Source organism: Octodon degus, unplaced genomic scaffold, assembly GCF_000260255.1.
Source record: "Octodon degus isolate 3935 unplaced genomic scaffold, OctDeg1.0 scaffold00083, whole genome shotgun sequence".
Classification (NCBI taxonomy): Eukaryota; Metazoa; Chordata; class Mammalia; order Rodentia; family Octodontidae; genus Octodon; species Octodon degus.
The window spans coordinates 2,359,677-2,427,801 of record NW_004524659.1 but is presented as its reverse complement, the minus strand read 5'-3'; the positions used below and the strand labels follow the sequence as shown (position 1 = coordinate 2,427,801).

At 51.0% G+C, this 68,125-nt stretch overlaps 1 protein-coding gene across 1 annotated transcript; it reads right to left on the bottom strand.

Moving 5' to 3' along the window:
- Window positions 1-7,668: 7,668 nt before the first annotated feature.
- Window positions 7,669-36,808, bottom strand: Vstm2b (V-set and transmembrane domain containing 2B). The gene is made up of 6 exons (XM_004636682.2): window positions 36,701-36,808; window positions 35,673-36,293; window positions 34,957-35,141; window positions 33,945-33,974; window positions 32,360-32,831; window positions 7,669-8,146 (listed from the first exon to the last, which is right to left on the bottom strand). Exons 2-6 carry the CDS (start codon window positions 35,752-35,754, stop codon window positions 8,058-8,060), a joined length of 858 nt encoding a protein of 285 aa, XP_004636739.1. The 5' UTR covers window positions 35,755-36,293; window positions 36,701-36,808; the 3' UTR covers window positions 7,669-8,057.
- Between the last annotated feature and the right edge of the window lie 31,317 nt (window positions 36,809-68,125).

The window sequence follows — 68,125 nt, the reverse complement described above, 5'->3', positions numbered from 1 at the left end:
ATCCATCCATCCATCTGTCCATCATCCATCCATCCATCATCCATCCATCCATCTGTCCATCATCTATCCATCCATCCATCATCCATCCATCCATCCATCCATCATCCATCCACCTACCCATTTATCCATCCATCCATCATCCATGCATTCATTATTCATCCACCCATCCATCCATCCATCCATCCATCATCTATCCATCCATCCATCCATCCATTCATCCATTATCCATCCATCCATCTACCCATTCATCCATCTATCCATCCATCCATCCATCCATCCATCCATCCATCCATCATCCATCCATCCTCCATCCATCCATTATCTATTAGCCTATTACATATTTCCTAATTGAGTGTTGAAAGACTGGCATAAGAAGGCAGGCAGGAAAGCTAGAGCTGGAGTGATTGAGTGCCCCCCATGGGGAGCCTCCCGCACACAATGCCACATATTCATGACATTCCCCAAGGACTGGATTACACGGCAAAAGATTAACATCCCTGCTGCACAAATTAAAAATGCTCTATTATTTGCAGCATGGAGCAGACTAGCTGAAGATCAGCATCTTCTCTTTGAACAACATAATTGAATGTCTCTCAGCCTGAGCCCCTCGCTGTATTGATTTGAATTAATTATTTGTGCATTTGTAATCTCCTGGCTTCCCCAGCCCAGGAGTGCCCCGCATCACACTGCTGCATGGCCGCTCCTCCCAAGCCGTCATCCCGGGTCTCGAAGCCTTTCACAGTCCTAAGGACAATTAATCAGTCAGATGGAATCAGCTTTTGCTGATAAAGGAGAGCCTTGCCTGTAAAAGTGACATTCCCTTTCATGGGAATTAACTTTCTGAAAAGCAACTGTGGTCTGCCTCAGTTAAAGGTACAGACTCATTAGGTTCCCATTCAGAGAAGCCTTGGGATGGAGGTAGGAGGAAGAAAAGTTTTACTACTGAAAGTCCTAGGGCAGGGGCAGTGCTGAGAACTTGAATAATCATGACCAAATCTTTTTGGTATTTAGGAAGCTGAAATTGTGTAGCTGCAAACAGGGAATTCATCTGTTATGTAGATAAGTTAGCAGATTGTGTTGTAGACACACTGCAGATTTTCTTCCAAAACAAAACAGAAAATTTCGTATACTGAATTTGCCAAAGGGAGAAAAAGGTACACACACACACACACACACACACACACACACCCCATTTTCAAGGAAAAAAGAGACTCAATTAGCAATCCAATTCAACTTTGTTGCTGTGTTCTTGAATTGTAAGCAGGACACACCTTGTTTGAAAACATCGCTTAGCTGATTCAGCAGTGGGATTGTGGGTGACAGGAAAGGTCCTTTTCCTTCTGCTGTCTTTTGAGGATTGCTTTGGAGGATAGCGATGTCTGCTGGCTATGTAGGGCCTGTAGGTGACCACAGCTGGTCTGGTAGAGACTGCTGAGTGGAAGAAGGATGGGTGCTGGCCAAGGATTCCTGGCTGCAAACTCTTATGCCCGCAGGTATTCAGAGACCATGGCCCTGCATGGAGCAGTTGGGAGGCTCTAGGGTGGCAGGGTTCTCAGGAAAGCGAGGACACAGCATTCGGTATCGGGACAGCTGCTGCATGACACCCAGAAATCATTACCAAATCAGAATGTGCACTCCATGTAGCAATATTATGATTTTTTTCAAGAGAAGCCAGAGCTTTGGATTTGTACTTGAGAACATCTGATATTGTAAGGTAACAATACAAATCCTTGTTGTAGACTAAACAACAAGTATCTGTGTGTTATATGTGCTCCTGAGCCATCAGCCTGCAGGCTGTGCATGGGACATGGACTTAGATGTGAATTTACCTTGAGGGGCAGTGGGCAGGGACAGTTGTTACTGTTTTTGTTCTCAGGGAATTCCCGATAAGACTTTTGTTTTTCACTTTGCTTTTACCTTCACCTACATGAATTGATTTATCACCGCCCTTGGTTATGAGATGCTGTCGTCATTGTTCAGGATAGGGCAACATTCGTTCAGTTAGTCATTTGTGATAATGCAATTAGTAGCCCATCCCACCACTCATCATGGAAACTATCATCTTGAAAGTCACCTTCATCTGCCAGAGGGCTCCTCCTCTGTTCCACCCTCTGACTCTCCACACCAAGTTGACAGTGGTCCTGTAACTGTATTCATCAGCCTCTTTTTGGGGGGAGGGTGTGGCCAGTTCAGCCCACATGGGGGAAAGCCTGGCATGGCATGTGGTGCTGGCGATCAAACTGTGGTCCCTGTGCATCTGCCTAAGCTTGCCCAAGCAGGCACTTTAGACCACTGAGCTATCTTGCCAACCCCCATCAGCCTCTTGTTTCCTTCATTCTAAACAGTTTTATCTTAACTGTGTGTTTTCTTAGGAAGACTGTCTATCTCTTATCTTCTATCTATCTATCTATCTATCTATCTATCTATCTATCTATCTATCTATCTATCATCCACTTATCCATCCTTATCCTTCCTTCTATGCAGCGTATTACTTTTGGTTCAGGTTTTAGCTTCTTATCAAAAGGGTATTATGGGCTGGGAAAATAACTCAGCAGTCTCAGTGCCTGCCTGGCAAGTGCAATGACCCGAGTTCAGTCCCCAGCATTGCATGCCATGCCAGCCTCCGAAATTGGGTGTGGTGGAGCATGCCTGTAATCCCAGTGCTGGGGAGGCTGAGACAGAAGGATCACTATGAGTCCAAGCTGTGTAGTGAGACCCTGTATCCAATTAAAAAGGGTATCATGCTGTGTGTAATCTTTTGGACTTTGCTTTTTTTAACTAATAGATGCTAAGACCCAGAATTGGGTTGCTTTTTATTTTTAGTTCATGAGAATATTCCATTATGAGAGTATTCTACAACATACTTGTCATTCTCCAGTTTATGGGTATTTGTCTGTTTCCAGTGTCTGTGAAGAGTCTGCCACTCAGTTTTGTTTACATATTTCCTTGTGTACATAAGGAAGAGTTTTTGCCACAGGGGAGTGGATGTTCTGGGTCATAGTTTATATGAACATTCAATTTTAAGAGTTAGTGCCAAAGTGTTTTCAGATGAAGTTGTACAAATTAACATTCTCATGATCAATATGTAGCAATCTGGTGGATCTATATCCTCACATTTGGTATTGTCAGGTTTTTAAAACACTTGGTATATTAGTGGGCATAATGATTGTGGCTTTGATTTACATTTCCTTTTATCAATATAGAAGTTGAATACCTTTTACTTCCTATTTTTCCCCCCTATAACATGATGTTTCATGTCTTGTGTGCATCTTCCTATTGTTTTGTTTGTGTTTTTCTTACTGATTTTTAGGAATTCTTTACACATTTGTTTTAAAGTGTATTTGATACAGGTCTCACTACACAGCTCAGACTTGTAGTGAACCTCCTGTTTTCAGCCTCCTCAGTGCTGGGATTTCAGGTGTGTACTACCATACCTGGTCTTGGTGGCTGGCTCAGCATGCCCAGGGGCAGGGTAGGCATGTCATATGGTGCTGGGGATCGAACCTCAGTCCCTGCGCTTGCCTAAACAGGTGCTTAGCTGGCTGAGCTATCTCGCCGGTCCTGAAAACATTTTTCACTCCTTTCCTTTCCTTTCCTTTCCTTTCCTTTCCTTTCCTTTCCTTTCCTTTCCTTTCCTTTCCTTTCCTTTCCTTCCTTCTTCTTTTTTGAGACCAGATCTTGCTCTTTAGTTCAGGGCTGGTCTCAAACTCCAACAATTCTCCTGAATCAGTCTCCCAAGTCTTAGGATTACAGCTGTGTGCCACCATGCCTGGCATTTTTCACTTTCTTAAAAGTTGTTTTGATAAACAAAGGGCTTTAATTATACTGCAGTCAAAATTATACATCACCTATTTTATAGTGAACACCTCTTGGTTCTCACTTAATAAATACTTCTTAACCTCAAAATCTAGCAGAAATCATCTGTATTTCTACTACAAGTCTACTTATTATTTTCTCTTTTAAAATAATCAGGTGGAGGGAACAAATTTGACCATTGTTGGATTTTTGCTTGCTGGTAGCAAATTAGTCTTGGTGTGAAGTCATGCTTTCTGTGACTTAAAATATATTTTTGGTGCTGCCTGGGTCTTTGTCATTTAAAAGAGGCCACCTCTGGTGATGTTTCTAGACTTTACCTCATGTTGTGTCTGTAGTCACAAAGTGGGGTGGGTCCCTCATAAAGGTCATGGGTTTTCTTGTATTTCTAGAGCCCTTGGGATGAGGTAAAGGGTATCCTTATGCCTGGTAGGTTGTGCTGGTTCTTCTTTACTGATGACAGCAGAGGACTCTGAGGGGACAGCGACACCACTGTGTGAAGCTAGGGTATCCAGGTTGGTTGAGGTTTCCCAGTGCGCTGGGTCAATTCTGCTGCCTGCCACTCACTAGAAGGACAGCGAAATGTTCCAAAGCAGCCGCCTGTAAAGGCAGACAGGTGTAGGCACAGAGACACAGCTGTACCATGCTTGTTACCACCTCTTGTCTGGGAAGGGCAGGGGCTACACCTCTGAAATTTTGGGGAAATGAATGCTTACTGTTGCCTTATATGGAGAGGGGCTCCTAGGGGTGCAAAGACAATCAATAGCTTTTCCCTTGCCTGCCAGTTCAGAACTCCCTTAGGTTCAAGCCCAGAAGCTCACAAGCAGCTCATTGGTTGCTGCCCAATTTAGGGTCATCTTGGATCAATCAGTCTTTCATTTTCTGGGTCAGAGCTGTAACCAGCAATGTGGGGTTGAGACAGAACTGAAACACCAAATGTTGTTACGTCTGAGCACATCCTTCCTGTCACCCACAGTGACTTCTTCTAGAATTCCTGTCCCTACTCCAAGATTATGCCCCCAAATATTGACTATTGGCTGTAGGACACAAGGGGCTAGGTCACGTAACTTGCCACCAACCAGGGGACAATCCTTCCCATGACTGCAGGATGGTTCCAGGTCATGGTTGACTTCCCTAGTTTGCCTGTCTTAGCCATACTTACCTTTCCTACCCTTCTCCACTCTGGCTCAGTCCATGTTCCTTTCCCACCCCTCATCCCGTATTTTTGTGTTTGTTACATTGTCGACCCATAGTTCTACAAGGTTTTGAAGCAGATCAAGAAGTCCACCTGGGCTGGGACCAGAGCTCCTCATTGCCCACAGTGAATTCTTACAGAATTCAGCTTTGCCCCAGACCTCAGGTCATGTTTATCTTGGGCTGATATCAAAACCTAAAGGAGTCACTCTGGGAAGTAAGCCCAATGCCATGCTTTTCATGTCAAAGCATGAGTGCTTGTCCCTCCTGGCTTGTGCACATTTCATAACATCCACTGCTACCATTTCGTTGTTCCCATTCTTGGTGGGCTACATGAGGACTCTGGGAAGCAGGAGGCCGGGGCCTGCACTGTGGACGGCAGGTGTACACTTTGCTTCTCCCTCTTCTGTGTCCAAAACTCTGAGCCAACAGGGAAGCTGGCAAGAGCTCCATGGCAGGGCCCGGGGGATGAGCTTTGCTTCCCTGCTTGGCCACAGCTTCAGTCTGAATTCCATTTGCTTGAGCTGTTAGGGTTGAAGTTCCACATGTGGGAACTTTTTCCCTGGCCTGTGATTTTTTTCCCCTGGCTCCCAGGAGGCAGACGTAAGCACTCGCTCCTCTGTGTTTCAGGTGCTGTTTCTTTGAGCAGAACAAGGGCAGCCCAGGAGAGCAATGTCTCCAGAGCACACCTGCCTGGCCTTCCTCTCCACCTCACTCTAGGGGAAGCAGCTTCCGGGCAGGAACCTGACTGACTGTGCTTGTGCAGAGGGGTTGGACTTGATGTCAGGAGGTGGGTTCTCAGCTCCTGGCCGCTTGGAGTGATCTGGCACAACATCAGCCCGTCCCTGACACATCGCCTCCATGCCACCTGGCATCCAGGAAGTGCCTTATTCTTTTCAAGCGCAGAGGGCCAGTATTTAACATGACATTATCCCACTGCAGTATTGAGTTAACTATAAAATGAGATGATCCTTCTGGACAGAATCACTATCCACAAGACAAAATGATTAAATTTACAGCTTGATTGGTACTGATCAATATAAATGAAATGTGAAACAACTTAATGTATCCACCGGAAAGAACAGTGCAGCGGTTTTCTTCACACAGGTATTTCAGGATGTCAGTCCAACATTGAAAGTCTCTGCATGTATGGGATTCTCCAAATGCATGATTTCTTTTTCTTTTAATTTGTGTCTTTTATTTTTATTCTTTTGATACAGGGTCTTGCTATGCAGTTCAGACTTATAATGATCCTCCTGTCTCAGCCTCCCCAGGCCTGGGATTATAGGCATGTGCCATCGTGCCCAGTTTCGGTGGCTGGCTCAGCACACCTGGAGAACTGGGGCCAGAGTGGCAAGAACCTGGGTCCATATGCTTGGCAGGGTAGGCACTTAGATCACTGAATTATCTCCCTAACCCTCTTTTTCTTTGAATTAAGTACAGCACATCAACTAAATAATGGACCAGTCAGGATAGGTTGAATTATGCTGTATGGCAAGCAAACTCCAAAGCTCAACGATTCCAAATGGCAAAGACTGGCTCTTCGCTAAGTGCGTAGGTGGTACTGGCTAGCAGGGGCAGCGCTGACCATCGCAGTCCCTCAAGGACCACAGCAGTGCATCACTCAGGATCTTGAAGGTTTCCAGTCATCATATGAGAGGAAAGCAGACCTTGGGGCATCTTGCCCTGGATTGGAGTTGGTTCATGTCCCTTTTGTTTACAATTCATGGGCTAGGGTTGTGACCCCACCTATCACTGAAAGCCGGAAAATGTAGTCTTACCATGTGCCTGGCCAGCATAGGATGGAACTATTTGATGAGCAATGTCAGTGACAACCACATATGTGTTTATACTGTAGGTGCAAGAGTCTGGCTAGATTTTAAATAAGTCCTTGGGACTAGCTATTTAATGGTATTCTGCCATGACAGGAAAAATAATATTTTCTAGGACATGCCAGATTCTTTAAGATGCCCTCTGACCCATGGGTTTCAGAGATTCAAAGCCACCACCAGGGCCATGGAGAAAAGAGTGTGGAAGCCTCCACTTTTTTTTCCAAATTCTCTAACCTATTGTGAAGCCAACAACAATAAATGCACCTTGGTGTATAATCTCCAAGTGGGCAAATGCATTGCACATTTAATTTAAAGCAAGAGTGGAAAGAGTGGTTTTTGACTTATGTAGTGACCTCTTTTCCTTTTCCAGGCTGGGGGCTTCTGCACCTCTTGTCTCTGTGAAGTTTCTTGTCCCTAGGGGAGGCTGGAAGAAAAGTGCTTCTGTCTGCTTGCAGTGACCTCAGTCAGGTGCTGTGGGCTGTTTTCCGCGATGGGAGACACCCAGCCAAAAGTACAGCTGGTGCTCTGGAACAGGAGCTTACGGCATCCGGGCTGCAGGGGGCACTGAGGCTGAACAGTGATACATGGCTGTAGAAAGGTTATTTCAAAGTTGTTTTTTATTCAACTGTTATTCAGCAATATACAATACAGTTTATAAACAAGTGTCTGACCTTGTTTCCAATCTTTATTTATTTAAAAATAAATATTATTGACAGTGAATTTTAATTATGATGTGTCTTCTTTAATCAAAATGTCTCAAAAGAAATAATTTAATAAAAAAGAAAAGCCCCCAAAGAAAAAGCAAATTTAAAAAGAAATCCTAAACACAATAATCTACTAAAAATATTTTGCTTTGTCAGAAAGGTTTTGACCCAACTTTTTTTTTTTTTTTTTACATGTTATCCTAAAGGTAACTGCTCAACAGTTCGTGCAAAATGAAGAGTTGGAGGGAAAGTGTAGAAAAAAAAATACATTGAAGTAGAGAAATCACTGATCCCATGCTTACTGCATGGTCCAGATTCCATCTTATTTGGAAACTAGATGCATTATTTTAGGTGTTCTACGTTTGTGTGACTTCCCCAAAAATATGATTTAATTAATTTCTGTCTGGACTTCTTCATGCTGCTCAGTGTCTCTGGGTCTGCCCGGCCATGCGGTCCTCCCCGGTGAGCAGGCAGGGCGCGCGTGCCCGCTGAGGTCTTCAGGACGCCGGGACTGTCAGTGCCCCAGGAGCAGGCGCAGGAGCTTATGCAGCGCTAGCAGGAGCAGGGACAGCAGCGGGTCTGTGGCAGAGCTGGGGCCAGTGCCTGCAGGGGTGGGAGAACAGGAGAGGTGAACCCTGCAGTTAGGTGAGCGGGGGCAGCGTCCAGGCCTGCTGGGCAGAGTGCGACTTCCCAGTGCCTCTTGACCCCAGCTCCCGATTGATCTAGCAGAGCTGGCCAGTGGCTGCTTTGGTTTAACAACAAAGCATTTTGTTGCTGCTGTCTGTTATTTATAGAGCATACATTTTAGGAGGCTACTGTGACACAAAGTGCCCCTGGCCCGTGGGCAATGTGCTGTGCTGTAGTTCTAAAGTCTCAGTTCTTACCTTATTTATTTATTTTTTCAATTTATTTTTTTTATTTGGTAGAACCGGGGATTGAACTCAGACCCTTGCGCTTGCCAGGGAAGTGCTTATTCTACTGAGCCATCTCCCCGGCTCCACTTACCTTATTTTAATAAAGAAGACAATCTGCTTCCCTTGTCCCCTCTTGCATGAGGGTGCCATGACTACACACAAATCCACCCCACGTGTGTCCCCTCAGTTCTCTGCCTAAACTACCCCGCTCGGGACTCCGTGACTGTCAGTGCCCCAGGAGCAGGCGCAGGAGCTTATGCAGCACTAGCAGGAGCAGGGACAGCAGCGGGTCTGTGGCAGAGCTGGGGCCAGTGCCTGCAGGGGTGGGAGAACAGGAGAGGTGAACCCTGCAGTTAGGTGAGCGAGGTGTCCACAAGCTCTGTTTTAAATGTCCTGATGATTCGGCACAATCTTTTTTTCTGCAACCACGTTGCCAATTCACTCCTTATATTGCAGCGGGGAGCCCAGAAACACTGGTGAAGGCGGGTGGGCTCAGGTCCTGCAGAGATCCCTCCTGCTCCTTCAGTGCATCACCCTAGGGCCCTGGTCTTCCTTTGAGGCCCTCACACCAGCCTTCCTCTCATCTTCCTTGGGCCACCTCCCATCTCTCCTCTTCAGCAATTGTGAGGCTTCTTGTTAAACTAGAGAAAACCCACCCTTGAGCCCAGGCTTCTCACCTAGAAATAGGGACGCTCTCTTCAGGGTCCCCAGGAGAGGGAGTGACCCTTTGAGCAGCTCACTGCTGGGGGACATCCCTGGCTGAGAGACCAGCAGCTGGAACGCAAGCAGTTTCCAGCCTCTGTGTGCTCACGTGCACTTTGGTGATGTCATTTTCCTCCTTTCTTTTACATAGCCAGCTTCGCAGGGGCCCTGTGCCTGGGAGGGGCCCGGGAGGCTCTTCCTTGTGTCAATGCCAGATGGTGCAGAAGGCACGGCCACCTGCACTCAGCTGCCCATGGGAGCTGTGGCCAGTTCCCTGTGGTCTCACTTGGTGCAGATTTGTGGCTTCCCTGACAAGACTAGGCCTGAATGCATGACTCGCTCCTTTCTGCGGGTGGAAGTGCTTTAGTTTTCCTATCAAAGGTGTTTCCCCCATTCTATCATTCCTGCTCTGGCTCCAATTGTGCGTGTCACAGACTTCATGTTCTGGACCCCCTTTTCCCTCTTGTAAAAGGAAAGTGGACAAATGATCCAGTGACTTCAATCCTTGAAACTTCAAGATCGTATCTGGCCATTGTGGGAAACACATTGGGCTACTGTCTCAGTTACTCTGTAGTTACTCTTCTCTCATTGCTGGGACAAAATACCTGACACCCCAAATGAGGGAAGGAAAGGTTAGCTCAGCTCACAGTTACTGGAGGTTTCAGTCTATACTCAGCTGGCTCCAAGGCAGAGTGGCACATGGCAGAGGGCAACCTTTCATGGCAGCAGCAAAGAGCAGAGAGCAAAGGAAGGAGCAGCAGCAACAATGGCTGCAGAGAGCATGTCTGTCTCCCTTACATTGCATTCAGGCTCTCTGCCCCAGGCGGGGTGGAGCACTCATACCCATAATCTGGGTAGTGCTCAGACCCAGAATCCCAGCCTTGGATCATGAATTAACCACAAACTCTAGAAGTCCACCCCATAACTGCATGAGGCTTTGGGGAGACAACTAGACACAAACCATAACAGCTACATTCAGCCCTCTGAATGGAACAGGGCTGGGCTGTCTGCTGTGCACAGGCCTGCTCCAGACATGCTAAGCTTCTTCTTCAGCTCTTAATTTTTCATTCAGCCTCACCCCTGACCTTCCTGCAGCTTGACTCTGGTTGCCACTCTGTCTCTGGCCATCTATCAGCAGAAAGAACTGCAGTGCTGTAGTTACCCCAAAGACTCCGAATGTGTTCTGCTGCTCCTTGGGAAGGATGAGAGGCAGATGCAATGGGTGAGCTGATGGCTGACCAGGTGCCTGGACAGCACTCACCAAGGCTCAGGTGTATGGAGAACAGGGATCCAGCCGGCAGAGCCACGTGCTGCCTGGTAGGTCACTGGGGCTCCCAAGGTTAGATGGGCCCATGGCATCCTGATCTCCTGCTCAGGTCTTCACATGTATGCAAAACCTGACACTCAAGCAAGTGTGGGTGAGTGAGAAACAACCCTTATGAGGTGTTTAAGAACAGGTGTGTGTGTACTTGGGACTCTAGCACCTCAAGTCCACAGTAGCAGGAGAGCGACCAATGTGGCTGTAATTAGGCTAGCCTGGTAGCCTAGTGGAATTGTGGACATAGGAGATGTGAGGAGAGATTTGACTGTGCCTGCCAGTCCTGCTGACCAGTCATTGCCACTATAACAACCTTGCCTACTCCAGTTTAAACATTTCAAAATTGTTCAAGACGTTTGAAAGACCTTAGAGTCAAATAGCCAATCTGACCTCTGCAGTGGGCCAGAGAGGAAGCCACAGGGGCAGGAGGGCTTCCATGGTGACTCCTGGAGGCTAATGTATGGTGATGGTGGAGACCAGACTCTGCAGGATCTCTGCCAGTAGATTTCTGCAGGATGGCCATGGTTTGGCTCCTGTCTGGCATCTCATTCTTGCATTGTCATGGGTACCAGGAGAAGTGGTATGGGGCAGTGAGCTGGTCCTGGAGAGATGAGCAATTAGGCCTTGCTCTACTGCCAGGTTGCTTTGTGACACTAGGTAACACCCTTTACCTCTCTGGTTTTGTGCCACATTTTACAAAATGGACACAAGACCCAGAGAGGTATGGGCATGGCTCCATGAATCTAATACATGCATGGCTTGTCTCACTGGGCTGGGGGCTAGATTGAGCAATATCACAACAATAGATGGAAAAAAAGGGAACGGGAGCTTTCCCTACCCCCCAGAATCCATACCCTGTGATTGTATTCTTCCACACTATCTGTGGGCTTGGCCAATGACCTGCTTTGGCCAAGACTATTATCAGGGGTGAAGTCAACAAAAGCTTGAACATTCTACAAAATGTTTGTGCGCATTACAACTCGTCTTCCCTCTTGTAACTCTTGGAACTCAGTGACCAAGCCTTGGCTGACTGGGAGATAAGAGCATGAGATGTCCTAGCTGAGGTCCCTGTCAACCAGCTCCCAAGTGAACTGGCACTAACTGCCTGCACGAACCCAATAGAGACCAGCAGAAGAACTGTCCAACTGAGCCCAGCCCAAATCAGAGTGCAGGATCATGACCTAAGTAAATGGTTATGGAGCCACACCAAAACCACTGAGGGTTAGGGTCCTTGGTTACATAGCAAAAGCTAGTGCATGCAAGTATATGACGAAGAGAGCCTCAAAGTCAAGTACCATGCAAATCTATCTTCAGAAAGAGCCAGTAGTGCTAACTTCTCTGCACAAGGATGGAAAAAAAAAAACTAATTTGGGTGGTGTCCTGCTCTTGAGAGAGAATGTCTGTAGGTCAGCCAGGCAGGGAAAACTACCAACTTGACCACTTATTTTAAGACATCTGCAGATCTCTGGTGAAAGAAGAACCAAGGATTTGGAACTTTTTGCCACAGGCTTCATTGGGTGCACAAACACTGTTCTGATTTCTTGGGTGAAATCAGCGCAGACAGGGAAAACTTGTTTCTAGGCTTTTCCTGGAAGAAGTGGGATCTTTATGACAGCAGAGGTTTGGCATTCAGGGGTCTTGGAGTCCAGGTCTTGCCTCATTCGTATATGTGGCTTCCTTCTTGGAGCGAGACTGACCTACATCTAGTATGTAGCTGTGGCCCCTCTGCATTTGGGATCCAAGTATCTGCCTCACTTAGGGGGCCAAGATGGCCTCCCTCTGTGTGAGATGACAGGTCCTGACCCTTTTATGTTTTCTTTTTGAGACACTTTTAGTCTGGGTTGGGCTTGAACTCATTACATAGCCCAGGCTGGTTTTGAACTGACAGCAACCCTCCTGCCTCAGCTTCCTCCCTAGAGCTGGGCTGACAGGTGGGCACCATCCTGCCTGATCCAGCTCATCTTGACCTCCAGTGCAGGGGCCAGGAGGGTCCATTTGGCCCAGCTGAGGTCAGATCTTCTTCCCCAATGTGACCTCTTTCCTGACGGGGCTCAGAGACATCTGCTCCCGTGTACAGCACTGAGCAGGCTGGCTGACTCGGAGGCTGCTGTGCTGATTGGATGCTGTCTCTTGATCTATTTTCTCCCTTCCTGAAGAGTACCAGGAATAGCACTAGATCATGCAGAAGTTTACTTGGCATGATTAAGGTGGAAAATGAGACTGCTCAGGAGGTGAGGGAAGCCCTCTGACAGTGGAGCAGCTGATTTGTCCTGTACATTAAATGAGCATCAGCACTTGGCTAATCATTCTTCAAGAAATCAAAGCCTTTTTGGCTCCAGATTAAGATGCCAATTAAGATATTAATTTTTATCATTTAGATAGGGAGCAGGATGAAAGGCACACTGGAGCCATTTAAAAGAGATTCAGAAGGAACATAATAGAGGCATTCATTCCTCCGCACCCCCACCTCCTCAGCACCAGCAGCTTCTGCTTGGGAAATTCCTCATCTCCATTGATCCAGGAATGACAAATTCTAAAGCCCTGTCAGGAAGGAATATGGAAGCTTTGAGGCTTTTTAGTACCTGGAGATGAAATTAAATGACAGGGCCATGTTTAGGACATGATCCGAGACCCACAACCACCCACACCCCTTAGGGCCATGCCTGTGAGTCAAGCTCCAAGGGGATACATGGGGTGTGGCTATTGGTCATGCACACTCCAGCCTGCACTTCCAAGTGCTTGGGGGTTCTGGCTCATGTTGTGGGGTCCAGGATGAGGCATCCTTTTCAAGAGGGACTGCAGAGCTGGTAGACCGAGCTGGCTTCCTTATGTTGGCTGAAGGCCTGGAGCTGCAGCAGGGGCAGGAGAAGATGGCTCGGGTCAGTGGTTTGCAAACAGATGCCACTAGGGAGTTTTTGTAGAGTTTCTCGTAGTCTGGCTTGCTTGCTCTGTCTGCCTGTCTGTCTCTGTCTCTCTGTCTGTCTCTGTCTCTCTCTTTTTCTCTCTCTGTCTCTCTCTCTGTCTGTCTCTCTCTCTAATTTGAGAAGAGTAGGCAAAAATATGATCCTTTAAGGTCAGTGGGCTGGTTGCAAGTCTTGCAGCCTGGCTAGGCTGGAGCCCATTGCAGGCTGACCTTGTAGTGTTTTGCCATCTTTTCCCCTTTCTCCCCTGTGCCTTACAAAATCTTCTTACTCTGAACAGAGGAGCATGAGAAAAGCTGCTCCGAGGATTGACACTGTCCAGCTTCTGGTGGGGAAAACCTTTGCGATGGTAAGCTTGGATGCTGGAACTACCACGAGAGCCCCAAGGTCAGGGTGCCCCTCTGTTGAGCAGATCAAGGCCACTTTGTACTGATGCAACATGGCTTTTGAAGGAGGCCTTCTGGGCTAGAAAAGTTGGGGAGCCAAGTTGAGGGCTCTGGATGTGGCCTTTCGAGCCTGGGTAGTCAATTCTATTTCTTGTCCTTGGGGCCAGGGAGATGGCTCAGTTCTTCTTTGCTTCCTTCAGAGAATGAGACAAAGGAAGAGGCTGCCCCCAAGTGGCAACAGTGGCTTTTATGGGCTGCACTCGAGTGTTCCTTCATGGCTGTAGGGGTCTCTTTCTGAGGCAGCAGGGCAGGAGGTGACTCTTACCCTGTGCTGTGTGCTACCCGCTCTAGGCTCCATCCCGCCTCAGCTGCCCAGGGCCCACTCTGAGTACAGAGTTGGCTGCAGCCCAGTTCTGAAGGACAAAGCTCCCTCCTGGAGCTTCCAGGGCCAGGCAATGTGGAGTGAGAACAGAGCTGGCCTTTAGGAGCCAGTCTGGCCTTCCCTTTCTCTGCATATGTGCAGGTGCCAAGGCCAGGGTTTAAGGCAGAGTCAGGGGCTGCTCTGAGGAGTCCTGGCAGCTTGGCCCTGCACTTTGCTCCACAGTTTCCTGCTGCCCCTGCTTCCTCCATCACTGGTTACAAAGTGCCATTTTCTGAGCCTGTGGGATGACCACTCCACCTTTTCATCAGCAAGGTCTTATCAGTCTCTTTTTCTACAGTGGATACTTGAGGGTGAGCCTGTCTTCCTTGTCTCATTTGGGACCTTCATAGATAGTATCTGTCTGTCTGTCTGTCTGTCTATCATCTATCTATCCATTTATTTATTTTTTTTGTGACAGGTCCTGCTATGCAGTTCAAGCTGGTCTTAGACTCACTGTGTAGTCCAGGTTGGCTTTGAACTTGTGGCGATTCTCCTGCCTCAGTCTCCCAAGTGTTGGGATTACAGGTGTGTACTACCATACCCGGCTTATTTATTTATTTCTGAACTCAGGGCTTATCACCAGCCCTTTTATAATTTTTAAAATATTGACAAAACATCCTGTTAAATTGCTAAGTTGCCTAAGCCAGGCTCCAACACGTGATCCTCCTGCCTCAGCCTCTGAGTAGTGTGTCCTAACCTTTAGTGGAGTTCTAAAAGTTGTAAGTTCCAAGCTGAGATACAAAAAATAAGGGAATGTCTACATAAAAGCATTGGCATTGGCTTTCTAAAGGCCCAAGAACCAGCAAGCCTGGTCTTGCTTTTCCACAAGGCTATGGTAGGCTGGGGTGGGCCCGTGGCTGGCTGTCCTGGGCAGGAATCGCCCTTCCTCCCTCTCTCCTGACCCTTACCAAGACAGGGTAAGCTGCCAGTCATAGCCCCTGCCCCTCACCAATTGGGCTCTAGGGCTGGAGCCTGCATCACTTACACCCATCACCCACACAGCACCCTTTACTTCCCAGAGTTTGAAGCCTCTGAGCCAGGCCTGGTGCAGGATGAGGTGGGGCTGTGGGGGTGGGGTGGGGGCGTGGCTCGCATCCTGTCTTTGTGGAGCCTAAACCCTCCCCAGAGGTAGGGGCCAGCCTGGCTCTCTGCTCTCCCCTGGATGCTGCCCTGGTCCAGCTCACTGCTGAGTGAGAAGATTCTACCTCACCAGCCTGCTTCCCTTGTTGACATTTTAATTAAGGTCTCTTCATGGATATTTATTCAAAGGGAGTTGGTGAGGAATAATTGAGCACTAACAATTTGTTTAGGTGGAATTAATTTCTGCTGTAAAATTAATGCATGTGTTAGTAACTGGGACAAAAACTAGGAGCAACTAATATCTCCAGGTCTTAAAGAAATAGGAGTATTTAAAGGAAAGTCCAGTGTGAGGTGTGGGCCTGCCAACTGTGTGAGATGTCCACCTGATGTCCTGTGCTGACGGCCCCGCTGACCTGTCCTACTCCTGCCTGCAGCGCCTCCTGCTTCTGCCCAGCTCCTTTTGCTGTGAGGGCCTCGCGGCTAACTCCTGGGTTCTCAGACAGACTACCCTCCGTGGACATCACTTTGGCTGAGCATAGAGTCTCAGGGCTGCGGGCAGCCTCAGGGTCCAGGCACGGGAAGGAGCCCAGGTCCTCCTGGAGTGAGCAGAGGCAAAGGTGGGGTCCCCGCCACGCTAGTTTTTCCCTGCTGTGTGCTCCTGCCTTGCCACAGGCCCGTAACGGCAGTGGCCTTCAGACTTCATCACCGTGACCTGTGCCTGCGCGCTCCCTTTAGACCACCTGGAACATGCTGACTCCTTCTGCACACAGGTAGAAGAGCCACATGTAGGGTTTCTCCATGGTCCTCCCCAGCCCTTGCCACCATCCATGTGCTCCGGTCCACTGGTCCCTGCAGGCCCCTGGAGGCTGAGCCTGTGGGATGACCACTCCACCTTTTCCTCAGCAAGGTCTAATCAGTCTCTTATGAGCTCTCCTGCACAATGTTATGCTGTTTATGTAGCCCCACACCTGTTGCCTCTTACACATCCTACCCCTCTGGTAGTAGGAGCCCACAACCGGAGGGCTGGCCCTGGCTTCCAGGTAGGAGACCCACCCACAGCCTGGACCAGAGTCCCCTGATATCCAGGAGCTGGTAACTGCAGCAAAGAGTGGTTCCAGGCAGCCCAAGCTGCTGGGGAGACTTGTAGCAAACATAGCCTGCAGGTCCCAGGGTCAGACACTGCAGCACCCTCCTGCGGTAGGAGTTGCTCTTCTATCCTTCCTTGCAGTGGGGGACCTGAGACCTACGGGGGCAAAGTGACATCTCGAAGGCCAAGGTTGCCAGGTACAGTATGGGACACCCAGTCCCATTTGAGATTCTGATAAACAATGGATACATCTTAGTACAAGTATATTCCAAATAGTGCAAGAGAAATACAAGGGTGATCAAAATGTGGGGTGAATGCTATTAACCCCTCTCATAATACTCCCCCTTGTTTCGGACGACTTATCCAGCTATCCCTGGCACTTTGTGAAACCATTCTGGAAGCCCTCTTTGGTGTCTTTATGGGATGGGATGGCAGTGGGCAGCGGATTCATCCAACAGACAGGCAGGCCGGTACAAGCGCCGCACAGTGTGCTTACCCTCCTTGCTCACCAGAGCTGTCACCGTGTGGCTTCTGACGTTTTCCCCACAACGAAGTGACCATGACAAGGAAATGGATACCAAGGCCCTCACAACAGCACAACTAAAGGAAAGAGGACCTCCAGAAATGCTTCAGAAAGTGGCACAAGTGAAGGAATAGGTGGACTCAAAGGAACCAGGACTATTTTGAGGGAAATTAATGACAGTTTGCCTTTTACTGTAATATTTTTTTTTTTTTTTTAAAGACAGGGTATTGCTAGGGAGTTCAGGCTGGCCTTGAACTCATTACATAGGCCAGGCTGGCCTTGAATTTGAGGCAATCTTCCTGCCACAGCCTCCCAACTGCTGGAACTACAGGTGTATTCCATCATGCCAAGGTATAATAAATTTCTAAAAATAAATAAACATTCCCCGTATTGCTCAGTCACAGCTTGTACTTATAGCAAGGTGTTACTGGTATTTAGTAGGACATCTGAGGGGCCTATCAGAGTTAACTAAGATAAGTGGCAGGGCTGGGACTAGAATCCAGGCAGTGTGGCTCTGTCTGTGTACCGAACATCAGCGTGCTACCACCAGTCAGGGTGGAAGAGCAGCAGCGCACCTCCCTGTTGGCCTCCTATACTTCTGAGGGGGAAGAGAGGAGACATTTTCCATGAATTCTGACATTCATGATGGCTTGCTAATGTGGTCAACCTCGTTGCAACCTCCCCTTCAGCTTCCTGTTTCTTTGGAAATGTCATCTTACCCCAAATAATCTTTCAAGGTGGTGTCACTTAATGTAAATGGTGAACATGTCCTTTCTCTGTTGCTGGGTGACAGCCAGGGTCACTGTGGGTGTCACAAGGCTCAGTGGACAGGGGGGTTGGGCTACCTTTCAGTGACGCCTGGCTTCACCTGGGAAACCCTGCATCTGGATTTGATAACCTTTGGGGCTATCGAGAGCTCACAGGCAGCCTAAAAGTTTCAGTTCCAAGAGCTGTACCCAGCCCTTTGTGAGAACTCGGTCTCTAACTCTCTCAGTGGCTGTAGGAGGTAAAAGTCACTTTTCTGTCATAAGTAACTTGTTGAGGTGCATGGCTGGTGAGTGGGTGGTAGAAGGTTGTGGTCAGTGAATCCCTGGTTCCTAGGAATTAGATCTGGACTCCCCAGCCATCTGTAGCCCTTTCAGACTCACTGACTAGACAGGCAGCTCTTACCCTAACCTCACACTCCTGAGGGCTCCCAGATCCAAGCAAACCAGGCTCCCACACAGAGCCCAAATGTATCCAAACTCCTGCCTCCAAGCCTTCGCCTGATCACCTGCTCCTACCCAAGCCAGAGGCTCTTACAGGGTGACTCTTGAACTCGGGGCAGCTTCTTCCCCAAGCATCAAATCCAGGGCCCTTGTGTTCAGCTACATCCCAGCACTTCTTATTTTGAGACCGGGTCTAAGCTAAATTGCCCATGAGGGGTTTGAATGCCTGATCCTCCTGCTTCTGCTTCCAAATCCTTAAGTGCTGGCATTATAGGCATGCACCACTGTGCCCACCTTAGGGCAGCTCTTAAGCTGCCAGCTTCCTGTCTGTCCTGGGCCACCCTGCTCTGGTCCTTTAGGTTTCCTTCCACTGTGTCAGCTTCCCCAGGGCAGCTGCGACAGCTCCTGACTTCCTTCCTCCAAGCACCGACTCCACTAGGCCTGGTCCCCAGTCCTCCTCCACCCAGCCCAAGTGACCCCTGCACCTGGCTCCCAGCAACATGTTACACCAGCTTGCCTGGCACCCTGCGCCTGCCTTTCCATTGGTCATACCACAGAGCTGACCCGGTGTCCTTCTTCCCCATCCAGGTCTCCTTCAGACATGGACCCAGTGGATCCCTTTGCCCCACAGATTCCAGAGTGAGTTCTGTATTTCTGGGCTGTATTTGGGCAACCACAGGTGTGCTTACTGTCTAACACCTTGTTATGCTTTGTGTCTAGTTGTCCCTCCAAAGCCTCATGCAGTCACGGGGCAGATTTCTAGAGTTTGTGATTAATTCATGATCCAGAGCTGGGATTATGGGTGTGAGTGCGACACCCAGCCTGGGGCGGAGAGCCTGAATGCAACAGGAGGGAGACAGACTTGCTCTCTGTGGCCATTGCTGCCGCTGCTCCTTCCATTTGCTCTCTGCTCTTTGCCGCTGCCATGAAAAGTTGTTCTCTGCCCTGTGACACTGTGCCTTGGAGCCATGGAGCTTGGGAGGGCAGAGCCACGCCGGTGTCAGCAGCGCACACCCATCACGTGCCTGCTGCCCACTGGGAGATGCCTGCACTGTGTCTGTTGGGGGAACGAAGGAAGCCTCCTTTAGACACTCCAGCTGCTCCACGCATGGCTGACAGTGGCCAGGTAGGTCTTTCGCAGCATCTCCTTCTTACCCTGCAAATGTGAGTGGTCTGGCAGGCCCGTGTGCAGGGCGCCTGGGGGCACAGGCCATGCAGCGGCCTGCTGCCGTGCTCACGATGCATCTCTCTCTCTCTTTTTTTTTAATTTTATTTATTTATTTGTGTGTGTGTGTGTGTGTGTGTGTGTGTGTGTGTGTGTGGCCAGCTCAGCCCACCAGGGGGCGGGCTGGCTGGCATGTGGTGCTGGGGGATTGAACCGTGGTCCCTGGGCTTTGCTAAGCTTGTTCTAAGTAGGTGCTTTAGACCACTGAGCCATCTCACCAGCCCCTCACGATGCATCTCTTTGCCTGGCTTTTCCTCAAGGTCATCTCACCATTCTACCTTCATTTTCCTTTTATTCAGTGTATTTCTGAAAAAAGTTTTTATTTTATTTTTAAAAAATCATTTATTTATTTATTTATTTATTTATTTATTTATTTATTTATTTGGTACAAGGTCTTGCTACACAGTTAGTACTCATGGTGATCTTCCTGTCTCAGCCTCCCCAGTGCTGGGATTACAGGCGTGCGCCACCACACCCAGTTTTGGTGCCTGAGGTTCTGGGGCCAGCAGGGCACGCAGTAGTGGGGATTGAACCCAGATCTTTGCACTTGCCAGAAAATTTTTTAATTCTATCATGCTACATGCAGTTTTATAAGCCACCTTAAGTTTCTTCCTCAGACACAGGTGTGGCAATGTCTGTGATACCAGTGCTCACGGAGGCTGAGGCAGGAGGACTGCAAGTTTGAGTCCCATCTGGATAACTTAGCAGAAGCCTATCTTAAAATAAATAAATAAATAAAAAGGGCCTGGGAATGTAGCTCGGTGAGAAAACCCTGTGATCAAGCTCCAGTACCACACATGAAATATTTCTCACTTAGAAGATGGCATATGTGTGTAGAAAATTTCTAGATTTTGAATATTCCATATAATTTATGTAATGGAATATATAAAATTGTGTAGATTGTATGCATATATATTTTGAGCCTACGAGTTTTTTTTTTTAATAATTTCAAGCAGCTAATCTTTCTCTCCAGCTAATATACAATGTCACTGGAAGTGGAACTCTGGTTGAAACTGGAGGTGGGGTTGGGGGCCCAGGAATCCCAGGAACACGGTTTGGGGACCACTCCCCATGGACTTTCTAACAGCCCTTTCCAAATCTAAAACTCTTAGACTTGTGGATTCTAGAGCTGGCGCATTCATCACATAGGTTGGGGAATGGGGACACAGTCAGGATTCGGAATAAGTGACTCATTGAACCCACTTCTGGGGCACCTTGCCTCTCTTTTATAGCCTTCACAACTCTCAAATCAGTGTGTCCCAGCTCCCTTGGGGGCAGCAGAGAGCAGGCTCTCAACATCTGCTCAATAAAGTGTCCCCACCTGAGGAGTCTGCCTGCTCATCAGAGGAGACCTGGCCGTATAAAGGCAAGAATTCTGGACACAGTCCTGGGCTCAGGGAGGGAGGTGAAGGTCCCTGCAGCCAGCACACCCAGGAGCCCAGCAGAACTACAGGTCTTTCCTGTGACAGCCTTCTTCTAGGATTTGCCTCAGTGAGGCCTGAGTATTTTCTTTTGTTGCTCATCGAAGGCCTTTCTTTAGAAATATAATTTAACCACAAAGGTTAGCACATTTTAATTGCCCAGGGACAGTGCTCTGAAAATTCTATAACATGTGCTCATTAAATAGAATTAGCATGGAGGAGCTGCCCAGGATATGTCACACATTAAAATATGCCTCTGTAGAATAGAATGCATTATGAATTATTGCCTTGTGTATTTTTTTGTTACATTAGTCTTTAATGTGAATAGTTATTCATTTGCCCACCTGGAGATTTGAGTTTGTAAATGCTTGAAAAAAACACAGCTATGTTAATTTTTACATGGACAATAATCAGCAAGTCGGGGCCAGGCTTTATCTACCAGAGTGCTTAGTGTCTAGCAGACAGAGGGCTCTCCTGCCCTGTCCCAGAAGGCTGAGGGGCTAGGGAAGCTGGAAGCAGCTCAGAAGTGGCTGCGTCCACTTGTCCAGCCTGTCCCTCCTGTTTGTGTGTGGTGGCCCAGGGACTGCAGGCAGAAGCATGGGCTGCCCTGGAATTGTGGGCCCCACTACTACCTGGAGCTTCTCTTGTGGGGCCTGGGTCTTAGAAGACATGACCCAAATGTGCAGCATCAGTGCCAGGGACTCCAATTCTTGGCATTTGTGTAACCCCAATCTTACCTTCCTGCAAGCTCAACCTAGATCCCACTTCTACCCATATTTCCATCTATGTGTTACCCACATAACCACTCATCCATCCACCCATCTACCTACCATTCACCAGCTTTCTTTCCACCCATTAGTTATTTATCTTCCTCCCATTCCCAATCCACGTATCCATCCATCCACCCATCCACCTATCCATCCATCCATCCATCCATCCATCCATCCATCCATCCACCCACCCACACCTTCCTATTCCATTCTTCCACTCTTCCACCTATCTATGCAGCCTTCCTCACATTCATCCCCCATCTTCTTGTTCATCCACTCACACATCTTTCCCTCTGCTCACCTATGAGTAATCTGTTTTTCCACCCACCTACCCGTCTAAGACATCCATCTACCCACTCAACTTAGCACAGTTCCCATCTCTGGGCTCGATCTCTGCTTTCCCCCTGCCTTTCCAGTCTCCATATGGCAGCCAGAGGGGTCATTTTCCATAGCATCACACCCGGCCCCCACCCTCTTGCACCCTATACCACTGCTCTTAAGGTAAGGCCTCAATCCTCTATTCTCCTCATAAAGCCTTACAGTCTGACCTTAGACCAGTGAACCCTTCACCTCACTTCCCCTTTGCTCCTGCCTGCTTTCCCTGCCACACCAACCTTTTGTTAGGCTGCCATATTTCCCTGGATCCATCCTACCACAGGCCCTTTGCATGTGGCATTCCCTCTTGCTTTACATGCGTCTCCCTTACCTCTTGTGTTACCTGCCCAAACTCTCTACAAAAAAATCTTGTTGTACGCTTCCCATATGTAATAGTTATGTTTGTTTTGAGGAACTGGTACATATACATGAGATGTGATAAAAATACAGTGAATGTATACACTTAAAAAATTTGTTATTGTGTAAGACACAAGGTCATTACTCCCCCTAAAAGTATTTCCTCTTACTTATGCATTGTTCTTGCCACTTTCTAAGGCAGTTCAGATATCTTTTATGCTTGCCTTTCAGTCCTCCATGATTGCCCTCAGTTGTCCTCCTATGGCTGCCTTGATACTCTGAATCTACTCAGCGTGGCTCACTTTCACGGTCACTTCGATTTGGAGGAAGAGCCAGAAGTCACGTGGTACGAGGTCCAGTGCACAAAGCATGGGAAGATGCCTGGTGATCTTCCTATGAGCCTGCCTTTCTGCGGGATGGTGCCTGGCGGCAGCACTGACCACAGTATTTTTTGATCACATTTAGAAAGACCCTCAGAAAAGAGGACTTCCAGAACTGCTTCAGACAGTGGCAGGAATGAGGGGGTATGTGTGTTTGAAGTAAAGGGGAGCATTTTGAGGGAAATTAGTGGCAATGTGTTTTTACGGTAACACATTTTTACAATTTCATGTCACGCTGGTCACACCGCACGCATCCTGATCACTTTGATCTCTTCACTCTCTCCCTCTGCTTCTCTCTTGCCAGCCCCCAGGACCTTTCCTAAGCTCCACAATGTCTCTTGTTTTCTACCATCTTTGTTTCATTTATTTTTTTAACCTATATATTGGGTGACTCGTATAAGACAAACCTTGCAATATCCAATTTTCTGTCAGAATAACTTCATCCAGTTTCCTGGATGGCACAAATTCATTCTCCTTCATTTACCAAGCCAACTCTTAAGGGTCTGCCCTAACATCGCAGCTCAAACATCGTCTCCTCGGGGTCTAGTCCTGTACTTTTAGCCGCCGTAACCCTGGGTCTCCCCTTTAGCACAGCCACCATAGTTGCTGATTTCCACCAGGGATGTGCTGGGTTGACTCACATCTATCTCTCCCTCTCAGGCTCTCAGTACCTAATTGGTCTTACCTAAGGCCTTCCCTCAGTGTTTGGAAGAGTTGCTACAGATAAATAGTGTTTGGTGGAAATTCACTGAATGAACGAATGAATGAATGAATTAGCTTCAGGTCTAGGACAGTAGAAATATAACAATGAAAAAGAATCAGGCTTGACCTCCAGCAGCATCTTTCTTGATGGGTTACTCAGCTAGTTACTAACTGTGGAACAGCGAAGGAAATGTTGGGGACACATCCAGGAACTTCTGGAAGCTTGGGGTGGATGAGATCCCATTCACTGCAAGGGCACAGAAGCTATTCTGCCAGCAACCAGCTCACCCCAGGCTCCCCTTTCCTCAGTCCCTCTGTGTTCCTGCTGAGCCCTTTCATTCCCAGAGCACCTTCTGTGTGGTCTGGCCACTGGGGCTAGATTGTGAGTCCTACCCTGGGGCAGGGGCTGGATCCTGCCCCTTGGCCTGGGATAGGCCAGATACAATTGGTCGGGGACCCCCACCCGCAGTTCAGATGGAGCCTTGATACCTCAGCACCCTTCCCCCAGGTTTATTTCAGCTCATCCCCCTGAGCTAAGCAGTATTTGTGCAAGAATCAATTGTAATAAAAGTTACTCTAAGGGGACTGGCATGATAGCTGGGCTTCTCTGGCTTAAAGAAAACCCTGGCTTGCTTCCTCCTGAGGGGAATCGATGGGCAGCAGACCGGGGGTCAGCACAGGGAAGGGCTGTCTGTCTTTGAAACTGGTTTTAGGTAGGGGGCTGTCTTGGGGAGTCTGCAGAGAGCTGTGTGGAGCCCAGTGCAGGGGCCTCCTGACACTGAATTTAGCCTGTTCACAAGCACAGCACCCCCTTAGGGGGTGTGTTCATCCCTCTTCTTCTTACCAGCCCCAGTATCTCCCTGGGCAGTCACCAGGCCCAGCAGCCACAGTCAGGGAAGATGAATGAGGTGTGAGCACGAAAGGCAAATCCAAGTTGAAGAGCCAGCACACCCCCCAGGCCTGCGAAGGCAGCCCTGAGCTTTGCCATCTCACCAGTCATGCCATCGCTCCTTCTTGTGGTCATATCTCCTGTAGAGGGGCTCTAGGTTCCTCCTCACAATGCTAGGCCTTTGCTAGAGGCTCGTGGGCTCCCTGACACTGTGAGAGGATCTTCTCCCACCTGCTCCTAGTCCCGCAAACACCAGCCTTGCCTTGCATCCTGGATCTCTGCAACAGACCCAAGTAATGAGGTGAGGCCAAGCGCCATGCAGATGTGGCACTCCCACACTGCCCCACTGGCACAGCAGGGCCCAGGGGCACCTGTGTAAACATGGTGATTTAATTGTCTTCTGGAGCAAGAGAAACAGTAATGAAGGTGTCCTTGTACACCAAAGAGCTCTTGACTCATGCAAAACAGCCCCAGCCAGGGAGGCAGGAGGATACAGCATCAACCCTCACTTCCTACCACCTACTCTCCTCCCCCAACCAGTCACAGAGACAAGACTGGATTCTGGAGTGGTAACTCAGTTCAGGGACCCCCAGTCCTGCTTAATGATCCTCTATAAACTTGAAGCCATTCCCACAAGACAACATCAATTGAGCATTTGCTAGGTGCTAGGCTCTGTCTATGCTAGCATCCTTTTATGGGTGATCGCTTCTGATCCTGTCACCTTGTCCCTGGTGTGGGAACTGGACTCGTGCAGATGGTAACAGATGAGGGAACTGGCATGTGGAAAGCAACGGAACTGGGAGTGGGACCTGGGAGGTGAGATGCATCTGGAAACTGGGAAGAGTGGTGTTTAGGGAAGGCAGGTTCAGGAGGGAAAGGCACATATGGTGAGTGAGCTGAGGACCAGAAGCAGAGGAGCTGAGCACTCCAGGGCTGACCTGTGTGTGAGGGAGTGCTCCTGACAGGGAGGGCCACGCACAATGCCAGGAGAAAGGGAGAACTGGTGGCTGGGAATGGTGGTGACTGACTTCCACTGAAATGTTTTCAGCCTTCGTAAAGTCCATGTTTTGGTTCTCCTGTCAGAATGGACACCTTTCCAGTGGATCGACTTGGCTGGGTCATTTCTCTTGGGCTTGACCCCAACAGCACTGAGTGTTCAGCTGGGTCCTTCTGGGGAGCTCCTAGTGACACTCTGCCTTCAAGGACCACAGTGCTGTCTGTCCCCCAGGGCAGGCCTTGTGACACGCTAGGAATTTGTGAGATGGATGAAGTAGGGCCCACGAGCGTAGCAGAGGAGATATGTGCAGGGCTGGGGTAAACACTTCTGAAGGTCGGGTTTGGCTTCTTATTCTGAGCTAACACCAAGCCCCAAGTAAGTCTGGTCTCTCGGGTGGCCCATGGCCATAATTCCAGCACTTTGGATGGCTGAGACAAGAGGGGCACAGGTTCAGGCCCTAACAAGACATTGTGTCTGAGAGTTGAAAGGGGGGAGGCACTAGGAATGTAGCTCAGAGCAAAGACCTTGGGCTCAAGTCCCAATTTCCTGGTACCATTCCCCCCATAACTCTCCTTAAGCAACCATAAAACCAGGGCCAAGCCCAGCCAGCCAGAGTAGCTTTGATATTTTAGCCTAGAAAGTGCTAATGACAGAACAGGACAATCACTGATTTACCAGAGTCTCCTCCTAGAAATGGTGTCAGCGACAGGCTTGGCAAGGGCTCTGTCAAGGACCATCTCATAGAGGAAGCTGGCAGGAGAGGAGGCCAGAGCACAGCCCTGGGGCATACTCCAGCCAGCCGCTGAGAGCATCCTGTCGCCGAGCAGCAACCTCTTGCAGCCTCCTCCATTGCTCAGCGCCCAACAGCAGCTCAACCCTAACCCAGAGGAGGCCAAATGGGGTGATCCATCTTGGTATTTATAGCACATCTTCCCTGAAAGCACCAAAGCCATCGACAAGCAGGCTAATTTCCCCAGAAGCATCACCCGAGGGAAAGAGGTTTGTCATCCTTCATAATGGAGAGGTAGGAATCTGGAGTTACAGGGGCTGGGCCTGTCTGCTTATCATTTTAAACTTTCCTGCAGTTCTTACATAAGACAAAGTGAAACTTCTCACTGCTTTGGATGTGAGTTTCCAAGAGACGCCTGCTAAGAGTCAGCAGAGCAGAGGAAGGGGAATAACAAAGACAATTTGGTTTTTTCCCCCAGTGCTTCAAAAATATCTTAAAACCACGCTGGCGTCTCCCATAATGCTCAGAGGTTTAGACCAGAGCCAAGCCCTTGCCCCTGTCCACATGGAGAGAACTAATCAATATCATATTACAAAAGCGCTTGACCTCGGTTATCCTCATGGATGCTTGGGGAATCCTTAATATTCAGAGCTTTAAAAATGTGAGCCTGGCCTATTTAATGAGAGGCTCCTTGGTGGGTTTGGTTCCCGGTGACATTTAGAAAGGCTGGCTCTCAGCTTCTCTCCTGGGGGCTGCCACTCCAGGCAAGGAAGAGCCTGGGCTCTGACTACCAGCAGGGGAGGGGATGTGTCTCTGGGGTTGAAGTGAGGGGAGCAGGGTCCACAGAGTGCTCGCTAGGGAGCCAGGGTGACTGCACGTCCTTATGGGAATCTAAGAGCTGCTGACTCACCCTCCGGGGTCTCTCTGATGCTGGTAGAACGGCTGTACCATGAGCCAGCTGGCAGCCAAGTGAAAGCTGTAGTGGACAATGGATTGCACTTGGTGTGACCTCCATCGATGGGTGACCAGGTAGGAAGAGGAGGAGAAGCAGCCAGAAGCTGCCTTGGAACTGACTGAAGCTGGAGAACACCAGCCCCAGGAATCTCTTTTAAGCAGGAAATCATGCACTGCCTGCAGGAAGCCTCCCCTGATTGCCTCAGATGAATTAGGGTTGTCTGAAGTGGGGACTCCCTCGGCATAGCCCCTTTATCCTGGAGTGGCCTAGGTACCCTGACCCCCTCAAACACAAGTCCATGGCTGACATCCCTGTCCTTGCTCCAGACCTGGCTGGCGTGTAAGAGACAGGAAGCCGTGTTGCTGATAATCATGTGCTTTGGCTGCTGTCGGGGATGATGCAGCCATCTCTTGCCAGCTGTGAGGCTCAGCTGCTGCCCTTATGAAATCCTTCAACTTTCCTCTTTCAGGATGTTCAGGGAGCCTCACCCTCTCTTCTCGAGGACAAATTTGGCCAGATTTATTTTCTTGTTCATTGTGACACTCATATCATAGCAGAGCTCAGGGAAAAGTGGACTTTGTCTAAGGCAATAGTTTTGGGGGTGTTTGTGGGTGCTGGGCCCCTTTCTCTGCTGCACCATGAATCTCCAGGGTTCCACTGGCACTATCTTGCCCAGCTTTGTCATCTGCCAGGGCACAGGCTGAGTCGTTCTGAGTGTCTTCACTTTGCCCATAGTCCCCTTTGGTCATGGTTTATGGTTGCCATGGCAACACCAAGGATGCTCCCCCTCTATAGCTCCCAGCAGTAACAGTCTCTCAAAAGCCGTCACACCTATGGCCTTGGCTGTCTTTCTCTCATTATTAATTGAAATATTGAAAGCCAGTTCTCCATGTGGGCACCAGGCAGCATTTGCCACATCCAGCCGGCTCTCTGTGGGGGCCATGGCGCCTCTCCTTGCCAGCCAGAGCCCTGAGGCTAATTAGAGGTTCACACACCATGATCTAATCCTGAGGTCCCTACAGAGGGGAACCTCTTGCCAACACATAGGCCATTCAGTGGCAAACTGTATTCATTGCAGGCTGCACTAAGGCTTCGCTGCGGCGCCTTTCCCAGTGACAAGCTTTTGTCTGGAAGATCCTCCCTCCTCCCCCATGGCAATCAGCAACAAAGTGTTCCTAACAAGCCGGTCAGTGTTCAGATTCATCAGGAGCCAGATTTACAAAGGTGGCTGAGAAGGCGCCCAGCCTCCTGTGCCTGCTCTGCTTTGCTAATCTTGCTCATGTTTATTTTTAAGCACAAATACCAAAATGTCTCTTGACAAATGAGACGTGAAACGAATGCATTTTTGCACATAAACTTTTAGTGCAAATATGTATTTGGCTGAACTGGGCACATATGGGCACGGGAGGGCTTTCCTGCCTGGCTGCACAGTAGCTAAAAGAAGATCAGCGTCAATGAGTGAAACACCCCCCCACCCCCATTGTTGAAGTGGCTCACTCAACTCCTCAATATCAGGCTTCCTTCTGATGGCTTTCTAGGAGCAAGCATATAGCAGAGCCTGCTGGAGAGGTGCGCTGGGACCACTCTTGAAGCAGCCACTGATTTTAAACAGCCAGAGTGTGCACCGCACCCTGGCCTAGGGGGAGCGCTCCCTCTCTTCTCCACACTGCTCCTCCAATCTGCTGAGCCCTTAGCTGAACTCCAAGCTTTGCCCCACCCCAGCACTTGTCCTGGCCAGCTGGAGGCCCTGAGAGGAAGACAGAGGTTAAGACGAGAGAAGTCCTTGCTGGGTCACTGTGGGCTGGTTGTGTCCTTGCACCGAGGGCACAGCTCTTGTCAGGTGGTCCTGTCCTTCCAGCTCTCCTCTTTGACTTTTGTTGATTGCTCTCTTCCTTCACCCCCTCAGCCTCAGGACCTGCCACCATCCTCTGCCAGCTGCCCTGACGGTGTTTACTCCTTCACAAATACCCTTTCTCAGCTTCTCTCACTGCCTCCGAACATGCCATCTATTTCTTCCTGCACCCTGACTAATATAGACTCTGCAAACACTTGTGCCTATTAAGAAACCCTCCCTACCAAGCTGCTGAGATAACTCTGAACCCAGGAAGTTAGGCTCAGGCCACACTTACTCCTCCATTTCCCTCTTTAGCCTGTGCCACTGGAGAAGGAGCTGAGCCAGGTCTGGCCGGCTGCCTCCTGGGGACACTGAGGGGGACTCATGCTGGCCTTCAAGCTCCAGGTGTGGTTAGTGAGGCAGTCCTGCAGAGAGGTTATTAATGTCTACCACCCACAGCAGCCTGCAGGCCCTACTCCGCATGACAGCCCAGGGCCTAGGTGACCTTGGGTGGTTGAAAGAGATGGAACATAGACCTGGGCATCGTTTCTTCCTTGGCGCCAAGGCTATGTAGATGCTTTTGGGAATCATAGGTCACAGAACCTACTTTTCTCTGCTCAGAGAGGGACACAGAGATGTCTATAGCAAAATGGCTTTCCTAAGAGCTTCACATAGAGATCTAAGCCAGTGCAGGCTTTCTGACCTCTCAGCTGAAGACTCACATTCCACTTCTTCCAAAGGAGAGCAGGAGAGAAACTCAGAATTCTTTGTGAGCTATATCTGCCTGATTTTTGGCCTGTTGAGGAGCTGGCAAAGGTTATCAGGTGATAGGGACCCCAGAAGTACTGGGCAGTAGTGAATATTATGCCCCTCCTCAGGAAAGACAGACAGGAGATGCTGCCCTGACCTATGTAAGCATTTCTATACCACCTTGCAGGTGGCAGAGGCCCAAGACCCCACAGGCTGGGATGACCCTGGGCTTTGTATCATCAGAACTGAGCTGATGTGAGGACCCATGTCTTCTTGGGTGGGGTTGCAGTCACAAAAATGGAATGTCTTGAGTTTTGCCACTCTTTCATTTAGTTCTATGACCAGTACAGAGATTGGAAATCTCACTGGTTATGCCAGGCTCAAGGGTCAGGCTCTTGAAAAGATGGAGATTCAAGTGGGAACCTTGGTCATGAACCAAGTTCATGACCTTTGTCTCATTACCATTTTGTGGGGAAGACCAAGTTTACTCTTATGGAAGTCTTTCCTAAGGGCCTTCCTTGACCAAATTCTTCAACTAATCCTGTTGATTCTACTTGGCTTTTAAGCCCCCCTCAAAGCTTAGCCTTCACCTGCCAACCACTGAGCTTTATTTTCCCCATTCCTTCCCTTCCAACCAGAGGAGCTAGAGACCATGGTCATAATAATGAAAATATGTACAACACTTAACATACAAGCTCCCTCTGAGGTCAGCGATTATAGACTTCCATTTATAGATGACTTACAGATGTTCAAACACTTGCCTGAAGTCACACAGCCACCAAGTAGCAGAGGTACAACTTACACCTGGGCTTCTGTCTTTCAAGTCTTCTACTTTGCCACTCTACCCGTGGCCTAAGAGACATCCCAGAGGATACTCCAGCCTCTGCTGCTCAAATTTGCTTGCTGGGGCCCAAAGGAATGGGGGACAAGGGTCTTTATCAATTAAGCCAATCACTGTAAGTTGGTAAACACCTTTCAAACACACCTCTTAGACACTAGGAAGAGATGGCAAACTCCCCCAGGATTCAGTCTCCCATTCCACTGTGAACAGAGAATGTTGGAAAGCAGTTGCTAAGCCAAGAGGACATTTCCCAAAGATCCTTGCATCTGCACTGGACCAAGGAGTGGCCATGGACAAGGGCAGAAGCAGCATTTCCCACATCTAGGCTTCCTGCTTTAAAAACTCACCTGGCCATTGTCAATACCTACTTTTCCCTCAAAAGAGCTAAACACCACAGAAGAGGCCGAGAGACTCTTTGCTCAGTTGCCCAGGTGTGGTACACACTGAGGGCCATTCTAAATGCGTCTTTGCAGCTCATGCTATAAGGTCTTAGAGGAATCATTCTGTCAGGAACTGGGCAAAGAAGGGAGGCTGCCATCTTTCTTCACTCCCTGTTGGCTCTGTGTCCCTCCACAGAGTGACTCTGGCAGACACTAGCTGAAGCTCATAGAGTCCCCATTCTCTGAGAGGGGCTAACTAAATGGAATGAAGCCACTGCACCCTATTCTGGACCTGGTTGTGAACAAGAAAAAAATAAACTTGAGACATGTCAAGCCATCAACATATTGGGGTTTGTAATTGTACCTAGTGTTGTCTGAGATAAAGGGGGTGGAATGTTCCAGGCCAGGTAGGAGAGCTTTGGGTTATTTGGAGGAAGCTCTCTATAGGTTTCCACTGACTCAGTTCCCTGGGGGCCTAGTCCAAGGGTTCCTGTGTGGAGCTGAGAGGAGCGAGGCCTCCAGATCCAAGCAACAGTCAGATACAGAGGCAGCTCCCACAGGGGAATAAATGAGTGAGAAATAGAACTGAGCTGACATGCGAGATGGACCAGCCACTGTTCCAGGGGTGAAGAATCAGCCAGGAAGGGGGGAGAAGACAGTGACCTGAGACGGAGCCCAGGCCTGCCTCCCTGGCTGGCAGCAGGTGGCAGCACTCTGAGGACTGTTCTGGTAGAGGCAGGACTATGCCTCCATCACACCTGCCTGGGGAAGGCTTTATATGTGACTGTCCCAGCCTCTCAGGGCTGGAAGGGCACCACAGATGCTCTCAGAGGGACTCTGCATCACAGGACATGAAGATCCGGGGCTGGGGTTCAAGCAGTCTGCTTCCAATCAGACTGGGTGAGGGGGCCAAGGAACTGAGGCGGATCTAAGAGCCGGGAGAGAGTGGGGACTCCTGGGGGGGGGCACACTGGGCAGCAGGCCCTCCTCACCACAGACCCTACTGCTGGGTAACTCCTCAGGGAGCTGCCTGCAACACTCTGCCACACACCCTCCCCCAAATCCTCTTGTCCCCAGCCCTCTGAGCATCCTAGGAAGCCAGTCATAACCTCTGGTGACTACCTAACAGCGACGTGGGCCTCTCTCTCCCCTCCCCAGGGCCCTAGGGGAATTAGAGCGAATTATAGCAGAAAGCAGAGACCAAGCCAGCACCTAGGATCCTTCTCCCATCAGCCTAAGAGAGGACAGGCTAAGGCTACACAGCCAGGCCTGCCCATACGGTCCAGGACAAGGTGTGTTCAAATGAGCTTACTCTCAGTTTTAACTACCTCCCCCCAATCTCAGCGCGGGGTCGGGATCGCTGAAAAGCCCCGAGGCACGCGCAGGGCTCCAGGAATAACGCCCATCCTCCCGCAGAGGGAGCGCCACCCACAGGTCCGGTTTCCCAAACCAAGACAGCCACCTGCGTTCCATCCTTGAAGCAGCAGGGCAGCCCCGACATTCATAAATGCGCATGATTGAAACCCCCAAAGGCCGCGGTAAAGACAGAGAAGGGGCGGGGACACGGCTGGGAAAGCGCCCACAACGATTCAAGGTAGGCCAAGGAGAACAACAGAGACCCGAGTGCGTCTTCTCCCGCACCCATCTTACCTGAGCCGTGTCTCTGGCGCAGAAGCACCGCCTGGCGGGGTGGCGGCGACGCTGACGAAGCCGCGGCTGCAGCAGCCACTGTGGTGGTGGCTGTGTGGGCCACGGAGGCGGCGGCGGTCTCGGGGACTTCGGGTCCGTGGGCGGCAGGAGGGCTCCCAGGCAGCTGGTTCTTGTCGCTTTTACCCGGCTCTGAGGTGGTGCGGCCCGCGGCGCCCGCGTGGTTGGTGTGGGCGGCGCTGGAGGAGCCGTGGCGCCGTGGCCCGCTGCTCTGGATGTGCGACACGGCCTCTGCAGCCTGCATGTTGGGCGGCGCGAAGCGCGAGAGCACGCGCAGCAGCGCCTGGGCCTTGTGCTCCTGCGTGTGGTCGTCGCTGTCGTCTGACACGCGGCACTCGTACACGCCCTCGTCCTGCAGGCGTACAGCCGACAGCCGAAGCCGGTGTGAGATGTCATTGCCCTGAACGCGCACCGTCTGCAAGAGAGCGGGGTTAGAGCCCAGGCTGGTAGAGCCCAGACCTGCTCCTAGGGCTGGGGCTATCAGCGACCCAACTCTGCCATCGCACCCTCGGTACATCCCAGTACTTCCCAGAACTCCTCTCTTCTTTCATTTGGCTCCTCAGTGGCACTCTTCCTGGTCGCCGCGTTGCTGTGCCCACTGCCCTGAGTTTCCTGGCCCTCGTCGTGTTACCTGCCACCGCACCTTGCACATCCCCACCCCGCTCCGCCTGTCTCCACACATCTGCTTTTCTCCTCTTCTGGGAGTTTTTGCTTTTCCACTCTTTGACCTTCAAAAAACTTGGCGCTGGGGCTCTGTTCAGTACGGGTCCATGTCTTTCCAAGTACTACTTCAGCCCAACGCCCCACCCCTGCCCTCCAAAGGACCCAGACTGCAGCCTGACCCTCCTGGTCTCCAGCTGGGAACCCACCTTTCAGCTAACTCGACTGGAGCTCACAACAAAGCGCTCCTCAGCGACCTCCTGGAGGCGCTCAGTGGCCCTCACTGACCACCCGGGGAGCTTTCGCCTCTGCGCAGAACCCAGGAGACTTTCCTGGTCTTCAAGCCCTGCTACTTCCGCGCCCCTTCCCCCGCACCCCCCAAAGCTGGCACACGCCTTCTCCTCAGCCGACCCTGCACAGCTCGGAGAAACTCCTACAGTGCTCTGCGCGCAGTCGGAGGGAGCCGGCTCTTGCTAGGGTGCCGGGGCGCAGGGGCGAGGCAGAGAAGGTGGAAAGCGGCAATACCGGCCGCGGCACCGGCGAGCAGCTGCGCTGTCGCGGCGCTAGGAGAAGCGGCAGCAGGAGAAAGGGAGCCGACTGAGCGGACTACATGCGCGGTTCCGGGGAAGAAAAGTTTACAGGTAAGCCACCAGCAGAGTTGTGGGAACTCAAGCCTTGGACCCTTGATTTACACAAAAGTGAATCTGGCCCAGCTACCGGAGCCCAGACTCGCCAAGCAGCCGAGGACACCAGGCCGCTAGCGCGGCTCTGCAAAGCCCTGTCAGAGGCGCGGTAAAAGGGAGGGAGCTGCGCAGCGCTAAACGGCCGGAAGGGGGCTCACGCGGCCCACGCTGGGCTCCACACTTACGCTGATTTTAGTTGCATCCTTATTTGTTACCTAAAATGCAAAGGGGAGGGAAAGACATTAGGTTGGTGGTATTAGAGCTTAGAGAACTCAGACCTGACTGTGGCCAGGGGACCCTACGCAGGCTGGCTAGGCCCTGACACTACTTGGAGTTCGCAGGCGGGCAGGGGAGGGGGCGAGGACTGAAGGCCCAAAAGACGCCAGGATTTACAGCAGTTTGTTAAGAAGGAAGCAGAATTGGGAACAAGCAAGGGGCTTGGACAAGGAGTGCCTACCCTAGCACGCACCTGCCGCCGGAAGAGGGGAGCTGGGTTGAGGGGCTGTTTCTCTCTGTTGCAGAGCACCCGCTTTGCCTGCTCAGTTCCTCCAAATCTTCAATTTAATTAATTAGGAATCGTGAAAAACTGGATGGAAGGGCCGGTGTGTCTGGACAGGAGCCGTAACTTTGAGTGGGACCCTGAGGACAATGTCGGCAGGTGTGCAGGCGTGAGGAGTGTATGCTGGAGCAAGTGTAAGACAATATGGGTGATAAGGCAGATGGCGTCTCGCTAGGGGGAAGCCGTCACTCGGATCCTGGGGAAGCCAGAGGTGACCTGGTTTCCCCTGTACGCGGGGCTCTGCCCGTCTCTGGAATGCAGCCCGGAGGAATTTAGCTCGTTGGCCCTGTGCCCTGAGGGAACTCAGAGCGACTGAGGGCCAGTAGAGACTGGTGGGATCAAGTGATCCTGCCTCTCCCACCAGCAACACTTCAGATGCTGGTCCCGAAGGCCTTAGGAACTGGCAGCTGGATGAGGTGTCTGTTTTTAGGGGCTGGGCGTGAATAGAGTTCTGAGAGGTTGCGGAAGGGCGACTCAGAACCGGCAAGATTTGGGAATAACAAACCTTGACTCGGAAGATGCTGTGGGGACTCAGAGGGTGGGCTGCGTGACAGGGAGGCACCCCGTGTCCATGGACCCGCTGCTGCCTCATTCCCGGGGTAACCCTCTTTGCCCCCTGGCCTGAGCCGGCGGGTTACCTTGCTCCGGGCGCCGGGCACGCTGAGCGCCAGCTCATGCAGCAGCTCTCTAGGCGGCTCCTTGAGGTACCACCACTGGATCTCCAGCGAGTACGAGGTGGCTCCGCTGGCTCGGAACGCGCAGGGCATTTCGATGTCGTCTCCCTCCCGTACTGTCACATCTTTGGGGACTTCAGTGAATGTAGCTGGGGGCGGGGGAGAGAGAGGCGTGACCAGCTGCAGGGCGGGGGCTTGGGGCAACCCTAGGCGAGGCGGTCGGTCTCCCGCTCGCTCGATCGCTGGCCTTGGGCTCCCCCTCTCCCCAGCTGCTCTTTGGTCCACCGCCCGAGGTGCCAGCAAAGTTCAGCAGGGTAGCTGCAGGGCGGGTGCCGAGACCGGCCTCGACTGCTGGCTGCTTCCCCTGGATCGGGCGGGGCGACAGGGGCAGGCACGTTTCTCCCCCGCGCTGGGCCGCACCACCAGAGCTGGGCTGGGGCGCACCAACTCTCGCTCCCCGCATCCTCCTCTCCGCGGCCGGACCGGCCGGACTCTCCTCCCCCTACCCATCCGGGCCCAGGCTGCACGCAGGGGTGGCTGGAGACCTCGAAGCCTTCCCTTTCCTTCTCTTCCTCCTTTTTTTTTTTTTTTTTTCCTGTGGCGGCCGAGGCAAGCTATCTTCGGCGGCCCCCGCTGAGGGTTCCCCGAACCCACCGCGGCAGCGAAGTTCCCGCGCTCACCGTCGGCCACGAAGAGCAGCAGGGCGTGCAGCAGCAGAGGCGGCAGGTATCGGAGGGCGCCGGGCCGGTTCCGCTGTTCCATCTCCCGCAGGGGCGCAGCTGCGGCGGGGGCCGGGGCGCGAAGAGGCGGTGGTGGCAGCAGCTTGGGTTCGGCTCCGGCTCCCGCTAGGGCTAGGACGCCTCGGAGCCTGCCATGGCCCCGCACGGCGCCCCCTCCCCTGGCCGCCGGCGGCCGCCAATCAGCCCCGCTCCCTCGCCCGCTGGCCCGGCGCGGCTCCGGCTGGGGGCGCTGCGCGGAGTGCGCAGCGGGCGAGGTCCCGCCGTGAGGGTACTGGTGATCGGGCAGTGACTCCCTCTGTCCGCTTATCCACCGGACGACAGGGATGCTCTGTTCAGTCTCTGCCCGGCGGGCGGGGAAGGGGCCGGGCTGCGCCAGGACCCATCCCTGGCCGAGAGAGTGCGCGTCTCTGAGCGGCGAGCTAGTGTCTCCCGTGTTCCTCTGGTTCTGCTCCCGACTGCCACCTCCTCCGGCTCCCGCCGAGCTCTCCCGCCGCCGCCCCCGCCGGTTTCTCCGCGGATCTTTCCGCAACGCGAGTGGGCGCTCAGCCGCGGCGCGCAGACCTGGCGTCCGACCCAACGCAGCGCGGGTAGAGCGGGTCCGGCGTAGCGGACCCGGAGCCGGAGAGAGGAGGGGAGGGGGAGGGGAAGTAAAGAGAGGGGGCGGTCAGTGGATGGGCGCCGAGCCGCCTCCACCGCCGCATCACCCCCGCCCTCCTTTCCCCTCCCCTCCCCTGCCGTGGCCCGCACCGCCCCCGCCCTGGAGCTCTCCCTCCCTCTGCGGGGGTCGCTCGGAGGGACCACCATCTCTCTGGCTGGAGCGCAGCTCCGCCCCGCACCCGCTTTGCTTGGGGGTCCTCCCACCTAAACTCTCCCTGGCTTCTTCCCAGTCTCCATCCTTCGAGAGGCCACTCGTCCTTGTCCCCGTGGGTCCCTGGCCCTCTCCGTAGCCCCGGGCCTCAGCTCCTTACCCGGCTTTGGGTAAAGAGCTGCACCACTCTTTGGCCCTGGCTCAGGCCATGGCGGGTGGGTGGGCTCCGGGGGCCGGGAAGAAGGGCGGAGCGCTGTGCCGGGCCGGGGACGCGGCCCGGTGACGGCGGCGACGCCGAGTCTGCAGTGTGTGAGCCAGAAGTGAGCGCACAGCGCGGGGCGAGCAGGTGCCTGTGGCGCGGAAAGCGCACCAGCGAGAGGCGAGCAGCGGCCGTGAGTGACGGCAGAGGCGGGGGGGGTGGGGTGGGGTGGGGAGCGCCGGGCACGACTAGGACCCGGGAGGTTTCTGGGCGGGGGCGGGGTTCCTGCCCCTCGAGAGCTTGTCCCTGAGTCCCACAGCTCTTTGCTCGCCCTTTCTCCCTCTTTACTCGTGCAGGGGGGACCCCGAGGTAGGGAGAGGCAGAGGTCTCGTCCACAGCGGCTCTCCGGAGCCCATCCTCCCCCCTTCCCCCCTCCCCGCAAGCCTGGCATCCCAGTGCCTCTCTCAGATGTCACCCAGAGCCTGCCACTTCAGCCACTGTGAGAGTGCGGGTTGGTCCTCAAGGGAGATGTGAGGTGGCTGTGTGGATGACAGGGCACAGAGGCCTAGGGCCAGTCCCATACCTCGGTTTGGGTCTCTTCGCATTCCCTTCCCTACCAGAATTCCCAGCCGGTGGATTTCCTTATCTTTGTCCTTAGCCCAGACCTGGACCCCTCAGCTTTGACCTGAGGTTGGGTGGGGCGACTCATTGGATTCCAAATCTGCCTTGCCCATTCGCCAGCCTCCCCAGGCGCTGCTGGGGGGTTTCCAGGAGAAGAAAAGCCAGAAGGGACCCACTTTCCTGCAGTCCAAGCAGCTAGTGGCACAGACTCTGAGGAAGCCGCAGCCCTTCTCAGCCTGTTCCCACCAGTAGGTGCCCCTGAGTACCACACGCCCTTCCATCCTGGGCTTCAGAGTCCTTATCCAATACCAAGGACTTTCAGACCATCTCTACCCTTAGGTCTCTGGTGCTCGCTGCTCACCGAGGTCCCCTGCTACAACAGGAGGACAGTGCAGGACTTTCTTCCTCTCCTTGGAGCTCATCTCCAGGGGCTCCAAAGAGGCAGCTGCCAGTACCTCCTGTGATTTCATCACCTCTGGCCACCTCTCCCTTGAGAATGCCATCTGCCTTATGGAGCCACTTTGGACCCTTGAATGTGAGACCCTCAGGGCTATTGCTGTCCTCAGTTTCTGAAGGGAGGGGGCAGACTTGCACTGTGTCACACAGATTCAGGGCTATAGTTGGGTTCTAGGAAAGCAGACTGCCTCTGGAGACTGATTCCTAGCAGGGTTCTGATGGCAAGCACTAGCTCTCTGTGCAGGGGACTGCCTACCTGCAGAGGCAGCAATCTTTCCGGGTACCAGATCCCACGGAGACAGAAGGCCAGTGACTGGAACATGCTAGGGGAGAATTCCTGCAGCTAGAGGGAGCATATCTTGGTTACTTTTGAGGTTGGCTGTTTGTCCACTGTGTGGGGTAGAGTGTTACTTGCTCGTGGCTTGAGTTAGTAATATTGCTCACAAGAGTAATAATAGCTATGTGCTACAACCTGCTTCTCATGTAGCAGACACCAGCTTCACAGTCTCTATGCTTCCCTTCTCAACATGACAACAGAGAAATCCTTCTCCAGCAGAGACAAGATCACCTTTCTGTTGCTCAAAACCCTGGAAGTAGCTCGCAATTTATTTGGCATAAACACCTGTGGCCTGATACAGTCAAATGTTCTCTTCCCACAAACCCTGTTTTCCTTTCTGCCTTTGCCTCCCTCACCTCGTCTGTCCCTTCCTTGGCCCACATGCCTCTTGCCACACTGCCTTTCCTGCAGGGCTGTACACTGGGTTTGTTCCTACCCCAGGGCCTTTGTATGACCCATTCCAGCTGGCTGGGATACTCTACTCTGCAGCACCTGCTTGGCTCACTGCATAATGTTCCAGCTTTTGTTGGAAAGTCACCTTTCAAGGAGGCCCACCTGGACCATCTTGTCTGACATGGCAATCTGCAGTTCCCTGCCCAGTACCCTATCCTGTCATTCTGTTCTCCATTTTCTATTTTCCTTCCCATTAACCACCTCCCAACATATGGTGCAATAGACTTGTTTATTGCATTTCAAGGTCTGTAAAACTCTTTGTCCTGATGTAGCACCAGTCCACTAAAACAGGAGCTGGTACAGGGAAGATATTCAGTGAACATTTGTAGAGTTCCTGAGTGAGATTATTTGATCCTTATAGCAACCCCACAAGACAAACAGTGGACTTTACCCTATTATATGGATGAAGTGGCTGAAACCCAGAGGGCTTATGAAACTTCTGTGAGGTCACACAGCCAACAAGTGGCCAAGTGAGGTACCAATCCAGGTCCTCCTTATTCTGAGATGTCAGTTCTTTACCAAAGCCCCATCTCTTACCTATATTAAGTAAGATTCTAGCCCATGCCCTATACCTAGAGCTGGCAAGATAGCAAGGTTCCCTGGCCTGGCCTGGCCTGGTGGCAGCCAGAAGCAGCCTCAGTCAGCTGTAATCTCTGTTATGCCTGTTTATCGCTGGGTAGAAGGGTCTGTTTGCTCTTCTGTCCCTGCTGTGGACTTCATGGGCAGTGATGGGATCATCCTTCTGTCTTTACCCCTCAGCTGGGCCGATGCAGATTTAGGGCCCAGTGACTGTTTGAACTAGGATGTTGTTTAGGAGAGGTGCAAAAGGGGCATTTTCTAGTCTTTTGCCTGGGGTTTTCTGGTAGATCAGGCAGGGACTTTGACTTAGTCCTTTGACCAGTTGTAGGATCAGTCAGCTGAAACGAGGCTGTAGTTCCCATGGGTTTTTGCCGACACCTGCAGACGAGTCAGGTCCCGGTGAGCTGTGCTCTTTCATTTGGTGGCTATAGAAAAGGCATCTGTGGTGAAGCCTGTGTGTTGCTTCTCCCAAGGGATAGGTCTTCTCTCTAGGGACACAGTCATCCTGCCCTACCAACTGCAAGTGTCCCCTGGGCTACCACAAAATGCCCTGTTGAGAGTGTATCTTGCTTATGTGATTTGAAGTAGCGTCATGAGAACATTTCACAACTGGTTGGTTTCTGGCTCTGATTGCTCATCAGTAGGTAGGGGAAGGATTTCCCCCTCCACCTTCCTCCCTCTCTCCCTTCCTCCCTCCCTCTCTCCCTCCCTCCTCTCCTTATTTCCCTCCCTGTCTCCAAGCATAGCTCTGAAGTTGCCTGTGGGGTCACTGTGGCCAGGGAGCTGGAAGTGATACCTCTTGTTATATGACCTGCCAGGCCCACAGTCTTCCTGGCTTGTCCAGGTGGCTGCGCCCATGGGCTGGCTTCTGTCAGGGCCTGCTGCCTGTATGCCCAGCCTGGGTGCTTCCTTCCACATCCACCGTTATCACTGCTGCTGTTACTGGGCTTTGGGCTTAGGTGCTCAGTGCCTGTCAGTACTGTTTCGTAGATGTTCTTCTGTGCTTGCAGAGGGACCTCACATAGTGATATTTAAAAAGCTTGCCCAGCCGCTAGTGAAAGCACCCTTAAATTACAGCCCTAAGTGAATGTTGTTCCTGGAATCACTTTCAAAACTTATTTATTTTAATGTTCAGGCCCTCTCTGAGTTGGGGTTTCGGTATTCTTGTCTCGGCTGACCTTTCCTGTCCTCCCTGTGCCACGTACAGCAACATTGATTTTGGGTAATGTATTTTGATCTTAAGATGCAGCCCATCCATAAACTTTTCTATCAATAATCCCAGCACAGTCTGTGTACCCGACAGCTTAAAGCAAAATATCAGATTTATGGGGACTTTTATTTTGGGTCAATTTAGTCATTCACTTGTCATCAATGTCAGGGGATTAAGGCCTGTAGTCCAGCCCCAGGAAGGCTCCCCTCAAGGGCATGCATCAGGTGGGCAAGGGCGGGGGCTTGGCCCTTGCTGCCCTGTGACACTCTTGGGGACTCATGGACAGGAAAGTGCTCCCAAGCAGAGGGAAGACTATTGAAAGGCCCAAGTTTAGTGTTTCTTTTGTTTTCTTCTGTCCTACCTCATCACCACCACATGGTCCCACGTTCCACGAGGAGGGTAGCCAGCCTTCAGCCTGGCATATTGTAGCCACAGAGAGGGGCCTCAGGCCCCTCAGGAGGTGGTGGGGTCTTGCCTATACCTTGGCAGAGCAGGCCTGCCTTCTAGTCAGTCTGGACTTGGCCAACTTAGGTGGGAAGTCACGGCTCCTAGGCCCCAGGGTCCAGCCTGTCCTTGGGCAATGCTGTGTCAGTCCCCTGGTTGGGTCCCCAGGGCCTGGAGTTATTTTCTTGTCAGGGGTAGGATTGATTTGCGTTGGGCAATGGTGCAGGAGAGAGCCCAGGTTCACCTTCAGCACTTATTCAGTCACCGTGGGCCAACACTTTCACTTGTTATCCAGGATGTACCTCTGGATACCTGCTCTGCTCTGCAGCATGCCCAGGGCTGGGAGATTGCAGCAGGCAGCATGAGGTCAAGCTCCTGCCTGGGGGGAACCTGCATGTAAGCCAGGGAATGGGAGGAGACAGAGAGCCAATGGAAGCAGCCTGGTCATTTCCTCTGGTGACAGGTGGCCTGCAGTCTAGTGATGGGGGCAGAGGGTACTGGCCAGGCCACGACCTGGGCAAGGAAGCAGGTTCAGGCAGCAGGTAAGCAAGCACAGAGGACAGCCTAGGGTGGAGGCAGAAGGTGGCAGAGTGCAGGAGGGAAGGCAGTCTGGTGGGACAGCTAGAGGACTTCTGGGCCAAGAAGAGGGAGGCTTGGAGCTGAAGGAGATGGAGAATTTTCCCTTCATGTGGGGCTTGGAGCCCAGTGAGGGAAGCAAGTTAAGCACATGGTAAGCTTTCTTCCAGCAGGGGACTTTCAGGGAAGGGAGAGATGGGTCCTTCCCAAGAAGGCTCCTGCTACAGAGCTGAATGAAAAGCAGAATGACTGGCCAAGCTAGAGTTAGCGTGTGGCAGCAGGAGATCCAGGGATGTGACTGGGCTAGAGAGCTCCAGGGTGACAGGCTGATCAGTGGAGGTGAGGGCCAGGCTAGGCCAAGATTTTGGCCATGGTTTCAAGGAAGAAATATGACCCTTGATCTGCAGCCTAGGGCGGGGTGGGAATAGGGAGGCTGGTAGCTTTATGCAGAGCCTCGGCAAGGTGGTTGCCACAGATGACCTCTTTGGACTCCACACCAAGGAGAGTTATCACCTGTCACCTTTCTCTGCCTCATGCTCCTCCTGCGCTTGAAAGCTGGCCTTGACATGGTAACATACCCAGTGCAGTTCAGGTATGTGGGCTTGGGGATGAACCCAGTAGTGCTGGAGTCTGAAGAGTCCTGAGTGCCCCACGCTGCCCTTGGAGCTCTGGATGTGGGAAAACCAGGACATCATCTCTAATGAGTGCCATCAAAGCAAGATCTTGCTATCGTGGCCCAGGCTGCCTGTGACTCATTGCAGAAGTAAGTAGAAAGCAAGGCAGAGTGGAACAGGGCAGGGAGGTGCTCAGGGCTCTGGAGTTAGATAGCCTCGGGGTTTGGATCCTGGCCTGGGCTTTGATCCTGGCCTCGGCTTCTTATCTGTAGAAAGGGGTTCCTGGTTGTAGAGGGCCAATGCCAGGCCAGATCTTGAGAGCGGGTCACTGAGGGCTGGAGGTGTGGCGCTGACAGCAGTGGTTGACATCGCAAAGCACGAGCGTCATTGCCCTTGTACTGTGAGGATGCAGGATGGAGCATTTCTGGGAGCTGCCTGCTGCCCTTGAGCTTGGGTGCTGGGGAGGGGTGGCATTACTGAGAGGAGAGGAGGAGTCAGGACTTGCAGGTGACCAGTGGAGCTGAGCATCCCCTAATGGATTTTATTACAGCTGTGTGTGTGTGTGTGTGTGTGTGTGTGTGTGTGTGTGTGTTATTTAGTAACTCACCGAAATAAATCTTATGGATCCATGGAGAGTTTATTTTTTTACTTTTAATATTCTCAATACACTAAGGGTTTTATTTCCCACTAGATCTATTAGTTTAATTTAGTAGAGGACAGACAGTATACTTAACCAAAAATTGCTTTGACATTATGGAGAATTAAGAGGCTGGGGCCAAAGGGATCAGAGTGGATCGATCTGTTTGAGATAAACTCTGTTATTTCCCCATGTGCTTTCTTCACCTTAATGGTGAGAAAGGTGATTAGCATGTACGAGGCTGGCTAATAATGCCTGGGGGCTTGCCAGGGGGTCAGGATGCTGGCTTACCTCTTTTTTCCACACCCACTGAGGTCTCCCCCTTGGCAAGTTGTTGCTTGATGAATCCAGTGGAGAAGATGCTTTTGGGGGTCAAAGGCACTTGACAGACCCTCATATCAGTCCTGCTAGTTTGGCTTCCCAGTGATTGATCAGGATTCTGAAGAGGTTACACAAGACCTGGGGTGTGATGCTACAGGGCAGCTTTGTTGGGGAGGTCAAAGCCTGGGGGCAGATGCTGCCTCTGAGGACTCTTGGCTGAATCTCTTCCACGCTGAGCACCAGTGCTTGCTGTCAGAGAGCACCAGGGCCTCCAGCTCCAAGGGCTGCTGCAGGATCAGCCAACTGGTGCCTGGACAGTAGCTTTGTAAATCTCCGTGGGGTAGACTCACACCAGTGACTGTGGTCTTGTGTCCCCTGCACTTCTAGACCTCAGGAGCAGCTCAGGAAGATGCCAGCCCTACTAGAGGACAGCTCCAGACCCAGGGCCCTGACTTTTTCACATGCTTCTATTTATGCTGGGCTCCCACCTAGAGGTCACTTACCAGAACTTCCCCTCAGGGAGCTGGGGCAAGTGGGGGCGCTAAAAGGCACATAGCATGCATGTGGATACTCCAGGACTTATCTGTAAGCCCAGAAATGGCTCTGAAGCATTCAGGGGGAAGAGAAAGAGCACCCCCGGCCCTCCTGACTGTCTTGGACTGAGTGGCTTCCACAGTGTTAGCACAAGGCCACCTCTGGCCCCACCTGGAAGTGCCATCGCTGAGCTTGGGCAACTGACCCTCATCTCAGGCAGCCCAGTATGTCGTGCCAGCTCTGCCTGCTAACTTGGCTCTCCTGGCTCACCCTGGCCAACTGCCCCCTTCCTTCCTATAGGCACTTTGGCCATGACTTTTTCCTTCCACCATATGGGTCTGCCCTTGGGTTTGGTCCCCGTATTCAGAGTGGCCCTCCTGGATGACTTAACGCTCTGGTGTGGAGAAGGCCCAGCCCTGCTTTTGTCTCACAGTGTAGCGCTCTCCTAGGTGCTGTGGTGGTGGAGTTGTGCTGAGAAGGGCTCTGAGGCCACATCCTGGGGCTCAGCAAGGAAGTGTGGTGATTGGCAATGTCTGTCATTGGCATAGGGGTGTGTGTGGAGATTTTCCTCCCTTGCAGTGGCTTTGGGGGCCTCCCCCAGATGGGCAGAACATGTGCCCCCTCGCTGTTGGCAGTGGCTCACTGAGCTTAGCTCCCTGCCTCTGCCCAGGTGGGGTTACCTGGGGAGGGATGCTCGATCTGAACCTTTCTAGTGCAGGAGCTCTGCTGTATTCATCCTCCTGTTTGCCCAGATACCTTGCCTGGCGTGTGGCAGGTGCTCCATGAGTCCTGGGTGACAAGAAGCCCAGACAACTGCATAGCTTCCGATGCATTCCTCTGCTCTCTCAGAGGAACCTTTGTCTTTCCTGGTCTCATCCTGATGCAGGCCGCTTCACACAGAGGGCCTACAGCACAGGGATGGACGACAGTCGTCACCTTAACGCTGTCTTTAGCTTCAGAGCCTTGTTAGGTCTAGGCCTCAGGGAGGTCAGTTCATCTCCCCCACAGGAATACACAGGCAGGGTCCAGAAGGGGCAGGGCACTCATGTGGGGCGCCTGCTCCCCTGGGTGTTGATGCCAGGGCCTGGCAGGGGCTCCCAGGCACTGCTGTGACCTTCACGCCTGACTTGCCCCTTAGAGTTCTTCCTGCCAGTGGACTGGCAGCTGCCAGCGCTGCTCGGTTTGTGAAATGTCAGTGGTTTAATATCAATTCTGGAGGTTTTATTGCCTCCCCCCCCCATTTTCCGATGGGATTTTGATCCAATCAAGGCCGATCCAGAGTGACGGTAGATTTGTGTTCCCTTTCAAAGTTGACAAAAGGTCACCCCGCCTGGGGAGTGGAGGGCCACGTGAATGCACTCCTCACTGCTCTGGAGGCGGGCCACATTCCCCCACAGGGGCACTGGCAGGTGGACATAGTGCTGTACCTATGGGCTGCTGGCTGGGCCAGGGCACCTGGAGCTTTAAATCTGCAATTGTCAGCCACAAAAGGGCCAAGTTTTATTTGCAAAATGCCTTTGATGCTTCAGCTCTAACTTAATTTTCCCCCAGTAATGCTTCAAAATGCCATTTTTCCTTTCTGGAATAAAAAGCTGTTGAATGAGATTCCATGTGTGGAGAAGCCCTGGTGCCAGGCTGTGCTGCTCTGTGCTGGGTCCTGTCTGTGACTCAGCTCCCTGCCAGCAGTGCACAGGCTGTCCCACTGCTTCCAGGACCAGGGGGCTAACAGCAAGGGATAATGGGTGCAAGAAGTTTTGTCAAGTTTTGATCTAGTCCAATGCTACTTGACAGAAATGACATCTGGGGACTCACTGGCTTGGCAAGACTTTAAGGAGTACCTGGTGTGTGTGCTGCTCCTGTGGCTCAGGGGCCAGTGGCAGACAAGGGTGGTCCTGGTGGGCTCAGGGAGCTCTTGAGTTAGGCATACAGCTGGCTTTCAGAGCCCTCTTAGCTCAGGGATGTGGAGAGAGATGAGGTGGAGAGGTCAGGAGGCAAGGAGTGGTGACAGAGCTGAGGTGAATTTCATGGTAAGAGAGCAGCGTGCACTTAGAGTAAACCTGAAGGCTTCAGAGAGACCCAGAGCTCCACACAGGCCTCCTCTGGTCTCTGGGCCTGGGTGGGGGCTGGAGAATGCTGCCCTTGGGCTCCAGCAGCCTGAAGCACTGCCGGCACCCATCACTCCTCCATTCCCTCACTGGTAGCCTCTTGACTTGAAGACAGTCTGGAGCGGGGAGCACTCTCTAAATGGCTCCAACCTTCTCCCACAACCAGGGATGGGGACAGTTAGGACACAGGTGTTGGGCTTGTGCATGGCCAGTGCATATGCAGAGGGGATGTGTGTGTGTGTGTGTGTGTGTGTGTGTGCGCGCTCCCTTGTGTGTGCAAATAGTGCGACCATGTGCAGACAGTGTGCCTGCTGAGTGTGGGCAGAAAGTGTTCACATGCGGTACCTCCTGCGCAGTGTGTGCACAGATAGCAATGGCTTGCCAGTACACAGAGTGGCAGCTGGGGGAACAGACAGCACAGATGTATGCAAAAGACATGTGATTACCTGGACAGCGTGTGTGCAGACAGCGTATGTGCACGGGTGTGAGGTGTGTGCAAGGTGGTATATCCACACATAGAGACAGCCAGCCAGTTTTAGCCCTGCTGCTGGCTTTCCCGTGAGCCTCTCCTTCTGGGGCTGGGGGAGAAGAGCTGGAGACAGCTCTAGCAAAGTCTTTTGCTCCCTGCCTTCCTCCTTCTTCCTCTTTCCTGTCCTCTCCAGCCTCCTCTTCTTTCTTTTTTCTTCCCTCTGTTTCGCTGCTCCATCCTCCTCTCCTAACCATACATCTTCCCTCCTGGGACCACATCTGGGCCTGCTCCCTTCCTGCCTCCTTCATCCAGCTCTCACTCCCCTGTGTGGGTACTGACCCTTCCCTTCTACTCCAGCAAGCTTAGGGGCTGTGCCCAGGCCCCACCTCAGAAGACGTCCAGCCTGCCTATGAACGGGATGCGACTAGCCCCTATACCTGGAAGGCTGCTTCTAAGGTCTCCTGGAGGCCCAAGGTTGAGCGCACGACCTTCGAGGACCAGGCAGACATAGGAAAAGGGGAAAGGGCATGCGGGAGAGAGAGAGTGGGAAAGGCAGAGGAATCGGAGATGTCTGTCTGCAGGTGCAGCCTGTACTTGGAGGGGACGCGCATCCTTCTGACCGCTGTGGATGGAGCTTCTTTCACAGGGCAGGTGCAGGTGCCACCCAGGCCTCATGCAGCCTCTGTGGGCAGGCGCTGCCTAGCTCTGGGCTGTTGCTGTCATGTGGAACGATGGCCTTGGGTGGCAGCTAATCCAGGAAGTATGGACACAGGTGGTGCCAGCCTCAGGGAAGCATCTACACATTGTGTTGGAGGGCTGGGGCATGCAGCTGGTGCTGGCTAGGTGCCACACACTCATTGTATCCTCAGGGAAACTTAAATGTGTGTGTGTGTATGTGCGTATTTCCCTGGGGACTGAACCCAGAGCCCTTCTAATGAGCTATGTCCCTAGTTGTTTTTAGATTGTTTTGAAAAAAATTTTGAGATAGAGTCTTGCTGAGTTTCTAAGTTGCCCAGGCTGGGCTTTAACTTGAGATCCTCCTGCCTCTGCCTCCTATCATCCTGAGATTACAGACAGGCATCATCATGCCTTGCTACAATTGGTCTTCTTTTTGCAGACAGGGAACCAGCTCTGAAGGGGAAGGATGAGTGGGAGCCTGGGTGAAGTGGTTCCTTCGCTGCCTACCTTGCCCCTGGCTTCCATGTTTGAGGCAGGTTTGGGGACGCATCTTATTCCAGAATACTGCAGAGGCTGCTACTGGCCAATACCTTTCTTTTTCTCTGTATTCCTTTACCTTTCGCCCTGTAGTCTGTAGCCTGGCTTCCACCAAATTCTTTCCCCAAAATGACTTGAGTAGATGCCTTAGAACTCTTAAGAATTTTTATTAAATTGAAAAGTTTTAACTCACACATAGCTGTACATCCCCAAGGGGTATAGTGTACCATTTTAATGTACCTATAGAATATGTCATGGTCAGGTTAGGGTAGTTCTCAGATTTATAGTACACATTCTAGTCCTGATTATGCCTTTCTGGCTCATTCTTCATGATGGAGCATGCTCTGCTCCTTGAAGCACTAATTTTCTTTGGCTTCTCCCCCTTCAGTACTGAGGGTTGAGCCCTGGGCCTTCATACCGAGCTGCATCTGCAGTCAGTGTTGAGGGCTTTATTTTGAGACAGTCTTGTTAAGTCTGTAAGTTGCCTAAGCTGGGCTTGAACTTGCAAGCCTTCTGCCCCAGCCTCCCAGAGTGCTGGGGTTAGAGGTGTGCCACTGCACCTGTATTCTCTTGGCTTTGTTAGCACCATCTTTTGATTTTCTTTTGTTCTCTGCCATCATCACCCCGATCCCTTTGTAGGCTTGTCTTGTCCTTTAACCATGGAGTGTTGGGTTCTTTGCAGTTCAGTGCACGGTGGCCCTCTTCTTTAGTTCTGTCTCCATGGGCTTCTGCCTAAGTGTCCCAAAGGCACCCCAAGTTATGCACAGCAGGCTCATGGATTTTATTTATAAATTTGATTTCCTATAAAACCTGGTCTACCACTAAGCTAACACTTTGTTCTGTGATTGGCCTGACATGCTTGTCTATCCACTGGAGCAATCTGGGACTTCTTTTTCCACTTGACCCTGTCACCTTTTGCTGCTGTCTGTGCATTACTCTTGGGTTGCCTCTCAGGCATGCTCATGGCTCTGCACCACCCCAGCCATCCCCAGAGAACTGGCTTCTATTATCTCCCGGACAACGCTGAGGTCTTCCATGGCCTCGGCACCTGGCATTGTGTCTCCCATACCAAAAAAGGCTCCACAAATAGCTGGTTGTGAGGAATGCTCTGTGTTGAGGGTGAATCCTCAGGGCTTGGGCCGTGTCTGGAGGTGGACATCTTTCGGGTTTTCTCTGCTTGTGTCCCTGCTGGAGCCATTCGGTCCTGAGATGCATTGTTGCTGGGGGCCAGGAGCCACCCACAGACTTGATTTGTTGGAATGTCCATGTGTTCCCTCTCCCTGCACCTCCTCCTCCTCCACCCCTGTTAGTGAGTACCCCAGGTGTGCTGGAGAAAGCAGAGCTGCAGCAGAGAGTATTTCTTGAACTAGGAACAATTGAAGGCATAAATGTATTGCCTTTCCCTATGAGGGGGTCACTATCTCATAGGTAAAAACTTCATTTGGAAGTCAGAACTACTGTAACAAGGTGATCAAAGGACACCAGGAATGAATGGTGCACAGCAGAGTGGAGGCCAAGCCTGTCCCACCAACCAGAGAGGCTGCTGGTAGCGCTGGCTAGGTCCCCACTCCACATGCTCACGGGCTCCTCAATCCTCTTTCCCAGTTGGAGTGTTTCTACGCTGAGCGTCTCAAGTTGGGGGCTGTGTAGACACAGCCACTGGGTTAGTTGGTACAGACTCTGGTGAGCAACTGGGTAATTATTTCCAAAAATATTGACTTGTAATGTGAAGAAAGCTCTTCTCCCTGCCACCCGTCAGCAGAAAATTGCCTTTGGTATTAACATTTCATCAACCGCATAATGTGAATTGATGTAAATGCATAATTAGAAATAATAGCCTGGGAAAATTCACTCTTATTTATAAAATTGGGCTTGTTAAATTAAAATGAGAGCTAACAACTTCCATCTCACTGTTAAAATAGTCCGGGGCTCTGCCTGCTTGTCTTTTCTTTTTGGAGGTCTTGGATCCCTTCATGGAGTACTCCTTGCTCTACTCCGTGGGGGGATCCCCAAGAGTAAACACCCTTGGTGGAGGCAGGTGCACCACCTGTCCTAAAGGTGGCTCTCTAGGAACAGGAATGGGCCTCTCGGAAACATCTCGATCCCAGTGCAACAAATGGCCATCCCCGTGAGAAGCAGGCTGCCTGACACATTCCTGGGCCCTGGTTTTTTTGTAGATTGATGCACAGCTCACATGCTCAGGTGATGCTGTGGGACTCTCTGTGTGGAGACGATAAGCCCCTCCTCCCCTAGGTTCTTATTGGCCAGTACCTGGCCCCATTCTGCAGCGTCAGATATGGAAATAGGACCTAGTTCTTGGCGGTCAGGATGCTTGACTGCAATAATAGGTCCAAGAGGGTCTTGGCTGGGCCTCAGCATATCAGAAGGAAGACTGACCAGGAAAATAGCCCTGAGGATGGCCCGAGTGAGTATTGCACTATGTGGTGACAAGCAGGAGCAGAGACACAGAGAGAAGGTCCCTGTGATGTTGTTTAGGTCCCTGGTGCTACCACATGGGGTAGACAGTTTATCTCATACCATGACCACTGCCCTCTTTTTCAGTTTTCACACTCCTGTGGGAGTTTAGTTTTCTGTCAGATAAATGCAAGGAGCAGGACCTGCCAGGGTCAGACTAGAGGAGGTGGGTGGAGCACGCGCCTCCAGGTGTAGCTGTGTGTGCAGAGCGCTTAGGGTAGCGCAGAGTCCAGAAGGAGTCCTGCTTGTAGGCTATGGGCTGCGGTTAGGAGCAGGGAAAGGAGTCAGCACAGGGCTGGCCCCCCTGAAAGGTAGGCTGCGTGGGCCTCCCATGGCCTTGGGTTATATGCATCATAAGGAATTTTCCCCAACTGCTACTTTTTTGGTGGAGAAACCTGAAATCACACAGAAATGGCGTGCACCTAGGGCCCTATAGGAGTCCTGGTGGGGCCTGGCCTCAGCCTCCTGCAGGGCTGAGCCAGCAACAGACATCCAGGTGGGGGCTGGGTAGCACACTCAGGGCTGGAGCCACTGTCCCCTTTCTGACCCCACCTAGCCCAGCCCTGGCCTTGGGTAGGCCCAAGGAGGGCACTTCTATTCCTGCTGGGCCTCCCCTGACCCTTCCCTCCTCTGCCTGTCCCTGCCCCAGGACACAGGTTCCCTTTTCATGTGGGAAGAAAGCTGGGCACTTGTCTGCAGGAACAGCTGGGCCTTGTCTTCTCAGCTGTGGCTCAACGCCTGCCGGGTGCCGCACAATCCCGGCTGTGTCCTGAGAGCCCCTGGGCTGAGGGAAGCGCCTTGGCTGGGACCCAGGAGCTGCAGGGGGAACTGGGCTGCATGATGCTAGGGCCCTGGGGTGTCCAGTTCTCTAGGGCCTCCTGCTTTTTCTCAGGTTCCCCAGGGGAACCAGCACTGTCAGAGGGGAGATTCTGGACCGAGTCTGACATCGTGGGCCTGGGTCCCTGTTTTTCCTTATTGCCCTTTTGGCTCCCTGGAGAGAAGGAAGCAGGTAAAGACAGCTGCAACCCACCCCTTCTCCCTGCCCTCCCTGGAACTGCTTCTCCCAGGGGCTTGGAGCCTCCTCTGTGGGCCGCCAAGGAGGAGTGTGGTGGGAAGCAGCTGAGTCAGGCCCGGTTCTCCATCTGGGCCTCAGTGGTGCATTTGTTTCTGCCTCTTTGGCCTTTAGTTCTGGGAGGTGGGAAGCTCTTCCCACTGTGCTGCCACCCGGCACAGGTTCCTCAGTGCACTGTTCAAGGCCGACTCATCCTCCACCAACCGGCTTTGTCTTTAGGCACGGTGAGCCCTGCGCTGACTCACTTCCCCACTGGTAGCCATTGCTCCAGACAGAAGGTTTGTTCTGGCCCCACTGTTACAGCAACTGCTCTGCGACAGAGCAGCACGGGGATGCGTATGTCCTGATCACGTGCCCTTTGTGGGCTGTGGAGGCTGAGACTCACGAAGGCCCTGTAACTTGCCCAAGGCCACACAGTTGGCAGCCTGCATCTGCCTCATGCCAAGTCTTCTGCTCAGACCCTGCAGCCTCCGGGGCCTCGCTGGGCATCTTTGCTCCAGTAGTTGCATCTTCTGTCTGCAAAGCTGTTTTCTTTAATCAGATGCCAACCTTTTATTGAGTTCCTCCCTCATGCTTAGACATAGGGTTCCATTCCAGAGGGAGAGACAGCTCACAAACATGTGGATAAAAGGAAAAAAAAAAATAGATCAGAGAATGCTCACTTCTATAGAGAAAATGGAAAAAGAGGTGTGCTGGGGCGTGACCAGCACCACTGGTGATGCCCTTTCCAGGAAGATCACCATGAGGCTTTGGGATCTGGGTGACAAGGCAGAAACAGCTGTGCAGTGACCAGAGGCCAGCATGCCAAGCAAGCAAGAGCCTGGAATGTGGATGGGCCCAGTGCACTGGAGGAGTGGTGAGCTGCGGGTGTTGGAACTGCAGAAATGGATGTGGGGTGTGTGTGTGTGTGTGTGTGTGTGTGTGTGTGTGTGTGTAGGTGTAGGTGTATGTGGCTGCTGCAGGCCTTGTGGCACCAAATTCAGTGTCTTGTCTAAGAACTGGGTCCACAATGGCCCCTGCTGTCGGGTGCCAATGCTGCCAAGGGGCCACTAGGGCCAGTAGCTACCGCCAAGTAGTTGAAAGGTCGTCACAGGAAGAATTGCCCTGCTGTCTAGGGTCCCAGATAGCAGAGAGGCCTGTGGTGGCAGATACATCAGGAGTACAGGGGTGGGACAGTTACTCAGAGTCATGGAGTCTGAGGGGGTCCTGCTTGGAATCAGCATCTGTGGGACAACTGGCTTTTGGGGACAGATCAGGGGACAGTTGAGGTGCTGGGCCAGGCTGGCACTCTGGTCTCTTCCAGTAGCCTTGGTGCAGCTTGAGGGTAGAAGGCCATCCACAATGGAGAAAAGGGCCTGCTTCCAGAGGCCCTGGGCTCAGTCAGACTGCAGAATTGGCTCTGAGCTTTGGTCTGGGATGTCTGGTGTTTGATAAATTTTGTCGCTTGATTGATTTCATCCTGGCCTTGAAGGGAAGTGAAGGGAAGATTTCTTGATTTGAGAAGACCGAATTAGGAACAGATGTCTTTTCAAGCTATTAATAGGCAGTCAGGGAACAATGGGGCTTATTTTTAAAGGAGCCCACAGTGTGTCGGGTGCGGCTGACCCTTGGAAGGTTTGGCATGGCAGCAGTGCAGGCTTTTGCCACTGGAGAGTCAGTGGCAGGGCGTGATCAGCTCTCCCAGTACTCTGGTCAGGTCCTGATCAGCCAGTCGAATTTAACCTTTTCCTCCAAGTTCTTCTGCTTTTCAGCAGGGGTGGCAGAACACCTTGTGCTTCTGATACATGGGTACAGTGCAGAATGCCCTTCCAGATAAGGGGCCGCTGGACACACAAGATGTGTCTACTTGCCCTAAGTCGGCTTCTTGTTTTTCTGTATAGAAGTCTGGAGCTGGGCTTTTAGGCAAATGAATATAAACCACCATGGAAGCTATTAGTAGCATTAGCGGTATTATTCACAATCACAATTGTTGAAAATTAAAATCGTCGATTACTCTGTGTGTGCGCACTCTCTCTCTCGACTGCAATGCAAAAACTAACAACTCTTAGCTCATCAGAAATAATACTAGTGCGGAAAATGGCTTTTCTTTCTAAAACCCCCCAACATTTTGCCTTAATGTGTTCCTTTGAAGAAAGTAAAGTTAATTATGAGGCAGACTAGAGAACAACCTGACTCGATTTAACGTGGCAGATTGAGCCACTGCCCCCTCCATGTCAGCTGCTGAGACCTGGGGAGAGAATTTCATTCTGGGGCAAGTGTGACATTTGAGCAGCCGACTGGGGACACAGCTTCCAATGCTCCCAGGGCCATGGCAGGAGCCAGGCAGGAGGCACCCAACTTCCCCTGTCACCTGGAGCTGGTCTGGGCCCCATAAAGTCCTGCTCGGAGTCTGCAGCGGACGCTGTATGTTTGCCATCTGCATCTGCATTGCCCCGCTCATGACTCTTAGGTCCCCTCAATGCCTTCCACTCTGCCTGCAGACTGAAGGGGCCTGGGCTGGGGTCATGTGGGGGTCCTCTTCCCAGGAGCAGTCCTCTGCTTCCGCCCTTCTCAGTGGGACATCTCCCGGGTCTGTCTTCCAGCGGGCACCCTTGATGCTTGCAGCAGTATAAACTCAGGACCACAACCTGTTTCTTTTCTTCCCTGTCTCATTTCCCACCCCTCTGCCAAAGGGTCTTGAGCTATCTCTTGGTTCGCTCCCAGGTTGATGGTGTGGTTGGTGTCCACGTGGCAGAATCCATGGGGCTGTGTTGTGGGTCATGGCCGGAGGATAGGCCTGTGATTGTGTAGCAGGGTGCCCAGGGATATGGAGGCACTAGTGGGCATGTGGACTTTAGTCTTCTCCACTGCTCCCATCCCTCGGTGCCTGGCACACTCAGCCAGCTGGTTGTGCAAAGCACATGTCTCTGCAGTGGGCACACTGCTCTCTGCTGCCTGCTCAGCAGCCTCTGTGCAGGTGAGAAGGCAGGGGAGACTCCACTCCAATGCTGGAACATGCAGAACCCCACCCTAGCCAGTGGTGGAGTCCGAGGAAGCCAGGAGCAAAGGACTCCTGAATGTGATGAGGGAGCCAAGGTTCTACCTGGGCAGCCTTCTCTTGGCTCATGGGCTGTCTTTGTCTCCTTTGTCCCTGTTGTGTGCTTCCTACTTGGAGTGACTGTTCATTACCTCACACACCATACAGTTCCTGGGATGCAGCAGGGGCTGCTGCTAGGGAGGGAGGTAGAATACAGCAGGCCTGGTGTGATGGCGTGTGATTGTAACCCCAGCTCTCTAGAAGGCAAGTGCAGGAGCATGCAAAGTTCAAGCCCGGTTTGGACAACCTAGTGACTTAGTGAGACCTTGTATCAAAGTGAAAAACTGAAAAGGGGAGTGTGGAGGTGAGGAAGGTCCTGGGTCCAATTCTCAGTACTGTAAAGGAAAACATGGTCAAATGTGAAGCAGCAAGACTTCCAGAAAGAGGCTGGTTCTCGGGGGCATGGGGAGGAGAGACAGGGACACCCCTGATGCTCTTCTTGCCCACACAGGACTCCTGCTCTGCTCCTCTTGGGGCTTGGCCTTTGAACTCACAAATCCTCCTGCTTTGCATGATCTGGCTTTGTTTGTGTTTCTGTCACTTGTCACCAAAAGTCATGACTGTCGTACCCTCATTAAGATGTATTTGTCTAGCCACAGAGGTCCCTTGCTCCTTGTAATCCTAATGTCTGACCGCAGCAGCATAGAAGGCTGTCCTTTGGCAGATCTATTCCAGTTCAACCATTTATTGAATGTCACTTGTCACTAAAGCACTCTAAGGCAGTTCTCCTTCCAATCAGGAGACCTCAGGGGAAAAATCCAGGCTGAAGAGAGAGTGGAAGAGCAAAGAGCCATGGGCCTGTCAGCTGCCATGGGCCACCCACAGTGCCAGTCAGAGCATCTGGTAAAGAAGACAGGGCAGGGCAGTGGGGTGGGGACCCCCACATGCTGGCTTAGCTGCAGAGCACAGAGTCTCTGTGTGACAAGTCCAGTCCATGGCAGGGTTAAGACCCGCTCCCCAGGCTTTATTCTTCAGATTGCAAGTCTGTCCTTTGCTCCTCACTCATCAGCAACTCCTCCTCAAGTTCTGGGTTCTGAGTGGATTTAGGAAGGGGTTACCACAGAGATGGACGCACACTGGGGGGACTGGTTCCAGGAAGCCAAGGATGCTGTCTCTTCAGAGGGCTCAGAAGTCTTCAGGGACTCCAGAGTGGAATGATCACATCCCAGGGAATCATGAGCACCTTCCTGGGCTCAGCTGGGTCTTCCCTGAAAGCCTTCTGAGGCAAACTCAGTGGTCATAGGGCATCCGAATGTCTGTACTTCTGGAGGGATCTTGGTCTGTTTCCCAGGACCAGCTGCTGCTCTGCCTGGCGAGACTTGTGTGGCTTTGGTACCCTTCTGGACTGGCTGTTGATCTGAAAACCCGCAGAGCCAGTCTTCTGCGAATCCCTTCCAGGCCGTCTGACTCATGCTTCTGCTCCATGCAGGCTTATGGGCCCAATGCAGATATACACAAGTCAGCGTCACTGGCTGGCCACTTCCTGAGCTCTTCATGCTTTACTGAGGAAGTCCTCCTGGACCTGACCACAAGCCAAGTGCGGAGGACTATATTATAAATTTGTGCTTGGGGTGAGGATTTCAAAGAAGGAAGAGTTACTTGGTAGTGGCTAAGTTTCACTGATTTTGTTTTTTTGACAAACAAAAGGGGACTTCTTTTGACCAGAAATGGATCTTCCTACTTCCTATCCTTCTCTACCTTGGTGGGGGCTGCTGCTTCCAAATCTGCTTGCGTCAGGCCTCTCTGATGTCTGGAATCTTGAGTAGTTTCCTGGAGACAGATGGCATTGATTTTACATTTGTTCTACTCTGCCTGTCTCTCACAAAATATTAGCATCAGCTATTGACACGGAGCTCCTGAGGACATCAGAAACAATTTGATCTGTGACTTAAAAACAGTATTTGGTAACTTGCCAGCCATTGGAAGAGTTTTAGGGAATGGGCTGTTTTTCAAGCATTTGGAGAATTTGGGAGGGTCACCAAATTGTTGTTTCTTTTTGCCTCGGATCTTTCCGTCTCTTGCTCCTGATATTTTTGACAATTTTATTATATTTTAGTCATTTCAGGATGAGAGGAAAAGGCTGACTAGTGCTCGTATCTCCACATCGTGAGAAGAGCACTGACCGGGCTAGGAGTCTGCAGGGACCTGGGTGTTGGCACCGCTGTCAGCAGCTTTGACCTTGGACAAGTCATCTCAACTCTGTGTTTTGGTCTCAAGTTCTCCGTTAGTGACATGGGAAGCACAATCCTGTTCATCCCTATATCTTGTGATGGGTGAGAGAGTGCCAGAGTAGCTGGTGCTGGGATGCATGACCCAGTTGAATTTTATTTTATTTAATTTGCTGTAAGGATTGAACCCAGGGCCTCATGCAGGCCAAGCATGATCTCCACCACTGAGCTTAGCTCCCAGCCCCCACCTAATTAGTCCCCTCTCCTATTCAGGGGAGGACTGAGATAGCACAAAAAGTCATGTGTATTATTTGACCTTGAGCCCCGGAGGAATCAAAATTCTGAGAAAGAGGGGGATGTCCTGTCTTTCCAGAAGGGATCCTTTAAGACTTTCTGTTCTGGCCTCAAATAGCACTGGGGTTGGTGGCTGGAAAGGAGGAAACTCACCTGCACAAGACCCTAGTTTGCAGACCTCTGAGGTGTTACAGGTGTGGCCATAACAACAGGGGTTTGGGTAACAGTGAAATGGTTTGTGACCCTCAGTGCACTCGAATGCTGTAAGGAAAAGCCCAGTGCAGGAGGGGACAGTTGGGGCCAGGCAGGCTGCAATCACTGCCTGTACTCAGGAGAGGTGAGGGATGCTTCCCTCCATGGGCTCCTCATCCCCAATACATTACTGTACTTTCTTGTGTCGCTTCTACTTAGGGAAACCCCAAAATTCCTGCCTGGTGTAGATACTTGAAGCAATCATATTGGACAGGAGAGAGTTAGAGGAGTTGGAAGGTCAGGTGGTTCTAACAGGCAGGGATTGCCTTCGGCAGTCTGCTGTTGCTGACCTGATACTCCTGCCAAGACAGCTTCTCTTTCTGTCCTTTAGGGTGTCATTTAGAGGAGTTGCACACAGTGTAAATTCTGGGAGAGCAAAGTCAGTCTCTTTCTCTCTCTCTCTCTCTCTCTCTCTCTCTCTCTCTCTCTCTCTCTCTCTCTCTCCTTGCTTATTCTGGAGCCAGGGCCAAGTTGGGCTTCAGAGATGGGTCACACTGGCTCCACATTTGAGCTGGCAGTAGGTAGGCGTGAGGTGGATCCAGTGGTAGGCTGTGGGAAGCTGGGAGTGTGCTGGGAATGCCCAATGGGGCAGCAGGCTCACTGTGCCTCTCTCCTGTGCCCTTGCCTCATGCACTGGGGACCTCAGAATCTCAAGCTCTTCTAGCTCCCTGTCCTCACCAATAGCGGCCTTTGGGGCTGAGTGTACATGGCTCCCCTGAAGGACAATCTTTCTTGGCAGCACCCACCTGGACTTTTACATGTGGCTGAACCCTCTTCCGCTTTCCCCTACTCCTTTCCAAGCACCACTTCCTTCCAAGCTTTTAATGGAAAAGTAAGTCTGAGGTGATGTCCCCAAGCCAGGGTGGATTCTCCAAAGGATGAAGCTGGTTGTGTGTGCGTGCGTGCGTGCGTGTGTGTGTGTGTGTGTGTGTGTGTTTAGGTTTTCATTGTATGGGAGAGATGGACGCACACTGGGGGGAGTGTGTGTGTGTGTGTGTGTGTGTGTTTAGGTTTTCATTGTATGGGAACTGGCCGTAGGCAGCACTTGGTTTCTTCTAGATGTCAACTCAGGGGACCTCTGTCTCTAACTGCTTTACCTGACAATTAGCCTTGGGAATTGTGCATTGACGACTTAGATCAGGCATGTTAGTATGAGCTCAGCAGGAAAATATTTATGGAACAAAAGAGTCTCTAAGTACCACCTCAAAGGGCCTTTAGAGGCTGCTTTACTGAGATGCCAGCTATTGCCAGTGATTGAAAAATCATCATATACTTGGATGAAGCAAAGAGGGCTGCGGTTTCAGTAACTGAAAGGCTCAGGTTTCGGCCGAGGCTGGATCCAGGACTCAGTCTCTCTTTCTGTACATGGCTTTGTGCCTTTCTCTCTTTGGCGTTAGTCTCCTTGCAGGCCCAAGCATGTGGATGCCCTCTTTTTCTATGTTCTGTAATCCGACCACTTCAGGTGTTGAAGCAGAAAGAGGGCCCCCTCTGTGACGGTTTTCACGGAAGCCTTAGGGGACAGCACCATCAGTCGACTGGAGTCGTGTTTCTGTCCTAACCTTCTGGCAGTGGCCAGGACCGGGACACCTTCACTGGCCAGATTTGGGTTATTTTCTCCTCAGAACCACTAGAACTTGAGAGAGTGATACGCGCTGACCCAAAGGACTAGCCAGGCATTGTTTTGAGAGGTGACAGTTTTCACCAGGAGAAAGCACATCCTGTCCTTTGCAGGGGTGATGGATCCTTCCTTCCAGCTGGCGGGGGTCTCTCCATGGCCCTCTGGCTGAGCATCACTTGCGCCCCCCCTTGCACCTGTGTCCTGCCTGTTTGGTGTTGACCCTGTTCCCTTACACTGCCCTGGCTTCTGCTCTGCACTTTCCTGGCCTTTTCTAAGCTCTGAGAGAGGCTCTGGTGTTGGAAGACAGTGACTGTGTCCCAGGCTGCTCCACTCCAGGAGGTCATGCTTGATCCCTCTGCACTGCCATTTGTCCCCATCTGAGAGCTCCTGTCATGGCCACCCCTCAGGTATCCCCAACTTGTTCTGACCCTCTTTCAGCAGGAGGCCAGGCCTTGCCCTGCCATTTCTGTCCTGCCAGGCTGCCTCCACTGGGTACCCTCTGGGTAGCAGGTGGCTCTGGTCCCGGAAGTCTTCACCCTGTGCAAGGCCTGCATGGGTCCAGCTCCGGACTGCTTTTCAGATTCTGATCATGCTGAGACGATTGCAGGGAAGCTCCAGGGGAAAATGTGGGAAGTGAGGCCTATGAGCCAGATGTGGGCTCAGCGCCGGTCGGGGCTCAAATGTGCACTGAGCGCCCTTGGCTAAGTTACTGAAGCCACTTAGGCCTGTCTGCGCATGCGCAAGCATCAGACTGGGCGTTTGGCATGCACGGCCTTGGGGAAATCAGCCATGTGCAGAGAGCCCACAGCATCAAGCTTGGTGCTATCTGCTCAGTTTTACTGTCATTGGTTTCAAAAGTTCATTGCATTGCATAAAAGGCCTCAGAGCTGGCAGCCCCTTGGAGGACTAGGTGGACACGAAGGCCTTGAGACCAGGAAGGACTTGCCCAAGGTCACACAGTGAAGCCTTGAGCATCTGGATCCCAGCCTGTGGCTCTGGCTACTCTGGCCTCAGAAGGGCTTGGTGGCTTTTGCTGATACTACATTCGCTTCCCGAAGGGAATTAAGGGTAATGGTGGAGGAAATCGAGCTTTAGGAGGAAATAGAGCTTCACACAAAGTTCTGCCCAGTGTCCCTTCACCTGAAGAGGAGACTTGATCAGTCAGAGCACCATGTGGATCGGGCCATCATCATGCTGTTGAGCTCCCCGGGAAGGTGACTCCTGCCGGGGGAGGGAGCTTGAGCCCTGATTTCCTTGGAGAACAGTGGATGCAGGAATCCGGGACTAACGCCTAATGGCTTTGATGGCTTTCTTTCTTCCTTCTTTCTCTTCTGTAGGGGTGGAAAGGTGTGACACTTTTCTTCACTTCAATGAGGGTCACAGCTGGTGCTGTTACAAAAGGCAGGTTAACAAGAGAAAGCGTAACATACAGATTTAATCAAAGTTTTTATTGTGACATGAGTGCCTTCAGATAGGAAGACCCAAGACCCAGGAAAAGCTATCCATTTTTATGCTTATATTCCGTGTAGAACAGAGGTGGTGTAGAAATGTGGTTGGACAAAAGGCCATCAGGTCTGAGGGGCATGACCGGGATGGAGGGTGTCCCACCGAGTCCTGTCTGTGCACATTTTTCCAGGCACCTTTTTCTTTCTGGGTATAGGATGGGTCTCCTCCGAAATGAGAATCAGTAAGGGAGGGGAGGAGTGAGAAAATGACCATTCTAGGTTTGGGGAGGCAAGGGTTCTGGCTTTTGTGTTCTACCTGGGGGAGAATTCACATTTCTGTGACTTGCTTGAGGGAACAAAGAGAGATCAGAGCACAGGAGAAGCCCAAAGAGACTTTGATTTGGAGCCTTTCCAATCTCCTTCAGCTTAAAGTTCTCAAAAAAAAAAAAAAAAAAAATTCTCTTGCAACACTTTTGAGTATCATATTCTGACCCCCACCCTTTCTCCTTTCTCTCCCGTTCCATCTCTCCATTATGTCCTTCCTGCATCACCTTTCCTGTCTCCCTCACCCCTTTCTTCCTTTCTGTCTCCCTTCCTCCTTCTGTTTGTCTTTTTTCCCTGTAAGAATAACAACTTAATTGATTCTTACAAAAACCACGCATCCTTATAAACAATTGAAGTGAAGGAGGAAAAAGAGAGGGAGTATATGATTCCACATCTCACCACCCAGAAATAATCGTCAAAAGCAGGTGGTAGTGGTTTCAGGTGTCTCTAGGAATATGAACAGGTGTACAAACAGAAACAGTTTCATGAAACAAGAGTATTTGACACATACTATTTTAAAATAAACACATTGAATTTTGCTAGAATTTCATAGCACCAAGGAGAAAGAAACTCAAAATGAAACTCAAACAATGGCTGACTTTTAGAGTAATTTTTTTTTCACCTCAAAAAAAGCCACTGTTTTTAGCTGGGCATGGTGGCACAATCTGTAATCCCAGCTCTGTGAGAAGCTGAGGCAGGAACATTGTAGGTTCCTGCACAGCCTAGGCGATTGAGCAACTGAGTGAGACTCAATCTCAAAAAAAAAAGGGGGAGGAGGGGCTCAGGTTGTAACTCAGTGTGAAGGCCATGGGTTCAAACCCTAGTGTGGCAGCCAAAGAAACACCCTCTCCTCCAATCTATCATTCCTGAGAATCTCTAAGATTAAGGGGGAAAAAAAAGATTATGAAGAACACTATGTTCTGAGAGTCGTTTTGATTAACGAATACTTCTAATTCCAGACAATTTCGACTTGCTTTGTACTGTGAAAGATGAAGGTTTGAGCAGCTTTTCACCTGAAGCTCCCTACCAATTTTATTTACTGGATTAGACCTTTACCTTGTCCAAGTTTAGAACACATGGATTCTCTTTTGTGGTTTCCTTTAATTCCATATTTTGTTATATTCAATGCTTGCCATTTTTCATGACCTTTCTATTTCAAAATTTCCCCCCGCTCTACTACAGTGTTTTATTTTCTTGTGTAATAGCTTTTTTTTTTCCTCCTAGGGAACATGTGTGCTATGTTGCTTGAGTTCTTTGTACTAGAGAATGCCTCTCTCTCTCTCTCTCTCTCTCTCTCTCTCTCTCTCTCTCTGCCTTTTAAAAATCTGGTACTGGGGCTTGAACCCAGGGTCTTTGCACTGAGCTATGTTTTTAGTCTTTTATTTTGAGTCAGGGTCTTTTTAAACTGTCCAGCCAGGCTGGGCTTGAATTTCTAATCCTCCTGCCTCAGCCTCTCAGTGCTGGGATTACAGACTCCCCTGGCTGGATTAGACCTTTACCTTGTACCAAGCACTTGTCTCTTGATTTTAAGGACAACTTGACACATACGAGCTTTTCTCTTTAAAGCTGCCTTTCCACAGGCTTAGCTGCATCTCTTTCCCTTTTGCTTCCTCCTTTTTCCTCAGTTTCCCCTTTCCCTTCTTGGTCTGGCCCCTCTTCCCACTCCATCAAGACCCCTCTTCCCCCAACCTTTTCAAACTCCACCCCATTTGCTGGCCCCTCTGGTTTCCCTGATGATAAGCTTTGCTTGGACCTAACTGCCAGTGAGAATTTTAAGGCATGTTTGTGGCTGCTCTATTCTCTAGCCCTCTCCTATTCTCTGAGAATGTCTGCCTGTCGCTTTTTATGCTTGACTGAGGTGAGAGCTGTGTGACATCTCAAATTCCTATTTCCACTGTGGCTTGTGGACTTTGCTGCCCACTCTTCCTCTGCATTGAAACTTGCCGAGGAAGAACTTGAGTGCAGAGTGGTTTCATGTGTTCTTCCTACCTGAGAAAATGCTTCTTCTCCCTCTGTGGGTTCATGAAGAATTATTTTCTTCGTTTCACCATTATATTTCTTGATGTCCATCATTTCAAGCACATTTTTTCCCCTGAACATGTGGGACCTGTTGGATGTAAAGATGAAGTCCTTCACCTGGAGGCAAATTTCCTGCGTGACAGCTTGGAATGTCTTTCTTCTTTCATTTTTCACTCCTGTATTCAGGCCGGGCAGGAAGGAAATAGGTGTGAAAAAAGTGGAAACGCGCTCAGACTCATTTCGCAAGGTGAGTCTATTCCAGGCTGTAACATCAGACAAAAGTGGCGAAAGAAAACTGCGAATGGAACTCATTTAGGGACAAACGTTACTTACCAAATATTAGGATAGCAAATCAAGCACGAGGTCATAAGAAACATCCAGTGCGTTCAAATGTGGCTTATCCCAACAACAAACGATGATTGAACATTAGAAAATATACTAATGTAACTTATTCCGTGGATAGATTAAATTGGATTCTCTTAATAGAGGCTGAGCAGCGGTTGATGTAATTTAACACCCATTATGATTAGACAGAAAAGATGAGGCACTGTCTTAGCTGGAGTGGCACTTGCTGTCCCTTGGGGAGGGAGCCTGAGCGGTCACGGCAGCTGGAATAGCAGTTCTATTTGGAGAGTTCCTGTTTGCTCTGGGCTGAGGCCTTTCCTGGGCTGTGGGGCTTTTGGTGTCCAAAGTAGGAGGTCTGGCAGGGGGTCACCGTGCACAGAGGCTGGTGGCAGCATCGCAGGGGACAGAGGAAGGACAGAATGGTGCAACCGTTCTGCAGAAGAGAATGAGATTTAAAAAAACTTATCGTTCCTGAGAGAGAGGGAAAACTAACGGAAAAAGGGGCAGAGAGTTTAAAGAAGGAAGCGAAAACATGCCACGGTGGAGTTGCTGTGCTTGACGGGCAGCCCGAGGCGTGGGCTGAGGGTGTTTAGGACCTCGAGGCCTGAAGCTGAGTGGGAAGATGTGTTTGGCTGCTTCTTCCTGTCAGATGTGGGCTGGATCCAGCTTTACAGGCTTTCTACTTAATAGACCACTGCTCCAGGGCTGGTGGAGTGAGGGTCAGGTGCAGCCCCTTTCACTGAGCAGTTGCCTGGAGATAACTGTGTCCCTCTGCTCTTCACAGCTAAGGCCTGACTGACAAACGGGTCCCAAAAGATGGAGTTGCTACAGACCCATCTGGAGAGATGCCCTTTGGCACAGCCTAGGCCATTTGTGAAGGTGTGGGCCTTTGTGGACGACAGGGCTGGGTGTCCCATTTGAGTCCACGCAGTGAGGATCAGAGACAGTATGCAGGGAAGCAGGCCTGAGAGGGGTAGAGGTGACCTCCAGGATTCGCAGAGATCTAGGAGAATGCACTGGACTTACACAGAGGACAAGGTTAGAGTTTGGGGGCTCCTATCTAGATTGAGTGGGTGGGGAGGCCCTTACCTGTGTCTGCACACAGAGGCTCACCAGCTCAAGTGACTTGACCAGAGTCACCCACTAAGATACAGAGCTGAGATCAGAACCTGACCCATGGGAGGGAAAGCTGGAGAGCAAAGGTGGGTGAAATGACCTGGCTGAGTCGCTAAGTGTGTGGCTTTGAGCTGGTTCATTCCCTTCCCTGGGCCTCAGTTTCCCCAAGAAGGCAACGAGAGAAGTGGATCTCAGAACATTTCTACTTCTGATGTTGGTGTTAGAGGAAATGCTGGAGTTGCTGGAATGCAGGAAGGGCCTGAGTAGCATATGATGCTCTAAGTAGGTTGGTTTCTGTCTCCTGTGGAGGGTGAGCTGGGGGATTAGAACCCAAACACAGGCACAGCTTATTGTGCACCTTTTTCTTTAAGAACAACATCTGCCTCTAAGTAGGTTACACTTACTGTGACTTGTTTGCATCCTGCTTTGCTTAGAAAGCAAACTCTTTCTTCAAAGCTAAGCTTCCTTCTAGGCCTATGGGATTAGCACCTACTTCAGATTAATGGGGTCCATATTAATGTGATTTATCGTCATGGCTTTCAAAAGCTATGGTCTACTTAACGGCTACCTTTTCTTCTTTTTTTTTTTTTTTTTTTTTTCCGGACCAAAATTTAGGACACCTGGGCTAACAAAAGATACTTTCTGTTGTGCGTGCAAACATATGGAGCATCTTAGAGAGGTATGGGAAGCAGAGCATGCAGAGCTGACCGCAGCTGCCAGACGGAGCAGAATGATTCTGCGCTAGTGGGCGGGACCTCTCTGGGAGTCCAGAGTGCACACTGCCATGCAGATCTTGGGTGTCCTGTAGGAGCAATTTGATGCCTTTAGCTAGATGGTGCTTGAAAATTTCCAAAATGCTGAGTGCTACTCAGACTTGGAGAGAGTAAGAGAGCCAGTCGCCTGCACTTTTCCAGTGTGGCTGTCCACGCTGCAGCCCTGTCTGTGACACCGACAGGATTTCCGTGCCACAAGCCATAAGCAGCCCATGGATTCCAAGCTCACCATCTCTTTCCTGGTGTGTCTGATTGAGAACTCTAGCTTAGGTCATTTGTCTTTGGCATCTTCCACTTTATCATTACATTTGTGGTTGATTGAAGCCTGCGACAAGCCCAAGGAGGGATTAAGGACCTTCTGGTTCATCTTTAACCATTTCTGAGCTAATCTGGCATCAAAAAGACGGCTTGGAGTCCCCCGTTCCAAAGGAGGCACCTGGCACCTCCCCTAGCCCTCATGCACAAGAGACTGTGTGTCCTTTTACGCTGCCATTTAGCTGTAAACGATTATGTAATTACATTTGTGAATGTAATCCTGTAGGGCATTATCCTAATTATAGCCCACAATCCTTTTTAGCAGCTTTCACAGAAATAATTTGTGCAATGAAATTGGGGCTCTTTAGGCTGCAGGAATGTCTGGAATCTGGCACACACAGCCAGCTCTGCCTCTTGGGATCCACAGGGCCTTGCCTCTTTCTTATGGAGGGGGATCATTGAGGGTCTCACCCATGGACAAGCTTAAGTTGCGGATCCCCAAACAACTCCAGAGAACTGCTTCTTTTCTTGATGGCTTAGCTCAGCTTCTCATCACTTAATATAATTCTGTACAAATAGTTGGGAGTGAATTTTGTGGTGTGTAGGCTAAATCTTCATAAAACTGTTTAAAGCTAAGAGAATTTCTAAGTTAATGGTCATCAAGAACAGAAATGTCTGAATCAGACAGGCAGTTGTTTTGGGTCAGAGGGAGCTGAGAAGGACCTGAAAGCTCTTGAGGTGGACACTGAATGGGGGTGGACAGTAAGATGTAATTAGCAGATGTGTCAAAATTGAAAGATGCCAGGCAGTTTGCCGCAGTAAGCTCTCCTCCCTCCCCCCTTGATGCCTGCCAGATTCCCTCCCCTCCCCTCCCTTCCCCTTCTCTCTCCTTCCCTCCCTCCATCCTTCATTCTTTCCTGGTTCCCTCCCTTCTCTTCTTTCTTCCTCCCTCTCCCCTCCTCCTTCTCTCCTTCCTTTCTTCCTGCAGGTCTGAGCGTGTCATCTTGTTTTGCACCCCAAGGCTAGGCCTAGACAGCTCTCAGCTGGAGATAGCACTGGGGTTGACCCTTGCCAAGCTCATGCACATAGCATGTGTGGGCCTCAAAGTCACCCATACTTTCTGTCCAAACTAATTATAATTCTTTTGTTCTCTTTGTGGTCTTTTCTCCTGATAAGCATCTTTATAAAACTTTAATATTTAATTATTATTGATATATTAGAGTTCTTAAGAGAGACAGAAACAATTGGATAAATATGTAACTATACAAGAGAGGAATGGGCTGGCTATGGGGGGTGAGTCCTGTAGCAGCCATCTGCCTGCAGGAGGCCATCTGCCTGCAGGGGGCCCTAGACTGGGGTTGGGGTGGGGAATGGCTTAGTCCAAGGCCTGAGGCTCAGAACCAGGGAAGCTGGTAGTGCTTGAGGTGAAGGCTTGAGATCCTCAGGGCTCTTGCATGAGTCTTGGAGCCCAAAGCTTGCACTTCTGAGGTCCAAGGGCGGGAGAAGAGTGTATCTCAGCTCCAGGAGAGAGTGGAACCAGGTCACCTTCCTTTCTTTTAGTTCCATCTGGACCCTTGGCTGAGTGGTGGTGCCTGTCCACATTGAGGGCCAATCTTACCACAGAGTTTTCTCAGATTTGCATTGAGTCTCCTCCAGTGATCCCCTGAGGTACCCCAAAACCATGCTTTTCCAGTTCTCTAGGTGTCTTCACTTAACTCCATGAAGTTGATATGCAAGAGAGCGCATCAACAACAGAAGGGTCTTTCTGACCTGCTGGGTCAGGCCAAGGGTGTGAGTTCACAGCTCTGCTCTTCCTTTCACACCAAGCTGTGCTATGCTCATTCAACATTATTATACACAGTGAACAGTTTAATTCAATGGGCTCTATACTTAAGATACTCTACAAAAGATTCTCTCAAGCAAGTCGTACTGCATTTTTATGCAAACCGTCTACATGTAAATGAAGTGGGAAGTTTCTTTGATTAAGATGGAAAGCTGTTTATTGAGGTCTGTCCCTTTATCTTATTTTTTATTACATTTTATCTACTGTTTCTAATGTATTGAGTTGAACGTTTAGTTCGTTAAATTTTATTCTTGTTCAGTAATGAGAATAACCAAGGTTATTAATCTTCCTCTGAGTTTACTTTTGGATGGATGATCCCATAAGTGTTGATGTGATGATAGGAACAACTTTTTTGATAGCCTCCCAATTCTATTGAATCCCAGAGGTTTTCAGGAGGTTTGGAAACTTTTTAAGTTAACACATCTGAATGATTAGGTTGAAAAATTAAGCACTTATCATTCACTTCTAGCTTTATTGTTTTGTAATAAAAGAATGTGACCCATCTAATTTTGGAAATTATGGAAGTATTTTTTGAGTAAAAATATTTATTTTTGCAAACAAATCGTGGGAGCTGGAGAAATATTTCCTGTAGGAAATCAAATTCATCAAGTTGTGGTGTGATTTGCTATATTTCTTGTTCATTTTGCTTTTGCTATGCTGTCCACCCCGGGATGAGCCAGGACAGAGGCAGGGCTCCATATCTTGCAGGCCGTTGTACGGGGATGACCAGAGCACGGGCCTGTCTCTTGTTCCTTCCCTGCAATCTTGCTTGAGGGAGGAGCTCTTGAGTTGGATGCCATGTTTTGAGTCCTGGCTCCAGCCGCTCCTCACTATGGTGAACTGGGGATGGAAGTAGTGACTTGGCAGAGATTCAGGGCAAGAATAGAGAACCATGCCCCCTGCCCCACCCAGCCTGCAGGAGTAGCCTTGCTATGGGACTGGAGAGACAGATTCTTTATTCTTCAGGATCGGTCGTAATAATGGCTAAGATTGGACTTTGGAAAGCATTGGGGGGACAGCCAGGGATTCTGAGCAATGTCGCGGAAAGCACCTCAGGCCTTCTGGGGCTGGCTGCCTGCATTCCTCACTCCTCATCCATCCATCCATCCATCCATCCATCCATCCATCCATCCATCCATCCTTCCATCCTGATCTATGGAAACTCCAGGAGTCCCAAAACAATGGGTTGCCATCTTGCACCACCTCTGTCACTGCTAGGGACAGGCAGGCTCTGCATTTTAAAAAGTTTGGGGGTCAGATAAATCTAGCCCTGTAACCTCAAGAGAGCTCCTTAGCACCTCTCAGCCTCAGTTTTCCCCTTCAGAGGTTGGTGGGGTCTAGACAGCATGCAGGGAGTCCTCCTACGGCTGAAGCATCACAGGAATGCTCCACTGTTAGATGATCCTCAGGGAGTGGGCACACCTGGCACATGGCACTGATGGCCCCAGGGACATCAAGAGCCCATTGGACTTGTCCTTTTGCCCAGATTTTGTGATGATAAGTGGGGCTGTTCCTGCAGAGCACAGTGGGGAAAGAGTAATCTACTGTGAATTATTTTCATATATTTCTAACTAGAGATTTTTTTCCCATTTCAAGCCATTTTCACAAATCTCTGCTGATGCCATGCTCTCTCCCCACCCTTTCCTGGTCACCTTGGGCCCTCAGTTTATCATGGTCCTTGTTTTCGCCCTGCCTGGAACAGTAAATCGGGCTGCAGCAGCGCCGGCCAATGAAACACCC

Coding starts and splice junctions, on each gene's coding strand:
- Vstm2b (XM_004636682.2), bottom strand. CDS start 35,754: ATGGAACAGCGGAACCGGCCCGGCGCCCTCCGATACCTGCCGCCTCTG. Junction 35,142..35,672: donor GCTGCTCTTCGTGGCCGACG/GTGAGCGCGGGA, acceptor CCCCGCCCCCAG/CTACATTCACTGAAGTCCCC. Junction 8,147..32,359: donor GCGCCAGAGACACGGCTCAG/GTAAGATGGGTG, acceptor CCACCCCTGCAG/GCACTGGCCCCAGCTCTGCC.